General features: G+C 36.0%; 3 protein-coding genes across 10 annotated transcripts; 2 read left to right on the top strand and 1 right to left on the bottom strand.

The window, feature by feature from the left end:
- Positions 1-1,193: 1,193 nt before the first annotated feature.
- On the top strand, positions 1,194-18,206 carry LOC147407177 (Transducin/WD40 repeat-like superfamily protein). 2 transcript variants are annotated; one of them, XM_086435603.1, is made up of 25 exons: positions 1,194-1,359; positions 1,462-1,648; positions 1,989-2,098; positions 2,217-2,382; positions 2,486-2,586; positions 2,947-3,019; positions 3,155-3,290; positions 4,348-4,508; positions 4,912-5,036; positions 5,165-5,261; positions 6,579-6,675; positions 8,570-8,621; positions 8,962-9,063; positions 9,151-9,297; positions 9,428-9,590; positions 9,690-9,920; positions 10,003-10,157; positions 10,495-10,623; positions 10,733-10,850; positions 10,979-11,174; positions 11,455-11,566; positions 11,651-11,805; positions 14,953-16,399; positions 16,491-16,685; positions 17,675-18,206. In XM_086435603.1, the coding sequence occupies exons 2-25, from the start codon at positions 1,516-1,518 to the stop codon at positions 18,143-18,145; spliced, it is 4,872 nt and encodes a 1,623-aa protein (XP_086291729.1). In that variant the 5' UTR covers positions 1,194-1,359; positions 1,462-1,515; the 3' UTR covers positions 18,146-18,206. The 2 variants fall into 2 exon arrangements, with proteins under 2 accessions (XP_086291729.1, XP_086291730.1); XM_086435604.1 differs by having other exon boundaries at positions 1,454-1,648.
- Positions 18,207-20,508: 2,302 nt separating this feature from the next.
- Positions 20,509-32,051, bottom strand: LOC147407176 (uncharacterized). Of its 2 annotated transcripts, none has more exons than XM_086435601.1 (3): positions 31,847-32,051; positions 28,790-30,674; positions 20,509-22,703 (listed from the first exon to the last, which is right to left on the bottom strand). In XM_086435601.1, exons 1-3 carry the CDS (start codon positions 31,888-31,890, stop codon positions 20,541-20,543), a joined length of 4,092 nt encoding a protein of 1,363 aa, XP_086291727.1. In that variant the 5' UTR covers positions 31,891-32,051; the 3' UTR covers positions 20,509-20,540. The 2 variants fall into 2 exon arrangements, with proteins under 2 accessions (XP_086291727.1, XP_086291728.1); XM_086435602.1 differs by having other exon boundaries at positions 31,832-32,031.
- Positions 32,052-37,474: 5,423 nt separating this feature from the next.
- LOC147407175 (serine carboxypeptidase 1-like) lies at positions 37,475-49,808 on the top strand. Of its 6 annotated transcripts, none has more exons than XM_086435595.1 (10): positions 37,475-38,137; positions 38,659-39,022; positions 41,241-43,229; positions 43,373-43,480; positions 46,041-46,315; positions 47,040-47,291; positions 47,402-47,508; positions 47,795-47,881; positions 48,386-48,491; positions 49,419-49,808. In XM_086435595.1, the coding sequence occupies exons 3-10, from the start codon at positions 42,842-42,844 to the stop codon at positions 49,563-49,565; spliced, it is 1,470 nt and encodes a 489-aa protein (XP_086291721.1). In that variant the 5' UTR covers positions 37,475-38,137; positions 38,659-39,022; positions 41,241-42,841; the 3' UTR covers positions 49,566-49,808. The 6 variants fall into 6 exon arrangements, with proteins under 6 accessions (XP_086291721.1, XP_086291719.1, XP_086291720.1 ...); XM_086435593.1 differs by having other exon boundaries at positions 38,373-39,022; XM_086435594.1 differs by having other exon boundaries at positions 37,475-38,541.
- The last annotated feature ends 3,855 nt before the right edge of the window (positions 49,809-53,663 follow it).

Here is a 53,663-nt window from a genome sequence, read left to right as displayed (position 1 = left end):
CAATGAGGTTATTGTTCCATTGATTTTTAAAAGAAGACCCAAGTCAAGGGACGAATCATCAATTTAGAAAATTAAAGGGTAATCTCAAATAAATGTAGGTATTGTCATTATTTTTTTTTAAGATAAAAGGCACATTTGTCAAGTAAAAACGTGAATTCCTCCAAAATTTTGAAGTATGACTGTTTCAAAGTCAACTTGTATTACGTGTCACAATTTACAAGTTTACCCTTTGCAACATACAACAAGTTGGAGTAGTATTTTTTTTTTCCCATTGAGTTTTATAAAAATTCATAAAAGTTGTAATATTTGTTAAAATCATGTTTTATTCTTTTCAAACTTAAAACTCGTGAATTATTCAAAATAGTTCAATAATCTGGAGAATAATATTTTCTTTGAAAATAATGAAAAATTCATGAATTTTTAAAGAATTAAACGGGAGATTACTAACAAGGAGTTGAACTGATGGTTGGATTGAAAATTTGATAAATTGGTCGAAGCACAAGGGCCACTGATTTAATTTTGTCAGACCAATTTACATTTATTAAAATTTTAGAAATATGTGCAATTTTATTCTTAAATCCCTTCATTCATTTTCATAAACAGATAACATTGGGTGTGTATCATTAAAAATTTAGCACAATAAGTTGTGATTAAAATAAATTATCCCATTATAGTTGGGAATTGGTTCATACAGAACCAGTGGTCTACTAAACGAGCCAATTTTTGCACAAATTGGAGTCGAACCTGGTCGGACCACTGGTTATGTGCACCATCGGATTCAGGAACCGTGAACAATGTTGTGAATTGCAACTACATGTGGGTCGAGTTTAATTGATTGTAGATGATAGGGTTAGCCCATGCCCTTTGGGATATTTCATGGGCCTAAAGAACTAAGGTCCACACATTCAGCCAATAGCTAAAGCTTGTGCCCAGCCTGGCATGATAACTAAGTGGGCCTAGTAACACTACCAAGTATTGGGCCATAAGGAATTGGGCCGGTGCAGCCACATCCCGCGATCCACAAATTGTGCATGAATCTTGAGTATTTAATTGTTTTTGAATATATATATTTTGTTCCATTATAGACTCGATGTGGTAACTTTGGACCCGCAAACTTCGAGATACATACCAATCATGGGTTCTCAAGATAGCACTGAACCGTTGGATAAAAAATTGTAAGTTCATTTCTTGAAGAGGACCTTACTGTTCCTTATTTTCGTTTTCTTCGAACTCCCATGTATTCCCCTCACCCCCCTTGATTTGCTTTCTACAGATGATCACTTTCTGAAGAACCATTCTCTGTGATTTAGTGTTATTTTCTGATTCTGTTGAGATTCTACCCTTCTAACTAATCGAAAGGTAAAAAATTTCTGATTTTTCTTACGAAGATTCCAACATTTACAGATCTAATCTCTCTCCTTCTCTCCCTCTTTGCTTCTCTGATCTGAATTAGGATTTAAGTAATATATTTACAAATCTTGGCAAGATCTCGATAATAGAAATCGTGGAGCAAAGATGGAGTGGGCAACGGTCCAGCATCTGGACCTCCAACACATCGATCGTGGCCTCAAACCCTTGCAGCCTCACGCCGCTGCATTTCATCCCAATCAAGCCCTCATAGCTGCCGCAATTGGGACCTATATAGTCGGTACGTCTCTCTCTTCTCACCTTCACCTCACAATTTCGATCTTTGCTCCTCTAGCAGACTTAAAGCTCCTGCTTTTGATCAAATTGGATTGTTTTCTTGTTTTAATTCAACGTTTTTATAAATAATGAACTTGAATCAATTGGTTGAACAATCCGAGAATTAGATACATTTCTATACATGGAGATTATACTGGATTTTTAAAATTTATGTTGTTGTTTAGAATCGTGTGAACTTGAAGTGAATTTGATGAATTATGAACAAATAAAATGTAATTCTATATGATTCAAAGGTTAGGAAAATAAATATTTTCCAGATTGTAATTTATGCTTCTTATTTGCAGAATTTGATGCCCTTACGGGAAGTAAGATCTCTTCGATTGACATTGGTGCACCCGTGGTACGAATGTTGTACAGTCCTATCAGTGGGCATGCTGTGATTGCTATTCTTGAGGTTACTACCACTTTCTAGTTTTCGACTTAAATTTCCTTTTCATTAATGTAAATGTATTATAAAGCATATTTAATTATCTTTTATATTGATTTCTAATTAATTTATTTGATTTTTCTAGGACTGTACAATCCGATCATGTGATTTCGACACTGAGCAGACTTGTGTGTTACATTCACCCGAAAAGAGGACGGATCATATTTCTGCCGATGCAGAAGTCCATCTTGCATTGACACCCCTTCAACCTGTTGTATTTTTTGGTTTCCACAAAAGGATGAGTGTAACAGGTTCCTCACTTTGTTATTATTTCTTTATTTTTTTATTGTTCTTTTATGATTGATTATGCCTATTAATTGTTTCTAAATCTTGAATTGCTTCTACTACTTGAAGTTGTTGGAACCACTGAAGGGGGAAGAGCACCGACGAAAATAAAGACAGATTTGAAAAAACCCATTGTCAACCTTGCTTGCCATCCTCGCCTTCCTGTCCTGGTAACATGCTTTGTATGACCTAGGTTGTTTTGATTTTAGTCCACTGGTCACTAATCGGTGGGTCTTTACAATTGGGAATTTGGGCTTTAAAGTGTCTCACTCTTCGAGTGTCAAGTCGCTTCAAAATTTTGGAGGAACTGTCCTCTTTACATGACACGTAGCTTTTTGTGTTTATTTCACGCCCCTACTTTTTCGTTTATATTTGGGAGACCTCTTGTAGACATCACTTGTAATCTAAAGCGGAGGGTTCTACCTGAATTTTGAAGTGGGATGGGCACTTCAAAGTTTTTTCCAAAAATTTCCTTACACTTCTTATCTTTTGGGAAAATTTTGAACAAGTGTTTGTTTTTTGGGTTTCAGTATGTAGCTTATGCAGATGGTTTGATTCGAGCTTACAACATTCATACCTATGCTGTTCATTACACGTTACAACGTAAGATGGGAGTAAATTTTAATTGTTGCAGTTATAATGATTTTTATGTTTTTTAGGGTTTGTTAGTTGAATAGTTCTAGCTGTTTCAAATTGTGGTTATTTTTCCAATAACATTTCTTATGTTCCCCGATGCAGTTGATAATACTATTAAACTCATTGGTGCTGGGGCATTTGCCTTTCATCCAACTTTAGAGTGGATATTTGTTGGTGATAGAAGGGGTACTCTTCTGGCATGGGATGTATCAGCTGAGAGACCAAATATGATTGGAATGTGAGTTCTTTGTGATTGCTTTTTGGCTGTTTGTTTTTTCTAGGATATATACTATTAGAAAGGAATCTTTTGATGGCCTTGCTACCATCTTTGCTCATTAAGTATTGCGGTGCATTTCATATAATTTTTAGTCTATAGGGCTTTTTTGGGGTAGCTATGCTTTCAATAGAAATGCTTATGTTGAATCACTTCTATCACGATTGGACATCTCTTGTTTGGTGACTGTGCTCAGCAAATGCTTCTTCTTTTTTCTCACCCGGGGGGGGGGGGGGGGGGGGGGGGGGCTAGAAGTGGTCTTAGAAGATGTGGGTTGGTGAAAATGGTGAAAAACAATTTCTGCATTCTAGACTATGGTAGATTGGCCATAATGCCTCTTAAACAAGAGGTGTTACCCTTAGGAACACGATAGTTTATTTCATTGGACATGCCCTTATGGGAGGTTGTTGGGGTTCAACCATGGTTGCGTGGTTGATGTGTACCATCTTCTTATTGGGAGGTTGTGTTTTCAATCAGTTGGGAAGTTTCCCCATGTGGCTATTGTTTGGTACCACCCTGCCTTTCCAACTGGTTCAACATCCTAGATCAAGGTTTCCTATTGGGGAAAAAAATAATAATGATAATGATATTGGAGGGTAAATATAGATAATATGGAGCTATAATAGTGATTTCGGCGGTATTGAAAATTTTTATGTGTATTCCATGTCTCCATTTCTGAGATTTCTAACATGTGTGCTCACTAAAATTTGTGTTTTATATTATTGGTTCCTCGATCAGCAATTCCATTGGACATGCCCCTCACATTTGGGATTTTCATAAGATGCTATCTTAAATTTATGGGATATCTGTGTTCTGGAATTGTAATTGATAGAGTAGTAATCTGATGAACATAAGGATGATTAGGATGGTGTTTCAGTGGTCTCTATCTGCCCCATTTACAATTTTTTTGCAATATCTTCTCATCTATTTTGGCTTCTGGGAGATAATTATGTGATTCCTATGCTGCCACATTTTCTGGTGTGTTCTTGTTCTGACGTTTTATTTACAATTACAAATCCAGTACACAGGTGGGTTCACAGCCAATAGCATCAATTGCGTGGCTTCCTATGCTGCGATTACTCATCACCCTTTCAAAGGATGGAACTCTTCAAGTGTGGAAAACACGAGTCATAGTTAATCCAAACAGGCCACCAATGCAAGCTAATTTTTTTGAGCCTGCTGGTTAGCTCTCTACTTCAAACCAAATTGTCATCTTCTGTCACTAGCTGCCTTCTCCAGTTCTTAAGACAACATTGATTATATGTGCTGAATTATCTTCTGTATCTCTGTGTAAATTGCTGTTTTATGTTGCCTCTGGTTTTTTGAACAAATTTTTTTTTGATCGGTAAGAGACAATTATTTCCTATCCACTAACAATGTTCTTACTGAAAAAAGGTTATTTTGATTCTTTAAGACAAGGTTGCTTTGGCCCTTGGAAAATGAGGAAGATGATGATGCTGTATATTTCAGAACTTAGCTTTCTGGTTGCTTCCTTTGATTCTTTAGGATCCTGTTTAACATAAATAATTGACATGCTGTTTGTGTCAATATTTTCTTAACAAATACTTCCCATTCTTTTTTACAGCAATTGAACCAATTGACATCACTAAAACACTTTCCCAGCGTGGTGGAGAGGCTGTTTATCCCTTACCGCGAATCAAAGATTTAGTAGTTCACTCAAAATTAAATTTAGCAGCGTTGCTGTTTGCAGTTAAGTGTTTTGACCGTGTGCATAATTGATTCAGTTTTGACTTAATACTTCCAATCAAAAAAGAACAGAAGATCTGACTTGATACAAGTTTAATGCCTAAAGAACGGCGTGGTCCCTTTTTTGGCAGAATGTGACAGGAGACAATTTGAAAAATAGGGCTACATACACTAGGGAAGGCAGGAAACAGCTATTTGCAGTTCTGCAGAGTGCAAGGGGATCCTCAGGTGACTTTACTTTTACAGTGAACATTAATTTTTACAGTGGCTTTTACGAAATAATCAAATTGTGTTTCATTTGAAAGAGAGATTTGAAATGTTGAGCTTAGATGGTTTATCTCTAGGTGGCATTGGTACTTTTGTTATTAGACTGGAATAAGGTTTTGCTAATGTGAGGCCTACATGATAACTGTATGGGGTTATTTTTCTTTATGGGTGATTTGCCCTAAATTCAATGTCCATCTTTGTCCTTTTTTGGCAAATTAAACCTCATGAGTAGGGAATGGAATTCCCCTAGTATAAACGGTGCCCATTTTTATACCTTGCTTAGGAAAAGGACTCAGTGTCCCCAAGGTAGTGTCTTGTTCTAATCAAATAAAAATTATAATCACATTGGCTTTGACCTCTGGAGCTCCACCAAAGAAAAGAAGAAGAAGAGAAGTTTCAACTCTCACAAACTGGCCATTGCCATGTAAAGGCCGCTTGAATGAGGGGAATGGCATAATTAGTCTCTCTCACCAACTTGTAGTAAAATCCACCACTTGAAGTGTCAGAACTCACTAATTAATACCATCTATCAGTTCTCTGCCAAATTTAAACAATTCAGTAACCCCTGAATTTCTCTGGACCTCTTCATAATTTTTCCTTTTTTGGAGGTCAAATTTACTTTCCCTTCGAGTTTGTCAATATCTGTGTTCTCAGTCTTTGGTCTGCCTGTCGTATTCTCTTGCTGGACAATGATTTGCAAACTGATTGTGCATCCAAATTAATAACCTGATTTGTGGCATCAGCTGCTAAATCCAAGCATTGCCATGTCAATGATCTCATTTCTCTCTTTCTTCCTGGATATGATATTATCCAATAGACGGGAAGTTTCCTCAACCTTCCCCACACATGAAAGGCCCAAAATTTCTAACTGAGGTCATGCTTCTCCTCATGATTACATTCATATACTCAGATGGGAGTTTGCAGGGTCTCTGGGTTTCTATACTCAGAACAAAACTCCTTCTTATCCTCCTCTTTTCTAGGCGATGCTTTCCTGATAATCTATCCCCTCAAGGACCATCCTCTCTTTCCTATTCCTATCATTGAAATGTTCTAAGAACACAATGTAGAATGCATCACTAAGTGCTACTTGGTCATCTTCCCTGTCATGCATTTACTATTTTGATAGATATCTTTTTAGTATTTAATTTAATATTTACAAAAAGTTTTTCCTTGGGACTCGTTATTTATTTTTCTAATGGATATTTGTGCTAGCAATTCTTTTATTGCAAACGTATAATCTTTTGTCAGATATGCTAAATTGCTTGGGTTGTTTTGCAGCCTCTGTTTTGAAGGAAAAACTTTCTTCTTTAGGTTCGTCTGGGATTTTAGCTGACCATCAACTTCAAATACAACTGCAAGAGCACCACTTGAAGGGGTGAGTTGATGATGAACATTATATTATCTTTTCAACGAAGATGCAAGTGAGTTTGATATTATCCAATCAAATAAATTAACACGATGTGACGATATTGCTACTAGGAAATTGTTTCAGTTACTTCTCTTTAAGATCCATGGTTTGATACATTCTTTTTCTTCTTTATTTTGAGAATAGCTGAAGAATTGCTAATGAGATAAATGTTTTTTTTTTTTCTCAAATTACTTGAGAACTTTTGTGGGCTAGTTATTTAACATGATGAATGCCAAACGAACTCTCATTTTAGCATCATTTTCTGTGAATGATATCAGTGATATACCTGAGTTTCATGTTTTAATACTTTCTATGGCACGTTGCTTCCATTGGCAAATTCATATGGTTCACTTACGAATAATAATGATTGAAAAGTATTTTTTATACAACGATTTTGTGTCTGAAAAAACAAAAAATGCTGGAACAATTTCTTTTTCTCTAAAGAATGAGTTAGAACTATTGGGTTTTTGTGCCTTCCCCATTGGCATAGTAACAAAAAACGGCATCTTTTTGAAGAAAAAAAACGTGTTTAAAACACGTTGTGTACCTTTGATGATTAGAACGATAAAAAAAACACGTCTTTTTAAAATGTAACAAAAAAACGGCGTTTTTTACATTTTTTTTCAATTAAAAAAAAGAAACCTAAACCGAACACTTTTTTTTTTTTTTTTTTTTTAAATGTGGGATTTGATACATGATAGAATTTGGTGATTCATAAATGTGGAAATATGGGATTTGATGATAATATCTTGATTTTTATAAATTTTCATTTTTTTCAATTGTGTATTATTTTGAACAAAAGATATGTTGATGAGTAAACTTTTTTTTGGCATCATAACATGTATTATTATGTTTTAGAACATGTTATAGTGGAAACATAAATAAATTAAAATAATTTTATTATGTATTATTAGATATATATACATTTTCCATATCTTTTAATATATATTTTTTATCTTTTATTTTCATCGTTTTTTCCTTTTTTTTTTTTTTTCCTTTTCTGAAGTTTTTTCTTGCCGTTTTAAACCTGTACTCCGACTTTGTGACTATGCCTATTGGCAATAGCTATTCACTTCCCATGAGTTCGACTTGTGCGGGAACTTGGGTTTAATGAGTATATGCTGGGAGGGAGTACTGTGAAGGAGGAGATGAACTGGTGATTCCACATACCAATAGCAAAAAGTTTCAATCTTTTGAAAATTTCTTGTGTTGCTCTCTTCCTCAATGGTGGGCTGTCCATTTTTCTGAAAAATGAGAGAGGTCTTCTCTCCTTGATACTTATCTTCCCCTCGAGTAGTATTATGAAACTGATTTAGAGAGATATTTTTAAGGTGGATAAGATCTCTAGCATCTGGTTTACACAATTTCCTTCCATCTATAAACTAAACTTCAATTGTCCACAAAATTAGAGTTGGATGATCAAAGTGAATGGGTAGACTAAGAGGTGAGACCTTTTTTGATGCATTAGAAGGAACATGAAATGATCAAATGCCCTTTTATAATGAGAGTAGTATGCTGAATGATCAACCAATCTTTGAGTAGTATGCTGAATGATCGACCGATCTTTGAAGAATAAACTGTGCATAAGCATCCGTATCTCGATACTTTTTTCGCTAATAATTCTTTCAAGACAATCCTCCTGTACTTGGTTAAGTGCTCTCCCACCTGAAGTATGCATGCTGGAAAATAATTTTTAAAAAAGCACCAGATATGGATTTCTACACCTTGCAAATTGTCTCTATTCTCTCGAGTCAATTATAATATGTATGAACAAATTATGTTGAATTGCTTTGCTTTTTGTGGATCTTCTGTCAGTCAATGATCTTTTGGATGGTGACATATTTATTCTTCTTCATGCCAGCCAAATTCAGCTTACTATATCAGATATTGCACGGAAGGCGTTTCTTCACAGTGTATGTTCTCTTCTTGTTTCAACTACTATCCTTCTGTGTATGCTTATGTAAGAAATGCACACATATAATATCCCCATCTCGTATTATCTCCACAAATACTCTGATGATGGGCGATGTTTCCTGCACAATTCTAGATAGATGCCATACCTGTTTTGGAAACTTTTTTTTGAAGTGAAAAATGCTGTGTTCAAATGAGCTATATTCAAACTTTCAATGCTATAACTTACTTCAGCTAGCTCATGTTATCCATATCACTCACCACAATTTTTCTCCCTCATGTGAGATTCCCATTCTTCGAGTATGTGAGTTACTCATTATGGATCATGTAATCACCTTGTAGCATTTCATGGAAGGCCACTCCAAAAGTGCTCCAATTTCTCGGTTGCCTCTCATCACTATTTCTGATGCTAACCATCGTCTGAAGGATGTTCCTGTTTGTCAGGTACTCTTCTGAAACATTTCCATTAATTTGGCATCCTAATATTTGTGTTCTCATTCATCCCATTTATGTCATTGAATTCATTTGCAGCCATTTCATTTGGAGCTGAATTTCTTCAATAAGGAGAACCGTGTTCTTCATTATCCCGTCAGAGCGTTTTATATAGATGGTATCAACCTTATGGCATATAATCTCTGTTCTGGAACAGATAATATATACAAGAAGCTCTATTCCTCGGTAATGGTGAAAATGCTGTTTTATTTCCATTAAATTTTAATGTGATATTACGTTCGTTGGTGACTTTTTGGGTATTTTTTGTGTACTTGTAGAATGTTGGCTTGTATATTCATCCATTATTTGGTTTCAGATTCCTGGAAACATTGAATGCTATTCCAAAAGCATGCTTCACAGTACAAAGCAGCACCTATTTCTTGTTGTTTTTGAGTTCAGTGGTTCTGCAAATGAAGTTGTAGTTTATTGGGAAAAAACCAATTCCCAGTCAGCTACTAGTAAAGAAAGTACAATCAAAGGTTTGCCAGACTTTCAAACATGCTTATTTCTATTGGTTATTTTCTAGTACATACATATTTCTCTAACCATCTTTACCTCGGCATTTTTATGTTGTTTAGGTCAAGATGCAGCATTCATTGGCCCTAATGAAAACCAGTTCGCGGTTCTGGACAATGATAAGACTGGCTTGGCTTTGTATATTCTGCCAGGGGTGGCTTCACAAGAAATCGGTGAAACTAATGGAGCACCTGATGTGAATTCATCTGCTGATGCTAATGTTACTTCAATTCGGGGTCCATTGCAATTTATGTTTGAAGCTGAAGTTGATCGCATATTTTCTTCACCACTAGGTGGCTTAATGAAAATCTTCATACTTTACAGCATAAACTTTGATTACCATCTCATATTGATCATAGCTTTTCATTATTGTAGAGTCAACGATCATGTATGTTTCCCATGGGAGTCATATTGGCTTGACAAAGCTGATTCAAGGATACCGTCTTTCAGTTGATGACAGTGAACATACCTCAACGGAATCAAAAGGGAAAAAGTCAGTCAAGTTGAAAGCAAATGAGATTGTCCACCAGGTAATTTTTCAGCTTCATTTCAATGATCCATAAGCACTATTTCTACTCTCTCGTGTAGCCACAAATTTTTGGGCATCCCTGGAACTACTTTGGTTTGGAGTTGCCATCATTCATTGGATTGAAGGGTGTGAATGGTAACCCAAAAAGATTTTTGTTAATAAACAATATACTCTTAACAAAAGTGACTGAATCAGAGAGTAACGAGGTTCATTGGATTCAATCGGTTTTCGTTCTTATTTTATCTTGACTCCCTATTTTTTACTCTTGTATCTACAGTATCATGTAATGTGATTGAAATCTTCCAAATATTGGTTTATATTTTCGTCTATTCCTACAGGTTCACTGGCAAGAAACTCTTAGAGGCCATGTTGCAGGAATATTGACTAATCAGAGGGTGCTGATTGTTTCTTCAGATTTAGAAATATTAGCGAACACTTCTACCAAGTTTGATAAAGGGCTCCCTTCAATATCCTTGAAAGATGAATTTAATTCGATTGAATTGTTTTTATGTTTATATCTTTTACCTACATGGCCATGGTTTCATATTTTTGTTTGAAAACTTGACTTATTTTCACTTTAGATCCCTTTTATGGGTTGGACCTGCACTTCTCTTCTCAACTGCAACTGCCATTAGTGTGCTTGGATGGGATAGCAAAGTCAGGACGATTCTCTCTATTAGCATGCCCTATTCAGGTGATCTTCGTATGTTTATTTTTGCCGCTAAACTGCCGAAATCTCTTTCATTTCATCATATTTTGTTGACTGTGATGCTTCAATATACCTTTATTTCTCTGACATCAAGATGAACTTCTTCTATGCAGTGTTGGTTGGTGCTCTGAATGATCGATTACTGCTTGCAAACCCAACAGACATAAATCCTAAACAAAAGAAAGGGGTTGAGATAAGGAGCTGTCTTGTTGGGCTTCTTGAACCTCTTCTTATTGGTTTTGCCACAATGCAGCAAACTTTTGAGCAGAAGCTTGATCTATCAGAAATCCTTTACCAAATAACATCAAGGTTTTTTCTCTCCTGATTCGAATATTTATGGCCACTGTATTTATCCGGGCATACATTGTTTGTGTTCATATACATGTAGTTTTGTTCATATACATGTATTTGAATTTTTTTCTCCTATAAATTACTGAATAAGATTTAGGATTCTGATCCTCTATACACCTTTCATTCTCCTATACTAAGAAATATACCTTGTAATTTAAAAAAAATCTGCTTTATGTTTTGTTTATTATCCCCTTATTACTATGAAACTGACATTTTCAAATGTCTTCGGTGGATGAAGGTTTGACAGTTTGCGCATAACTCCAAGGTCACTTGATATTCTGGCTATAGGTTCTCCCGTTTGCGGAGATCTTGCTGTGTCATTATCTCAAGCTGGCCCACAGTTTACTCAAGTGAGATATAGCGATTAAACTATGGATGCATTCTTGCAATTCTCTTCCATTTTGGTTTCTAACTATGTTTTTGAACTATCTTAGGTGTTACGGTGCATTTATGCAATCAAAGCCCTCCGTTTTTCTACTGCTTTGTCAGTTCTAAGAGATGAATTCCTGCGTTCAAGAGATTATCCACAGTGTCCTCCTACTTCTCATTTGTTCCATCGCTTTCGCCAGTTGGGATATGCTTGTATCAAGTATGGAATTTTGACAAATCGCTAGTATTTTTTGTCATCACTGAGAATGTATGCAATGGATTCTGAAAATGCATGTTTGTATTTGGTTTGCTTTTACACTATTTTATTAGGACAAGGATTTTCCAGTCAGTTTCTGTTAAGTTTACTATCTATTTGAAAGTTCCTTTTGTCTGATAACATGATAGGGTTTGTGCATGCTTTGTGTATACCTTACTTGAAATGTGCTAAAGTTTTCTTATAGCACAAGATGCTTGTATGCATTCTTTCAGTATATTAGTTGTAATCTCAAAAGAGAGTAGGTAGGTTATACGGATATTGCATATATTTAATGATTTTTTCAACAACGGTCTATTCCTCATGTTTTGCTTAGTAATGGGTAATGCTACGTCAAGGTTGAAAAATAACCATGTACTGAAATGGAAAATGATGATCTATTCCTGATGTTAGATCTTATTTTGATTGACACCTGATTTCCCCCTTTTCTAACTGTGGAATTTTTGTACACTTCTGTTTTTCATCCTTGGCAATACGTATTACATGGTTGGTGTATTGATTTTACTTTTTGCATTCTATGAATTTATATTTGTGGCATAACATATTGGCAATGCTATGTTGTCCAATAATAAAAACAGTCACGAGATTGATACTCCATTGGTGCTATAGTGACAGTCAATGAATTTGGAGGTGTTAGTGTTGGGTGAGGCACGCTGTTCCCCATTTGCCACTGCACTTAGATGCCTAGGTAACAATAATTTAATGAGAGCATAATAACTAAAGAATTCAAATAACAAATAAAATTCTCTGTTTCTTTATTAAATGAAACTAAGATGGTCTTCTAAATTTCTTTAAATTATATAATATTATGATCCCCTAGAAAAAAAAATTGAATAGTTGTAAACAATAATGAACAGCAGCCCTTATTTTTGCATATTTATTTGTATATGTAAGGAAGACGATTCCATATTTGAACAGAGTAGCTGCAGAGAAACTTCTGCTGTCACACTCATAAAGAATAAAAAATAAGAGTGAGGATGGCTCTATCCTATTGCTCCTGCCAAAAACATAGCTCTAGGTTCTCTCTGGTACTTGCCTTGCCTATTTTTTTGATAAATATAAATTTTAATATTGAAGAAAAGGAGAAGAGGAGGCTGAGATAGCTCCCAAACAATAGAACAAGAAAAACCAATAAGGAAAAAGAAAGAAAGAAAGAAAAAAAATACACGCCAGGTGGGGGGTTACAAGTCACAAAAGGTTTCCCAATTAAAAACAAAATCTTGGAAGCATACTCCCACAAAGTCTTTACTCATCTTTGACCAAAAGAAGAGAAATCCCAAAATCTCTAAAATCACAGTGTGAGACGAGGTCTCCTTGCTATGGAACACCTTGTTGTTGCACTCTTTCTAGAGACCCCAAGCAATGACGGAAAGAAGGATAGTCCAAAGATACCTCTTTCTGGAAGTGAAGATATTGAAACTCTAGGCCTCTAAAAGCGCAAAGAAAGGTAAGGGAAGAACCCAATCCACCTGGAAAGGAGATAAGAAGAACATCCAAATAACACGGGAGAAGGAACAATGAATAAGAATGTGATTGGTGGACTCACCATCCCTCAAACAAAGATGGCAAAAATTTGAGGTAATCCACCCCATACAGATCAAATTATCCAAGGTGAGGATTCTACCCAAAGAGGCAAGCCATTAAAAGAAAGACACTTTAGAAATAACAAGACCGAATCAAATGATAGATGGAGAGAAAGATACTTCACCCGACGAAAAGAAGCAATAATAGAAAGACTTGACAGAAAACTTCTTATCCTTAGTTTTGAACCATTCCCTTCTATCCTGCTCGTTCTCTTTAACTTGGATTGAATTAAGGAGATCAAGAAGAGATGTAACCTCCGTCAATTCTTAATCATTAAAATTCCTCCTGAATCCCAGATCCCAAGAATCCGTGTAGCCACCCTGAATCAAGCACTGCCTTATTGAGTTGTTTTTTTTCAAAGAACAAGCGTATGAGGATGGAAATTGAGCAAACAGAGATGAAGTTTCGCACAAAAAATCCTCCCAAAATCTAATCTTGTCCCCCAACCCAACTTTGAATCTAATCTCCCTATTAAACTTATTAACACTCTTCGGTATACCTCTCCACACATTGCACCTGTAAGTTCCTCTAGCCTCATCACTATACCAACAAAATCTATTCTCTCTATATTTAGCCTGAACCACCCTCCTCCACAAGTTGTTTCTTTCTTCCCCGAATCTCCAAAGCCACTTGTCCCGAAGAACTTTATTTGTTAATCTTAGCCCTCTAATCCCCAAGCCTTCATTCTTCTTTGGAGTGCAAATCATCTTCCAATTCACCAAATGATACTTTCTACTACCATTATTATCATTCTATAGAAAATGCTTCATGAGTCTTTCAATCTTAACTTCCAACGATTTAGGCAACGAGAACAATGATAGGAAGTAAATCGGAATGCTTGTTAAAGTATTTTTAATCAACGTAACCTTACCCCCTTTGAAGAGATATTTTGCTTTCCAAGTACTCAATTTCTTTACCATCTTCTCAATAACTCCCTCCCAGATGTTCTTACTATAATACGGAGCCCCTAAAGGTAAACCTAAATAGGAAGAAGGGAGTGTATCACTACTGCACCCCAAAGTAACTGCTAAGACTGGAAGGTTCGACACTTCACCAACCCCCAAACAACTTGCTTTTCTGTAGATTGACATGTAAGCCTGAAATTGTTTCAAAGCAGCATAATAAAACCCGAAGAGCTCTCACTTGTTCTTTAGAACGATCCAAGAACTCTAAGTTGTCATTTGTGAATTGCAGGTGCGATATCAAGGGGCCCTCAATGTTTATCAAGAAGAGAAGAGATTATTCTAAAGAGAAGAGGATTAAATTTTCTCTTTTCTAAGGGCATATGCTTGAACCATTTTTAGGTGCTAGGAATCCCTACTTTGCATGCAGTAGTTTAGTCGAGTTTGTGACATCTTGTCTATGCTTTTATCATGTGTTCCTAACGTTAGTCTTTCTCGAATCCAGGAAATTGAGTTCTTATAGATTATAATGAGTGCCCTTTATTTTATTTATTTTGTTTATTAGCTCTGTGGTTCCCGAGGTATGATCTGCTTAATGGAACTGCAGGTATGGTCAGTTTGACAATGCAAAGGAAACTTTTGAGGTTATTGCTGACTTTGAAAGCATGCTGGACTTATTTATATGCCACCTGAACCCTAGTGCCATGCGGCGTCTTGCCCAGAAGTTGGAAGATGGTGGCACTGATTCAGAACTAAGACGATACTGTGAAAGGATTTTAAGAGTTCGTTCAACTGGATGGACACAAGGTATTTTTGCCAATTTTGCTGCTGAAAGCATGGTTCCGAAAGGACCGGAATGGGGTGGTGGAAACTGGGAAATCAAGACACCTACCAACTTGAAGGCCATACCTCAGTGGGAGTTGGCAGGAGAGGTGATGCCATACATGAAGACCAATGATGGTACTATCCCATCTATCATCGCAGACCACATTGGTGTGTATCTGGGTGCAATTAAAGGACGCGGCAACGTGATAGAAGTAAAGGAAGGTAGTTTGGTTAAAGCATTTACAGCAGCGGGTGCTGATAGCAAGGCAAATGGTTTTCAAGGATCTGGGGTTACCGTTCCCAATAAACCCAAGGGAGTGGTTGATGGTGTTGTGAAGGATGATTCTTTGGGGGGTTTGGAAACCCTTACTAAACAAATGCCAGGTTCTAGTGCTGCAGATGAGCAGTCAAGAGCCGAAGAAGAATTTAAGAAATCGCTCTATGGTGCTGCTGCTGATGGTAGCAGCAGTGATGAGGAGGAGGGGGTATCCAAGACCAAAAAGATACGCATAAGGATACGAGACAAGCCAATTGCAGCTGCTACAGTGGATGTCAATAAGATAAAAGAAGCCACGAGGCAGTTTAAACTTGGTGAGGGGTTGGGCCCACCAATGAGTAGGCCCAAGTCATCATCAGGGGGATCCCAAGATCTTGCTCTGATTTTATCCCAACCAGCTCCTGCAACCGCTACAACGACTATAGCTCCTGCTGTTACTGCTGCTCCAGCTGATCTATTTGGAGTAGATTCTTTGGTGCAACCTGCACCACCAACACAAGGGATTGGTCTCGGAGCGCCACCTAGGCCTATTCCAGAAGACTTTTTCCAGAATACAATATCGTCCCTCCAGGTTGCAGCCTCTTTACCTCCTCCAGGGTCGTACATTTCGAATTCACAAAGAGGTGGTGATGGCAATCAGGTAAATTCTAGCCGAGCTAATGTGGCAGCAGCTGATATTGGTCTTCCAGGTGGCAGTGTCCCACCTCAAGCTCCTCAACAAACTGTTGTCCCACTTGAATCCATTGGACTTCCGGATGGTGGTATCCCACCACAATCCCTTGGTCAGACTGGTTTCATGCCGCAATCGCAGGTGCAGACTTCTCAAGTTGCGCAGGTCCCGATCTCTTCACCACCTGTTGATCTTAGCTCACTTGAAGCTCCTGGTTCTTTCAACACCAGCAAGCCTCCTGCTCGTCCTACTTCTCCACCGTCAACTGTGCGCCCTGGACAGGTAATACCTATGTAATCCATTGTTACCTATTGTCTTGTGTGTCAGTGTTTAGTTGAAATCCTAGTTTTAATCTAGCTTCTTTTTTTTTCAGGTTCCTCGTGGGGCTGCTGCTCCAGTATGTTTCAAAACTGGACTTGCTCACCTTGAGCAGAATCAACTTTCAGATGCATTGTCATGTTTTGATGAAGCTTTCCTGGCATTGGCCAAGGATCAGTCTCGTGGTGCTGATATCAAAGCTCAAGCCACAATCTGTGCCCAGTACAAGATTGCAGTTGCTTTACTTCAGGTATCCAAAGTACATTACACAAATAAATGAATAAATAAATAAAAGCCTTTACTCCTCAAAACCAAACTTATGAAAAAATACGGAAGAAGCTTTAATCTCCTGATGCTGCTTGCTGCTGCTGCTAAAAAATATGGTATTTTTTTCTCTATTTCTTTTTCAACCTTTCGGGGCAGTAAGGGCATGTTCTCAATGGTCCATGGAAACTTTCTTTTTGGATGCCGGCAAATGGTAGGAACTTTATCTTGCTGCATTTGTGCCAAGTGCATGGCATGTGTTAGTGACTGAAGTGCAGGCTAGATATATCGAGTTTCTGGCCTAAAAATTCTTATCCATTAAAACCTAGCGACAAAAAACAGTGTTTTTTTTTTTGAAAAACAAAACATTTTTCAAACATGTCTTGTACCTATGGTGATTAAAAGAATTAAGAAACACATTTTTTTTATGTTTTAAACACTTGTTTTTCCAAAAAAGAACTAAATACCTTCTTTGTAGCCTTCTAGTGGTTTGTGATTTTATTTGTGAATGTTGTTTAATGTGGGATTTGATACATAATAGAATTTGATGATTCATAAATGTAGAAATATGAGATTTAATAATAATTCCCTGATGTTATTGTTTTTAATTTTTCATTAGTGGATTATTTTGATAAAAAATATATTGATGAGTAGACTTTTTTAGTATCATAACATATGTAATAATATTTGAGCACATGTTTTATTGAAAATATAGACTAAATTAAAATAGATGTCTAATGTAATATTTTATATACATATTATTTTATATTTTTATATTTCATCGTTTTTCCCCCATTTTTCTCAAAGTTTTCCCTTGTCGTTTTAAACCCGTACTCACAACTTTGTGACTTTGATTATCACTAACTTATTGTTGCCAACCGACAGCCAATGTTTCATATATGCAAATGTGCCTCTTTGTGAAAACCCAATATATTCCTGTACTTCTTAATGACAATTCATTGGGTTGTACGACAGGAAATTGGACGGCTGCAGAAGGTTCAAGGCCCAAGTGCAATTAGTGCAAAAGATGAGATGGGGAGGCTGTCACGCCATCTGGGTTCTTTGCCACTTCTGGCTAAGCACCGGATAAACTGCATCAGAACAGCCATAAAACGGAACATGGAGGTACAGAACTATGCTTATGCCAAACAGATGCTCGAACTACTACTCTCCAAAGCACCTGCAAGTAAGCAAGATGAACTGAGGAGCTTGAGCGACATGTGTGTTCAGAGGGGCTTGTCCAACAAGTCCATTGACCCGTTGGAAGATCCCTCCCAGTTCTGTGCTGCTACACTCAGTCGTCTTTCAACCATCGGGCATGATGTTTGCGACCTTTGTGGGGCCAAATTCTCTGCCCTATCATCTCCAGGATGCATCGTCTGTGGTATGGGAAGCATTAAAAGATCAGATGCAATCACAGGACCTGCTCCTTCACCATTTGGGTGAGATCACTCATTGTTACAGAATTGTAGAATCATTCTTGTTTAAATCAACTACCATTCAGGAATCTGGTTCCTCTTGTTGGATTGTTTGTTGAATCAAACAGCATTTTACCTCCCCAAAGCTGTTGCAACACGGCCATCTCAGGTTTCTTAGAGGAGCTCAGTAGAGCTGAGGGGGTGGAGTAATCGTTGCGGAATTAGTTTGTATAATGAATTGGTTTGTTCATAGAGTTTTTCTTTTTTTGGCTGATTTATCTTCCTGCTAATTTGTTGTTTTCGACTTATTTTTGTTGTCCCCAAGCGAACAGAGGTTTTTTTTTTCTCTTATTTCTGAGAACTGCATATAGTTGTTTGTATCAATATGTAAGATTGTTAGTGATGTTTGGAATCAATTCCCTGTCTGATTTATCCTGTTATGTTCTACTAGCGTGGTATCTCTCGAAACACCTTAGACACCACTTGATTGTGTTGGGCGTTCTTTTCTCAAGGTTCCTTGTGAAGTGCCATGGGTATTGATCTGCCGATGGTGAAGTGTGAAGTAGTATTTTCAAATACAAAACAAGTTGCAACAATTAAACCGCTTAATAAAGTGGATGTGTTTTTTGAGTCAACATCTGTTGATGATCTAATACAAAAACGGGACAACAGATTCCAAAATGGTTATTGTGATGCAGACGGAGCTAGTCAATGAATTGTACAAGTATGTTAAAGAAGAGGTCAAGATTCCTATGAAAAATTAGGGATATATGAATAGGGCTGTCAATGGATCGGGTCTTGATTGGATCGGGGTGGTGATTTGGGACTGATCCAATAAGGATTGGATCCAAGATTGATCCGATAATTATCGGATTGGTTTTTTTTATATATCAAAACTCAATATTAAGATCTAGATCGGATCCATTAACAATTAGATTGGGTAAAACCCGATTTTATATACAAAATTTAAATAAACTTTCTTACATCTCAACAGATACATAATATAATTTATATATTTTCTAACATATTATCCGATTGGGACCTGGTTGAATCAGGTCCGATCCAATAAGATATCAGATTGAAACCTTACAGGATCGGATCCTTATCGGAATCCAAAACATCAATTAAGATCTGAAGTTATCAGATCAGTCCGATCGATTGACAGTCCTATGTATGAAGCCCAGAGTGTCTATTATGTGAAGGATGGATCTATTTAACATAGAATCACTTCCAATTCCGAGCAGAGACATGGGAGTGTATCCATATGGCTTTGTTATGTGGGTTACCTAAAACAACAGTAAAGGAAAAGATTGCTTCTTTGTTATTATAAAATAGTTTAATAAAAGTTAGGAGTTCTTGTAAGAAGATTTGAAGATTCAGCAAACTTGTTAATCCCAAGAAGTGATTACTCATTTTAGTTTGCCACAAATACCACAATGACCGGCATACCATTTTCTAGATGATTTTGAAATAACAATCAATTGAGACCTCACCATCAAACAGATGGGTAAATGAAGTAGGTAATTGGACAATAGTTCGAATTGTTGAGATGGTATGACCAGCAGAGGCCAAGTGTTTGGACTGAAAATTAATCATATGTTTCAATATTTGGTACAATTACCACATAGACTACGCGATAAGTCACTTTCTAGGGACGCTATGGCTTGATTTCATTGTCACCACAAAAACCAAAAAATAAGAAAATGAATCGTGCCCAGTAATGTATTTTGTTTTTTCCACGGATGGCAGGGCCACTCCACCCCAAATAGGACTCAGATGGCACAACTGCATAATCTGTGCATATGAAGTATTAACTCATTGAGCATCTAATTCTGATCAGATGTAGGACAATAATGTTGTGGGAGAAGTAGAAATGCATCCTAGCTATCCATATGGTTGGAAGTTCTCAAAAGCGCATCTGAGACCGTACTTTCTGACAGTGAAAAGCTTACAAGGAAAGAGGAGAAATATGTTTAAGGTTACTTGTTCATCTCTCAACACATACAGTAGGTACCATGCCACCTTTCTGCACCCATAATTGTGCTACTGACACGTACGTAGGCATGCATGAATGCCTGAAGGGTGAATGTCGTACGTGTATATGAGTATGGTTTTTCTATCGAGTTGTATTTGGGCTAATGTGGAAATACAAAATAAGTTCCACCAGCCGCATGATACAAGACGTATCAATAGATATATAGACGAGGATCTTTGTAGCACCACTGAGTGGCAACAGGGTTTGGATCTGCATGCTTTGTAAAGTTGCGAGAGATGAGAAAAAAAGGGTATGTGAACAAAATGTAAGGTCACGAAATTGTATGTTATGGGAAGTCTATTTTAACTAATACCATAAACACTAATAGAGTGCAATTAAAGAGATTTGGAAAAGGGTGTAAAAGCTAATAATTACTTCTTGATTTTAATTAACCCTTTTGATTAAGAAAAGTTACAGCACAAGGGGACAATTTAGGAGCAGGAGATACAGCTCTTATTTGAGACTTTTGCATGAGGATCTGTGGGCCCCTTACAAAAAAGCTCTGTGTGTCTCCCTCTGAAGCACTAGATATCATTGTGGAGCTCTCTATGGCCCTGCCCATGCCCACTAAATGAAATCCAGAAAAATGGTTACCCCAGATGTCGTAAGTGAACTTGTCTCCAAGGCTTTCCTTTTCCTCTACTTTTATGCTTTTCTCCTTGCCGAGATTAGATCCTGGAGCCCGAGCATGGGGAGTGATTGGGGCAGAAGGGCTCACCAAACCAGGCACACGATGACCTGTACATGGAAAAGTAGCTGAAGGCAATAAAACAGGCTTGCCAATTGTTGTTTTTCTTGGTGCGGAAGTCTGCGGTTGAGCAGAAGGCGACCAACTTCTAGGGGCATACTTAGCAGAAACATTGAACTCCAATGATGTCGGTTCACTAGAAGCTCTGAAGACATGCTCCTTCTCGAGATTCCGGTCCTCCACTTTGGCAAATGGATTTCTAGTGTCTATGACATTGTCTACATCAGGAGATAAAGGCCACATTCGCTTAGGTGTGGAAGACATGACAGGTGACAAGGGTGATGAAGGTGTAGAATTCCCACTCTGACTACTTGAAACTTCAAGCAGTCCTGTTAGTCCTCCACTTGCACCACCAGCCCTTCTCTTCCTCCTCCTTCTTCCCCTTTCTTTTCCAATCCTTACTGTGAGGTTACCAGTTTGTGGTGCTTCCATAGAACAAGAGTTCTCAACAAGTGCCGTTGACTTTGTTTCTGAAGAGTATAGCAACAATGGAGTTTCATTTCGAGTCCCTGAGAAACCAATAACCCTCTCTTGAGGTTTCATATGTTGAGTAGTTATCCTCCGATCCTGAATCCCACTCGAACAATCAGAATATCGACCAACAAAGCCCAGCTTTGAGGTTTCATCTTCCCTGACTGTCCTTAACAGACCTTCGTTATTATTATTGCACATAGAAAACTCAGTATCCATGTTATTGCACATAGAAAACTCACTGTTTCTTGGGCTACCATGCAACCAAGAAGGTTTTTTAGCCTGGCTGATAGTACCGTTCTCAGTCTTGAATACATAATCCTGGGAACCCAAGGCCATTACTTGGGGAAGGATGCAGCAAAAAATCAGAAACGTGACAGAAACAGCAACGAGTACAATGAGAGTGAGTTTCTTCAACAATATCCAGAAGTATGACTTCCTACATAGACTGAGCATGTAAATAGGAAGCCTTGCCTTCATGGGTATCACAAGAAAGCCAGTTGACAATGCCAGCTCAAGATTTCTGTGAACTGCTGCAGCAGACCAATCTGTTTGGTACGAAATCAAAAGCTTCCTTGATTCCCCTGGCTTAAGGGAAAAGGCTTTACAAGTGTGTACCATAAACCCATCCAAACCACAATTGGTTCCTGAAACTTCAATTCTTCTCACCTCCAGAGGTAGGTCTCCTGTATTCTTCGCATATAACTCTTTCGATACTGGCCGAAAACAAGCAGCACGTGTATCTTCCACATTAAATAAAGAATCAGGGGGTGATATATTGAGAGGAATCGGCAAGTTGAGGTGGAAGTCTAGGGTCTGAACCAGCTCAGACCCCTCGAGCAGGACCAGAGCAAGTGACCCTCCAAATCCATGTAGAAACAACCACTCTACGCCTGAAAGATTGTTCCGTACCAGAGCTGAACCTTTCCATCCACAACGATTTGAAGGGTGAAAAACAATTGGCCCAAAAACAGCTCTGCCATGAGGATGGACATGAACTTCTGTTACTGCAGTGTCTGGCACCGAGAACCCATACCTGACAGGTTTAGGGGACCCGTTCCCAGCCAAACTACTTGACAAGGTTTGCTGGTCGAAATTATCTGCAACCCTGCATTGGTCGATGATTACCCCCGAGTTCAAGATGAGCTGCATTATGACTGGTTGATCGCTTGGGTTTTTGACTGTGATCCATTTAGAATAACGACTTCCAACCTGAATCATTGGGAACAGTACTTCATTATCATCAAGAACAGACATGCCTCTCGTGGTTCCTTGAGATCTCCAGTTTTTTAGTACCAGTTCATCTGCTTCTGCAATCTCTAATGCGTTCAACTGCAATTTCAAAGTTACACCCACAATGGTTAATGAGAATACATATATTACACCCAATATCTAATGATGAAATTACTTATACTCTTCCATATCCATAATTAATATAAAAGAAAAATGTAGAAGAATCACCACTCAGGATTTCTTCTACAGCCTTTTTTAACAGGTATGAAAGAGTATATGCAACATTATCATCGCCATCAAAGCCTTGTTACAAAAATTTGGGGAATGGAAAATGCAAGATATAAGTTCTTTATTTATTATTTAACCTCACTAAATAATGTTAGGACAATAATGGAACTAGAAGGAAGAAGTGCCAGTATATTGATTAAGTTTTATACTTAAAAATCAGTATGTATATATATTTGAAGACCAATATAGAATTTTTTAACTTAAGCTTTTGGAGAATGGATGCATTGACCCATTTAGCATGAGGGCCAGGGTTTTGGAATATAGGTTCAAGGTGCTTTTGCTATCTACATCTAGTGTTTTAATGTTTTGACCTACTAAGATGCAACTTTTTTTCTTGAGATGAGCAAGGGGGACTAATTAGCTACTTTCGTTGTTTGGATATGCATTGAAATAGAAGAATGCATTTTTAGGTTTAATGAAATGAGTAAGGCAACTACAAATTAATCTACCATTTTTTTTTGTTTTGATAAATATAAAATTTTCCATTGAAAAGAAAGGAGAAAAGGTGGCTGAGATAGCCCCCAAACAGCAAGACAAAAAAAAAAAACACGAACATGCCAAAAACAAAGAAAGGAAAAGGCCAAAAACAAAAGAAAGAACAAAGGAAAATAAAGTTACATGCCCGAAGGGGGGACTATGAGTCACAAATGGTATCCCAGTTGAAAACAAAATCTTGGAAGCACACGCCCTCAAAGTCCTTATTCATCTTTGACCAAAATAAGAGTAACCCCAGAATCTCCAAACCGTATGAGAAGATATTGAATCTACCATATGAGGTTAGCTAAACCAACTAAATCCATATCTGTGCCAACCACGATGTTGTTGGTTCCAAATTTACCACACAAAATCATCTAACAAAAGCCTTCGATGTATTTTCAATGTGCAAGGCCTCTTACAACACAGCAACAGCCTTAGCCTATTGGCAACAGGTGAAGACTTACAACATGACAATTTTTCCTATGAGACCAAGAGAAGAATCACTTGAAGCATGAGGGATTTGGCCGATTTTTTAACAAGAAAAACTCAGTTGATCTATCAATAGATGATGCGAAGTTTACCTGGTTTAACAACTAGGTTGATCCAACTCTTTTGTTATTGTTTTCTAGTCTAATTCAATTGAGAGGCCTTTCACTCAAACATGAATTAATGGCATTCCTCATCCAACATCCAGTCACACCGTATCTCCTAAACAGGGTGGCTAGGAAGGAAACCAAAAGTCAGTCACATCCTTCATGGGTTCGAGAATATGTAGTTCAAGTATCCAAAATTTCCGTTGCGGCTAGGTGGGGGTCTTTTTTTCCTTTTGGAAGAATGAATTACACATTCCATATGAAGCTCACAGCCTTAAAGGAGAAACTTAAAACTTGGAGCAAGTTTTTAGCATATTGGATTTTAAGATCAGCTCTGTTCTTGAGGAGACGGCCAAGACTGGTAAGAAGGAGGGCCCTAGTTCTTAAAAAAAAAATCATGTAGGAGAGTGGAGAGAAACAAGAAGTATTTTAAGCTGGCTCGGCTGGAGGAGATTTATTGAAAGCATAAAATGCGTGGTTAATCAATTGAAGTAGGAACATGAATACTCATTTTTTCAGAAGGATACCCAATAATAAATTGAGACACCAAATGGGTAACAAAGGTTGTAGATGTGGAGAGGTACATCAAGGATGAAGTGTTCCACTTCCACTTAGTTGATATTCAGAACCCTAATAGGATAGATCTAGCTTAGGTTCCTTTTTTTTGTGAATAGATCCTACCTTAGCTGGTATTGATTCGTATGGTATCAATCAAGTAAGATAAGTTGGAAGAAATTATTACTAATGAGTAGGTTCTCAAGGTTAGGGTAACCAACCAGTACCAACTTACATCAATCATACATGAATAACACAGAAGGAATGTGACTATACTAATCACTTTCTTAAGCGAGAGAATCCATCATTTTATTGGCACTTCTAAGTGACTGTTCATTTGAATCCAAGTTCCTGTAACTTTAGTGATATATGGAGTATTAGCTAAGAGCCACAGGCCCTTTCTGGCTACCCAAGAAATGGTATTTGAGAGGTTCTCCAATAATAATTGGCCCTGCAAAGGAGCTGTCATAAACTTTAAGTGATTCAACTTCATTTAACCAACCTTGAAAATGAATTGGTCAGAGAAGACCTCAAAGACCTCTCCTTTATAGTTCCTGAAAGGACCCCCAATACCCAGCTATAGCTAGGTTTCCAAACAGAACAAAACCACAGAGTAGAAAAGGGGTGGGTAAGAGGGGGAGTGCCAATCACCTAACTACATCCAAACCAAAGTTGAAGACAACATCCAAAAACTTTAAATCCAATTACAAGGAGATTTTGCACCGGAAAAAAATCTTGGAAGATTCTTCTGTTTCTTTTAAATGAAATACACCAACATTGTTGAAAGCACTGTTTTGTATGTGAATACCTTTGTGAAGCTCACTTGGTAATTTAATCAAACACCTCTTGGGTTTCTCACCAAACGCATATTATGCCACACCACACAAATACACAAGACAAGAGATTTACATGGTTCACCCAAGGGATACGTCCACAGAGGTATGAATGTTGGAACTCAATTTCACCATAAAAGAAAGGAGCAAATCGATATAAGGAGTCACCTCTATCACTTAACTTCACCTTCTTCTTCTAGATCTCAATCTTCCCAAATCTCTCAACTTCTCCTCTATTGTTTTCTCTCTTTCTCCACTATCTCCACTAGAAAAGGCTTTCTTAGACAACAAAACAAAACAAAACAAACTCCCTTTTAGAAGCACCACAAAGTGGGCTACTTACATGAGTTACAAAGTCTAACCCAAGCTACCTTGGACCAGTCTAAAAACACACTTGGACCAAGCCTAAATTTGATTTTGAGCCATACATTAACAAGCACTTCTAGATCATTCATGAAAAATGATCTTCATGTTTGCCAGATATACCCACACCCAAAGAAAGAGAACAAGAAACAGCATAATTTCAAAGCAATACCACAATGGATGAGAAAGTAGTTGGGCAATTCCACATCACAACACGTAAAGCACTTGTTCAGAAAGAACCTCTTTCTCCAAGAAAATTTATCAACCTACCTTCCCATAAAAGAAAGCAACCTGAGATGGAATTTAACAAATTTTCTTTGCTTGACAAGGCACCAATTGATCCTCCATAAGATGGTCATACAAAGATTTAACCAAGAATATTCCTTCATGACTGCACTTCCCACTTTGCTTATTCAAACAATTAAAGGGCCTCCATACTACTCCAAGCAAGCCAAAAAGGGTGATAAAGAACAAAGCCTTGTAGGGGATCCAATACCACTAAAAATTCATAGGCATTATACCTTTTCCTCAAACTATCATGGTACTCAACTTTCTAGCAAATTCTGTACGAGGTTTGATAAAACAACTTTTACTGGAAGCTGTCCATAGCATAGATATTACAAAAATTTGATTTTACTGCCCCAATCAATATGGAATACAAAACCGAAGTCAACAAACATTGATTGGACGCCTCTTAAACTGGAGACTACCCCCATACATCTTGAAACGCTGGAGCATTGATCCCAAATTCCAATATCATTATGGCCAAACAAGTTTTCATGTCTCAACATTAACTGAGACTATGATCTCTCACATTGAATAATTGCACTCCAAAAAATGGGAACTAGCTAACTTGCTAGTGAGCATTATGGCCAACCCTTCAATCTCTTCAACACCCAAGCCTATGATCTTAATCTTTGCCAGATTAGTTTGCAAACCGGATCCCAGTGGTAGGATGTCAAGAATAGCATAATCAAGTCAACAACAGTTCACAGATGCAATATTGGGGTACTGCTGTCTGCAATCCGAAATCCACTAATCCAATACTTCTTCTCCACTTGTTTGATCAATCTACTAATAGGACCCCAAATAAGAGACAGATAAGATATGCTAGTCTAAGAGCTCAAATGCTTCTACTAAAGGTAGCAAAGGATCCATTAACTAGCACCAATAACATGAACACCAATTTTGCAATCATTCCCAACTAAGATAAAGAAAGAATGGGAAAATAAGAAATTCTGAAAATGGACATCGATTTAAAATCCTTGATGAAAAAAGAAGAAGAGATAATCATGTTTGGTTCAAGATTTAGGTCTTTTTTTTCCTGATAAATCAAGATTTAGGTTTTCTCCAATCCTTCTCTTCACTTTCATACATTTATCCGACTTTACCCTTTTCTAACCTTTCTAAAGACACTCATTTTTATTCTACCTTCAGATAATTGTCATATGTGATCACATTTGCTATTTTTTATCATTAAATCGCATACACCATCATGGCATATGAGATTTAGTGATTTTGGATCATTATGCCATTGTATATTGTAATAAGTGATAGCACATACAGCTGTGGTGACATATTGCTCCAATGGTCAAAGATTTGACTATTAAATCATTAAGTTAATGGCCTTTAATCTATCTTCTCCCATAAATATACCATTCCCAACCCCCTCATTCATAGATCATTCTAAGCCATTTCTTTCTCAAGTATACTTCTCTTAAATCTTACTTTTACAACTATTTTCTTAAATTTTTGAGTTTAACCATTCTAACATAATTGTTAAACATGCAAATATAAAAAATTATAACGAAATTAGTATAGAAGATTATTATTAAAAAAAAAAAAAACCTTATTCTACCAGTTATTGTAATAGTTGCATTTTTTTCCTTCTTTTTTTTTTTTTATAAAAATTTTTCTTATTTTTTTCTATTTTAAAAGAGGGGAAAAAATTTGTGTTATGCGACCACATACGCTATTGTGTGATCACATATGCGCACAACACATGTTGATCACACACAATAGCATATGCTACTTAAAAACACTGGGTATTATTTTTACATAGCAAGGTCAGGGCATCTAGTCATATTTCAAACACTTACCCTTTTTAAAATTAGGAATCCAAAGGCTAATTGATAAGTTCCAGCTTTAAACGATATACTGCCTAAATATTATGAATTTCTTGGATATACATGATAAATAAAAAACACCCAACTTACCATTAACTATCCCAAGTGTGTCAACAAATTTTTTTTTTTTTTTGATAAGTTAAAATTTTATTAAAAAGGGCACGAGATGGCCCCGAAGTACAAACTTATCAAAAAGCGAGGGCCAATTAGGCCTCCTCTAAATTACAAACCATATCCCACCTAACAACGAAATCCTCAAAGAAGATTCCTTTGAAGACTATACAATTTACCGCAAAAGAACGATAGACCCAAAATGGACAATAATAGGCTGTGAATCGTGAGCTCTTTCCTCTAAAAAATGTGTTTGTTTCGATATTTCGAGTGTGTAAACAATCAATAAGTCAATATCAATATTTCACAAACCAATTGAGTTGAAAAAGTATATTTTGAAGTTGAGTATCATAGTATCAGGCAATTATTCAAACGTCAATCCCCTAACAATTGCTACAATTGTGGCTCTATTTCTACTTAACACTTCTAGAACTAACATTGAGAGTATCAAAGTGCTCAAAGAAAATAAGCAATTGAAAAAGAGAAATTAATCATGAAGTGGAAACTAAGTAACATAGAATTTAAGTTTCCAGAGTTGGCAATGCAGCAATGAAAAGCTTGAACCGGGAAATAATGCGTGTTCAACTGCAATAGCATGTATCACAGACTATTATTTACTCTCATACAATGCATGTGAGCTGAAGAAGCCACATGAACCAAAAAACAAAAAAAAAAATCTATTTCTATGTAGAATATATCATTGAATGGCCTACATTATGAACTAGAATAGATTACCACAATTAATAAGATAATTTAGTAAATTAGCATCAAATAAAAGCTACTCATTCAATAACCATTGCAAAATATTAACTGAAAAACAGGGAATGTAATCAGCATACCTTCATCTGTGATTGTGAATGAATGAAACCACCTAAAGACCCTGTTATTGCATTGCCAGACTTGCTCTTCTCAAGTTGACGTTTGTATCCTATGTTCGAAGCCGGTTGATATCTTACACAGGTGTGAACTACATCTTGACAAGGAATCTCAATTTGTGGGCTGTCTGAATCATTTGTCAATATAAGTAGTTTACAATCTGCCTTTACATTAGGAATTTCATGTGGAGATTCCTGTGAATCACTGGGAGAATGAGAATAAGTAATGACAGCAATTTGTGTGTCAGACCCAGGGAACAGTACTAGCCCTTCCATGTATTTGATATGGAAAAGTTTTTTGCTTTCTGTTACTTCACTAATCTTGGAAATACTTATTAGATATTCACCCATGTTTCTCAGAGAGAGAACAATGGCTATTTTCTCAGTGTCATCACATGGCACAAGAGACTCAAGAGAAACTGAAATTGCACCTGACAGACCACTATAAGCTTCTTTTCCATGAACCTCAGCTTCAAGAGGAACTAAAACCGTTTCAGTCCTATCTTGTGAAGAACTTTGCAACTGCATACAAAAAGCACCAAAAACTTTTCCTTCGGTACCAAATGAAAAATCTATCTCTATGACAGTTTCGGTACTGTGAGGATTAATTTCCCAACTATGATGCGGTCTTAAACCCATCAATGGAATATCAATTAGATCACTCTTGATATTCAACCATTCCTTGCCATTCAGAAAAGCACTGAGATCATCTGAACCCTGAAAAGTGTCCATTTTACAAGCAGCTTCGGCAGAGAGAGATGTATTTCCAGAAGAGACCGATATCCATGCAGTCACCTGCCTTACAAATAGGGTATCATCGTACGGGTTGTGCAAAGACAAATTCCTACTCAAGCTTTCATTGGAAGTAACAACAAGCCCTACCAAAGGTTGTATCTTATAAGGAGACTCAATAGCCAAGCCCTTGGCATGAATCAAAAAACCCCCCATAGTTGTTTGCAAGATGAGGTGAGCTGACGATGAACCCAATTGTTGTGGTAAGAAAACGAAACAAATCGAAGCAACTTCACCAGGTCTCAATGACACCTCTCCAAGATCACAAGGGTAGAACTGTTTGTCTGTACTGAATGGTTCATAGATATGTAATATGCTGTCATTGCAAGTGTTGGCTATAGCTAAAAAAGCTAATGAAGGAAAATATAAATAATTTTGTCCCCAATCCAAGAATTTAGGGCTTATTTCCACATGGGGTGATGAAGAACCATCAAGGAAATCCGATTTGATAACCTCGGAATTCTTCTCTGGGATTAAATGTGGCCTATGAAGTTTATGTGAAGGTCCTCCACATGAAGAACAATTACTCCGATCAGCATTATTACCTTGAGCGGATGACTCGCCATAGAGTTCCATCCCAGAGTTCAATGAACATGACACAACTTTCCCACCTAACAACCAAAACTTCCCTTGGTCCGACCGCCAGCTTGAGTTACTTTCCCAAGTATCACGAGGGACTGATGCTTCAGGAAATGTAGAATCATCCTGGTTACCAATAACTTCTTTAAAATTATCTTCTTCAGCCAAAAAACCAGGCAATGTTGAAGGAAAGCAAAAGAAGTCAGGGTTGGTACAGATAGTCTCAAGACCCGAGTTGGTTGGTGAGTTTCCTTGAACATAGTTTGAGCTAATATCACCACCAAGGAAATCATGGAAACCGGTAACATAATTATCTCCATAGGACCTACATGCGTCATACTCCACGGGCACAGGCATCCCATCCATTTTTGACACATGATGGTTCCTTGTGGAACATGGCGCACATGTAGCCAGACAAAAAAGGATGCATAATAGAGCCGGAACAACATGTAATCCAATTGATGGCTGAAATAATCTCCTGATTCATAAATTAAAAAAATGGTATCAGTTTTGCATGACATGAATGGACTGTGGCAACTATAAGAAACTAATGCATAAACAAATCTAACAAGTGTACACCATGTATTACTTTGGGTGTGGGTTTTATAGAATAACCCTTCAAACCTCTTCACTACAGTGGCAGTTTTACTCCACATGGAAGCTGAGATGGTATACCCAAAGGGCATATGAAGTTCACCACATCAGCATCTTCCCATGTGGCAATAAGAGGCATGCATGTCTTTGCATCAGCGGGTCAAATGGCTAATGGATGGCCTGGGTCGACCATGTAAGATGTCCACATGGCAACGAAAAAATAAAATAAAAAATAAGCCCCTCCAAAAAGCTTTTCCCAATAAAAAACATTAACCCAAAATTAAATAAAATGAAGAAAATTAAGATAAACCAAGAAATAATTGGAATTTAAAAAAAAAAAAACATGGTCCCATAATGTTCTGTTTGCAAATGATGTATCTTCTTATCACTTCAATAGCCTTTCTAAATTTAGCTCATTTCAAATTTTGCAACAAAAATTAAGTGCTTTTTACTCCATTACTTACTTAAATTGTGTTTATGTGCTTAATTTATGGATTGCTTTTTATATGGTTTTAAGCTATTTATATACTTGATCGCTTTGTGTGCGTTATATTTAAGCAAAACCACAAAAATTAAAGAATAAAGTAAAAAAAAAAAAAAAAGCATAAGAGTAAATACTCAATGATCTGTTTCTAAAATTAGGTTTTGGCACTTAATACGTACCATTAATAGCTCTTACTAAATTTTTAACTAAAAAGAGCATGACGAGTAAGCAAAGCTCCAAAAGCAATAACTACAAAGATAAATAACAAACAACAACAACAACAACAACAAAATTCTCTCTCTCAGTGACACATGTTTAGTACTCAGAAATCTCCATTAACAATCATCAAAGCCATCTCAAACTCAACTAATCAAATAAACAAACAATCATAAATCCATAACCACATAAAAATCAAACGTTAAACAATCCTTGAAATCGAATATATAGGTACAGATGATGAATCTCGAAGAGAATGAAACCATAAATAAATTTATTTAAAAAAACAAAAAAAGCAGAATCGGAACTAAAATCCAGATATAGAGAGATTGAAAAGTTACTGATAGAACATCGACCGTTGTTCTTCGGATTCGGTCACTAGGGTTTTTTCGATTTCCATGCCTGCAAACCAAATCCAACCATCTGGTTTTGATGGATTAGGGTTCCTTCTTTTTTCGCTTGTAAGAAAAATACAAAAAAAAAACACAGAGTCACCTAGAAAGTCGGAAGGCTGTGCGGAGAGAGAACAGAGAACGGCTAATATGAAGGAGAGAGGGCTTGCTTTCTGTATAATTCCAATGACCAAATTACCCACCACATTTTAACAAATGATTTTAAACTCTATTAAATAAATGATTTTGAACTCTATTAAACTTAATTTATCTGATTGTTGGCTTAAATGCTAATGAATAAATTGAATAGATGTATGGGTAAAATTGTAAATTTAAAATCAGTGACGGATTTAATAGGTTAAAAGCGTTGGGAGATACGAAGACTTTTTATTGTCTCATTATTCTAAAATACTTCATTTATTATTGTAGTTCGTTTATTATTATATTTTGCGGTGGTGTTGCGGCCCCAACGTCTAATTAAAGAATTTAACTTAAAAAGACTATTTTACCTCTTATGATTCACTACTGTTGTATGTATTAATGTAAACGTGTCGCATCATTATCTATCCACGTCAGCTAAAACTATACTTGGCTTCTCACCCTTATTCAATAATAGAAAGGGTAGACTTGGTATTTCAACTTGTAAAAGTAAGTTAAGTGCACGGCCATACAAGTCTCACATCATATATTTTGTCGATTGGAGATGGACGGATAAGAAACGCCTACAACACGGATACATGTGTTACTTAAAAGTACTTTGGCCAATATGTCGCTAATAGTAATAGGACCACAAACTTAAATTTCATATAAAAGCGGCAACATCAGATCATCTAATATACTGCGATAACACCAAGAGAAGACAGAGATGTGGGGGACGTGGTTTTAAAATATCTTAACTGGAAAATATGAATTAATTGACGAACGCTATCACTATTCTTCAGATTCCATTCGTTTGTTTTTAGTGTTTGCTTATACCGTCTATTATTAAAATAAAAAGAACTCCGTTAACAAACGTTAGGTCTTCCAAGTCAAAATCAATGACTTAGTCCTCTTTAATCAATGGCGTAGCATCACAACAACAAGAAGTAAGTTGTCAATATTCGTGGGTGGTAGCCGAAAGAAGTCCAAAGCATGAGGCAGCCTTTTTATTATTTATAATTCTCTGGTGGTGGGTGGTGGATATGAATTTGGGATTGGACCCACGGCATTTTCTATGTCACTTTATGCATTTGGTGAGACACTTATGTCAAATTCTGTTGCTTTTTTTTTTTATTTCTCCTGGTCGATAGGAATAATCTAGACTACATACGCCCTTTGTCATTGCGTACGTGCACTAGGGTAAATGCCCACAATTTCTTTGTCAAAATACTTATGTGATGTCGATTTTAATATGATTTAGTTGATATTTTGATCACCCAAACAAATTTCTACAAAAAGATGGTTCTGGTCATCTAACTATGTTGGATTCGAAACCAAAAAGAAAAAGGGCCTTAGTAAAGTCTACGCATAGATGTAACTTTTTGATAGTATGTAGGCTGGACCATAGTGACATAAATCGCTATTTTTTTACATTAAAAAAAAAAAAAAACCCACTATTTTACTAATTATTGATTAAATCATGATTTTTTCAAATTATCACCAACTTTTTAGAAAAATCTTGATTTACAAAAATCACGATTTCTCATGATTTAATTGACAGTTTTAGATGAAAATCACCAACTATTTTTATTTTTAACATTCTTTTAAGTGTTATTTTATCATTTAATATAGGAAATACATATTTTTACATTTTGTTATAAAAAAAATATTTATTTTGTCACCATGGCTGGACATTGGGCGCATTTGAATTTAAAAAAGCCATTAGAAGATTGTTATTGCTATTGATTAAGAATAGAGGTGTGTAATTCAAGAATAGAGATGGTGGCCCTAGAAGGTTGGAAGCCATTAATTCGACCTCTGTATCGGAAAATATATGATGCCATGTTGTCTTAGGGCAGTCTGTAGTTCTTTAAATCTAGGTAAAGAAAATGTCTACAACACCACCCCCTCCCCCACATCTCTAGCAAAATAAATATTACTAGCCAAGACACCAATGTTGTAGGTTTTCGGTTTAGATCAAACATTTGATCCGACTGTGGAGGAATGATATCCATCGCCAACTAATTGGGAGGCAGGGTGATACTCACACTATGGAAAGGCCCCTATATGATATATAACATGTGTGAATACAAAGTTGGGATTCAAAGAAAACATGGCGGGAATATCACGTTTATGCATAACTGACGATAATATTCTTAAAAAGAATGATAAATCACTAAAAAATCATTGAAAGAGGAATGGAGACGTTAGTAATAGAATAGATAATAAAATTTTTCCCTAACACCACCTATGCATTTTTAGTTTATTGATTAGGTTCATATCATTTGGCATTAGAGCCAACATCATGTCCCAGGTTCAAATTTGGAATGAGCGATTTTAGGAAAAGCTAGCCAGGGGATACGAGACTGAAGGTTACCATAAAGTAGTTACTAGGGGTGTTGAGGGAAGGGCAACATGGGAAATGACTACCGGGGAGGTTAAAAAGAAGGGTACCAAAGTAAAAAAAGCTACCATAGAGTGGATCGTCTAATAAAATAAATGATTTAATGATTAATAATTAGTAGGTGAAGGCAATACTCACATACTTTGACTAACTTGGCAAGTTAGGCCCTTCGAGGAAAGTCTATGTAAGTGGTGCATTTGCATTCATTTTTTATTTTATTTTTTCAGGATTTTGAGTTAAACAAATAATTGTGAATTTGACTTTGGCATTGGAATTCCTTTGGCAAGTACCTGTGGTTATATGAATAACTTGGATTTTGATATTGTAGGTCTTCGAATCTAGGCTAAGTACCTGTCTACGTGTATACCCCTTTATTTCACACAGAAAAAAAAGGTTTTATATTATTAATCAAAATTTCAATCTGGTAGGTTTTTAAGTTCTAGATTTGACATTCAATGCAACTATGGAGGAATGCTATACATTTCCAGGTAAATAGGACGCAAGGTGATACTTGACACCATGGAAGGGCCCTATCGACGAGATTGTTATACAAAGACAACACAACAAGAATATCACGTCTACACGGAAAATGACAGTGAGATTTTCGAAAAAAATCGACATCACTAGTAATGAAGAAAAGACAAATGGATCCGTTAGTAATAGAATAGATAAGAAAACTAACACCTATGTATTGATTAGGTTCATATCATTTGATGTCAAAGCCAGCATCACATCTCGGGTCCAAACCTTGAAAGGACCAACTTGGGAAGAGCTACCTGGGAGCCCCAAAAGAATGGTTCAATAGTAAAAGTTGTCATAAAGTGGAAGTTGCTACGTAGAGAAACGACTACTTGAGGGATATACGAAAAGGGTAACAAGAGTAAAAGTTGCCACAAAGTGAATCTCTTAATAAGCGAGCAAATTAGTGAATGATTAGTAGTTAGTAGGTGAATTTGACTTAGGCATTAAAGTTCCTTTAGTACCTACCATACCAATGCTGTAGTGTAGGAATCTTGGGTGGATTGGTCGTGTAAGGAATCTCGAGGGGTAAGATATCCCTTATCTTTATCGATGTTGTGTTTATACGTGTAACTTGGATTTTGATCTCGTAAGCCTAGTTCCTAGGGAAAAAATATTATCTACATAACCCCTCTCTGGAAAAAAAAAATCAAGTCTTATACTATTAACCAAAATGTCATCTTGTAGGTTTTTTAGCACTAAATCTCATGTTTGATCTGATTGAGGAGGAATACTATTCCTCTTCAAGTAATTGGGAGGTGGGGTGATATTTATAACTATAGAAGGACCAATCACAGAAACATGTGAACATGAGATTGAGATTATCAAATCTATGTGTGACTGACGATAAGATTGTCGAGAAAATGGACAATTTCGGATTCAATAAACGATGAGAGTTCATAGGTTTGAGTTTGATACCCAATATGAGCAATATTTCGTTGGGACAACCCGTGAGGGCGCACCTTCACTTACCCGGTGTATGTGATGAGCGGGTGTTGCACGTGCCAAGAGGAGGGACCCATATTCCTTGGCTCTAGTCAACACCCTTCATTAAAAAGAAAAAAAAAAGAAATAGATAGGTTAGTAATAGAAAGATTAAGAAAAGTTTCCACTAACACCTATTTATTTTTTGTTTGTTGTTTAGGTTCATATCATTTGGTATCCGAGCCAACACCAACGTCTTTGATCAATTAAACCTTGGGAGGAGCATCCTTGGGGAGAGCTACTTGGGAGCCCAAAAGATGCATGACTAGAAAGATACGAAAGTAAAAACACCATAGAGTGAGTCATCATATAAGCAAATGAGTTAGTGGTTAGTAATTAGTACATGAAGACGCAAGGATTTTGAAGACAAGTTATGTTATCAACACTCACACGCTTTGACTTATGTATCAAGTTAGCACCTTTAGAGAAGTCTATGTAAGTGGAAGCATTGCATTAATTTAATTTATTTATGTGACATTGGATAAACAAAGACCTGTGGATTTGACTTGGGCAGTAAAGTTCCTTTGATAACTACCACACCAATGCTCAAGTATAGGAATCCCTACGATAGGTATTATATAAATCATATTTTCATAAAAAATTTGGATCACATTGACTAAGGGTCCTTGGGCTCACTTTGTGGCATCCAAAATCATGATTCAAGCTTGAGGGTTGTAGAGGATAAAATTCTATGAATTTTAAAATAAAAATAAAAAAATATCTCCATGTCTTAATCATCTGACAATCATTTTCAGACTGATGACATGTCACTTGGCTTAGGGCATAGCTAAAAAATTTAAATCTGATCGACCTAAATGCACTCATCTCCAAACTCTAGTTAGAATCCATCCAATTTTTCCTGAGAGCTGCTATTGTCACCCCAACTTTTACTTATTATACTCCAATTAAAATGAAAGAAAATAAGTAAATGATTGAGAAAAAAGTAAAAGTTGGGGTGCCACTAGAAGTTCTCTCTTATTTTTTTTTTAAAACAACTACTAAAATTGTTTGATAATGATGAGATAATAGTTTGAGCCAAACCTTTTTAATGTTTAATGGTGTGTTTTAATCTTTAATTGGGGGTGTGATAAATAATTTAATAAGTAAAATTTGGGGTGCCAATAATAATTATCTTTTTCTCTCCAAAATCAGTTATCTTCCATTCTTAAGGTAAGTACTTTTTATCCATATTATCAATCTTAAAATTTAACTTCATTCAACTTTTGCATCTCAATAATAAGATATGATTTTTGAGGAGGTAGAAGGCCGCATATTTTGTATATATATTTTAATAGAAAAATCAAGATTCTCTAAGGACGAGATGAATTTGGATAAAAATAAAGAGTGGTGTTGGAGTGATCTCAAGATTGTACGTTGCCATCGGAAAGTGTGTAGGAGCCATAGATGCTTTTTAAATTCTATCTCAATAAAAAGCATCTATGATTATTGCTCACTTTCATGTCAGGTCCACTTTAGTATTATTCAAAAATAAAATATCGACCATGAACACGATAGAATGTGGGAGAATACATGATAAAGGGGTTTTGGCTATTAATCCCCCAGTCAAGACCTAGGTTAAGAATCATGTGATCAAGTTTGAAAAAGCAGTACCTCCGTTATTCATTTTATTTTTTTTATTACAGCTTTCCACGTGTACTCCCAAATCCCAAGTCGGTTTGAATTGAAAGAAGAGGTCCTGCTCCCAAAAGCCCGTGCTTCTATTGTAAACCCACAATCCCTCTCTCAGCTCCAACACAAATCCTCTTCGAGCGGAACCGGAACCAGTCGCAGCTGATACGAGAATCGAATAGAGTGAGAGAGATGAATCTCATTTTGCACAATTTATCAGTTTCGAACAAGAGCCACAAAAAACTTTGTTTGTGGTTGAAGCCATGAACGATAACTCGAAGCAAGTAGAATCGAAATTTGATGATCAGTTTCTCTCTTGGCCAGTTATCATGGCATGGCAGGAAGACCTTCAAATGCTACTTTTTTGCAATCGAAATTTCTAAATTTAAATTCACATATTTCCCGTTCGTTTTAATTCGCCTCTTGTTGCACGGCTTCTTCTGGAGCTAGGGAAACTGTGGAGTTCAAGCTTATATCTTGGCCCGTTTCTTCAATTTCGACCACAAAATTTCAGATTTTTCTTCTTCATTTTTCAAAGAGTTCAGTCATTGATTCTTTCGCTAGAATTTGATCTTCTCTCTGTAAGTTCTTTCTTCAAGTGATTTTCACATACTTCGAAAACTATAAACCTTAAATCCAAACCAAAATAGGGGACTATTGTTGTTGAAAAAGTAAAGAATTAAATCCAATAATGTAATTTTTGGGGTTTAAAGGGGTGGTGGATTTTCACCAGCAATGAAGAAATTAAATTGTTTGACTTTCAACTTTACTATACTTGTGTTGTGAGCTTAATTACTCTTTGTTTTTCCTCCTCAGCATAGAACTTTATGGAATAATAACCTTTCGATCCATCACCATCTTGGGAGAATACCATTACATCCTATATATATTATTTCCTTATTTTAGCAATGAAGATCATTTCTCACCACATGAACTCTTTGCCTTCTTATGCATTTTAGCAATGGAGTTATTTTGGTGGCTTATGGTGAGAGCAGAACTTGCAAAAAAGGAGTGATTGTACTTTGGATTTTCCTATTCTGATTTAAAATTCCACTAGTCCATAGCCATTGGTTGCATTGTAACTGATCCTTTGTTTGTGCAGATACATTCCAATTTCATCCATCCTTGAAGGCTTTATCATTTTGGAACGAATAATGCTCAAGTGACCTCAAGATTGTACCTCACATCGCACATCCTCAAGTCAAAGTGTATGGGAATCATAGATGCTTTTCACCGAGATATGAGTGAAAAAGCATCTATGGTTCCTATCCACTTTTACATCAGGATGTGCGATATGAGGTACGATCTTGAGGTCACTCCAGCACGAATCTTTTGGGACAGAGCCAGAATACCAAGACAACCAATATTTGTGTCCTTTGTGCACATTGTTCATAACTGGCACGAGCACAAAGTTTCTGATATTTTCTTTGACATTTATCGGAGAGTCCAGTCATCAGTTCTTCCCTGTAAGTTTTTTCTTAACAGTATTTATGCTACTTATATTCAGTTTTTTTTTTGTTTAAACACCTAAACCTCTGAATTTTATTTACCTCTGAGATTTACTTAATATGAGTTTCAATCGAGTGAAGATCTCTCAATTGAAGAACCACAAAAAACTTATTTTAGGTTGAAGCCATGAACTAGACCTCGAAGCAAGTAGAATCGTAAAATGCTGAAAAATAACTTTAGGTGTGTCCTTTGTGCACACTGTTTATTTTAAGTTTTTTTTTCTTCTTAACCTCTTAATCTTTTTACCCTTGACCCTGAAATTTACTTAATATCAACTTCAATTGATTGAGGATATCTCAATTTGGGAACCACACCATAAAAACTTTGTTTTAGGTTGAAGCAAGTTGAATCGTATAATGCTTAAAAATAAATTCAGTGCTGGTGACTCTTTCCCTGGGAAAATAGTACCAATCAAACCCATATAATTGATGAACTCCCTGAAATCTTTGGGAATCTCCTAAGAAAAAAATTGATTTTTTTTTCCATGATTATTCTTTTGGATTTCAAAGGCCAAAGGGTCTGAGAGGAATGTCATTAACTAAATAGCATGGATGCTGGTTACCATTGTTCCATTTAGTCAAGTTATTGTCCAGGAATTGAAGTTGGTTGGTTCCCTCTAGCCGCAGAATTTTGTATAAATGTTGCATTCTTTTTGGTTTTTGTTTGATTTTGCATGGAAAATTTATTATAATCGTCCATCACATACCATTCTGGTTTAAATTTTATGTTGGCCGTGGGATCAATGCCATATTTCAACTCTGAATTGTATTTGATAAATCAACTTTGAATTCTAGTAGTAGCCCCCAAACCCCTCTCTTTCTCTTCAGTATTTATCCTTCATAGTTTTTTTATTACAAGCTTCTTTACCTGTAAGTCCTAGTGTCATGTTGGAATCTATATTAGGTTGTAGCCTTCTTGTTTTTCTAGAAAATTCCCTGATGGAAGTATGATTGTGGAGCAGAGTGGCTTCACTCTGTTCCACGTTCAATAATTAATAATGAATCAAGCATTCAAGAAGAATATAAGAGCTTATTTCTGGAATTGGTCTTGGACTGGTTGCCTAGAGTTTGTTCCCATGGGTTTAGTCATGTCACACCCCATTATTGCAGTTAAAATGCGAAGATGAAATTTTTTGAAGGAGAGATTGAATCAGTTTTTCCTTAAGGACTGTTCTTTCTGTTGAAATGGATATGTGATGGAGAGATAACACCTTGCTTGAACAAGATCTGCATGAGCCTAGGGAAGAAGAAACAGCTCAAGCCTTTCCTTGCTATTGCAATTCAAAATGCAAGCACAATCGAATCTCTTGAGTTTCGCCTTGCCTGCACTTTGCCATTCATCCTCCATCATGGGAGCGATAGAAACTACCTAACCAAAAAATAAAATAAAAATGGGAGCGATAGAAACAGCTTTGTGCATTATACCATCAGGTAGTCCAGATGTCTTGGTTAGTTTGTAAATTATAAATGATTGAAAGCCTAACTCAAATTCAATTTCGTCATTCTAGTATCATTTAGTCAGATATATCTTTGACCTTGAAGGTTTCTACCACTTCAGATTATGAGACCATTTCAACGGGGTTTTTGAGTTAGATTTGCTATTTAGATTTCCAATCAGTTATACCATACCATGACAATTGTAATATTTAATAGGATTTAGGGGTTTTAATGAGACAGATATCCATTGCATTCAAATGGGTGTCCTAGAGGTTCTAGAGGTTTTTATGGCATTGTAAGATTTATCATAGTTGATGACATAGGTAAGCAAGCAAGGGGGCAAGGCTTAAATGCTTTTGGCGAGTGAGTTGATATGACTTGATTGATGATCCACACATACAATCACACCTACAGAATGTAATGTCAAGATGCACAAAAATGAGATGACAAACCATTTGATAGATTTGATGACGATGATGGTGATACAACACTTGCTAAATGAAGTTTTCCCGTATATTTGAGATGACAAACCATTTGATAGATTTGATGACGATGATGGTGATACAACACTTGCTAAATGAAGTTTTCCCGTATATTTGATAGTTAAATTTTCAGAAAGATAAAGAAAGGTCAATTAATATAACCCCTTCTAACGCGATGGGATGATATGTGTCTCTCTTCTCTCTGAACTTGAACTTTATTGATTATGGAGGTTTCACTTTTAGAGAATGACTTGCAGGCAGGCTTGATCTTCTTTGGAGATATGTCGGTAGCTTTTCTGATCTTTGGGTTTGAAAGAAATTTGGCTAAGAAAAAAAAGGCTTGGTTTATAGATAAGGGTGTTAGGTTTGATCTTCTTTGGAGTTTGGAGTTCAAAGTGTGTTGTGTCGACAGAGAGATTTGCTTTTACACTTAGTCTTAGAGGAGAGCTTTTAAGCTACTTCTCCGGACAGGAAACTTTAGGTCTTCTGCAAGTAATATGATCTATAGGATTTAAACAAGAGCATGTATTAATTACTCGGACTTGTTTAATGTGATGCTGATATGACTTTTGTTCTCTCTCTGCTTCATGCTTTATGCTCTCAATTCCATTGGATTTCATAAAACGAACAGGATGGAATCAACTCAGCAAGTCATTAAGCCAACACGATTGCCAACTCGACCGAGGAGTACTTGGGATGTTTGATTGCCCAATAACTCCATCGAGTTTCTGACCCGACTTGGTTTTTCTTTTAGTTGATTCAATGACTTTCTGAGTTGACCCCAGAAAATTGGTTTCATTTAGTTTTGGGGGATGAATCACCTCAAAATCCAACCCAGTCAAATTGACCCATCCGAGTTTGAGTCAACTAGAATAAATTTAAAAATAGGGTTGGTATACTAGCAAGAATAAAAGGCAGCCGTCCGCCTGTTATTTCTGGACAAACTATGCAAGCCATTACATGGTTCGAATAGACAAGTTTTGTGCTCCAAAAACTCAGTATAAAGTACAAACTAGGAAGACTACAGTACAATATAATACAGCCGGTGGGGGCGGAGCTAACAAGGAGCTGTGTGGGGGCGTAGCTAGCAAGGAGCTGTATGGGGGTGGGGGGGATTTTATCGTTGTATTTATATTTTAATTTTATATACCCTGTATTTTCAACTAATGACTTGATCTTCTCTCATTTACTAATTGAAAATGACCTAAATACCTTTCTCTTTAACCTTTAACATTCAACCCAACAATTAAGAGTCGTGATAATCTGACTATCCCACATGGCACACTCAATCAACTCTCCTCATGTGACAAGTTCGGGAGCTATGCCTTGGGATACACATTTAAGGGGGAACTGCAGTTGTGTATCCCGATGCGTACAGATCTATGACTCTCGGACTTGTCGCATTAGGAGAGTCGACTGAGTGTGCCACGTGTGGGTAGTCAGATTATTACGATTCTATCATTAACTAAAGTTTACCCCATTCACCCCCTCCCCCGTCCACCCTCCCTCGCCACTCTTTAATTTTTGCCCCCTCCTTTTTATTTTGAAGATGAGATTGACCATTGAATTGGACCTTCTCTCGTGGACTAAATAAAAAATGACCTAAATACCTTTTTCTTCGTTCTTTAAGGGAAAAAGAAAAAAATCCTTTATATTTTCTCTCCCCAAATCATTTAATTTTAAGCTCTTCAACCTTATCGTTAACTATAGTTTGCCCCACTATAAAAAAATAAAATAAAATCCTGACTCCGCCCGAGTCGGCCACATTGACATTCTCGTCATCTCAAACTCACACACTTCATTTATATATACTCTTAGTTCTAAATTTGTTCTCTTCAAGCAACAGTAAGAGGAGAGGATGAGGTTCACACGGTTGTCATGGTTGCTTCTCTTTTGTTGTTTCTTTACTTCCCCCACGATCATGATTGGTGCCAATCAAATCGAATACCTTGATAGGTTGATCAAGTCACGAACATCAGATAAACCACCACGTGATGATGTGTGGCCCAGATTAGATGCCATGCAGAAGCAAGGGTGGTATTCTCCTGTGTACATTGATGAGCAGGAGGGGTTGATGGAAGGTGACAAGATCGACGCGTTGCCAGGGCAACCCGAGGGAGTTGATTTTGATCAGTACTCGGGTTATGTTACTGTAGATACTAAGGCAGGAAGAGCACTCTTCTACTATTTTGTTGAGTCTCCTCAAAACTCCTCAACAAACCCTCTACTTTTGTGGCTCAATGGAGGTATGTCTTAACCTTAGTTTTTTTATAACTCGGTTGAACTGACTCGTCATGATTGTAATTCAAGTTGAAGACTCACCCTGAAATTCATTTTAATTAACTCATCGAGTCAACTCAGAAACTCAGGTTGATGTCTGGATGTGCAGGGCCAGGATGCTCTTCCCTTGGATTTGGAGCCATGGAGGAATTAGGACCGTTCAGAGTCAATAGTGATGGAAAAACACTTTTTAGAAATGACTACGCGTGGAACAACGGTGCGTAGTTAAGTGAGGAAGAAATATTTCCGCATTTGAAACTTTTATTAATTTGAAAGATTCTATTGGCACACCAACTTTTACTTGTAACATACTAATCCTTTTAAAATTAAATGGTTGTCTACACTAGGGGTGTAACTTGGTTCGGTTCAGTTCGATTTGAGGTCAAATTGGAATTGAACCAACATAGGTCGGTTCCACTAAATAAGAATAAAAAGCGAACCAAATTCCATTGGAACCAAACCAATCCAAACCAAATTAAAGTCGGTTTGGTTCGGTTCGATTCTACGGATTGCAAATATTTTATAAATTATAAGTAATATTTTTTAATAAAAAAAATAAACATAAAATTTCATATAATAAATCACAAATTTATCCATAAAAAATCATTTGTTTATCCATAAAAGATCACTAATCTATGTAATAACTCTTAAAATAATTCATAATAATAATAATATACATATTTATTTATTTATTGCATAGGGGTTCGGTTCTCAGTTTGGTTCGGTTCTATACAAGCTTGATCCGAGAACCGAATCAAATTGATTGGTTCTCCATTTTTGTAATCCGGAATCGAACCGCAATTTGTTTCAAACCAAACTAAACCACCCCAAAGCCATTGGTTTGGTTCGGTTCTCGGTTTGAACCGGACCAAGTTGCACCCCTAATCTACACTCTATGTATAGGTTGGTGTGTTATAAGTAAAAGTTGGCATATTAATAGAAGCTCGCTTTAATTTTTATTAAGAATTTCTGTTGGCACATAAACTTTTACCTACAACGCTCCAACCATTTCGAAGTAGATAATTTTGAGGGAATGTAAATTGCTATAATTTGTCTTTTCATTATGCGCCTCTTTTTTTTTCTCCTAGAAAACCTCTAAACCAAGTTTTTCTCCAAATTCTCTCTACCTTGTACGTTTCCTTCTTTCTCTTGTTCACTCACTTTGTCTTCTTGGCGTTTCTTTTTTAAATGTGATTTTGGTCTCGATCTTATTTGGTGTTTTTTATATAATTTCATCAATTGATGTATTATAAACGAAAGTCTCTCTCTCTCTCTCTCATCTTTATTTATTTATTTTTCTATTTTTTTTTTGCTTTTGATTTGCTTTACTCGTTAGTCTTAGGGTTGGCAATAGATTAGTTCGATAGAGATTGGTAGCACTCCAATAATAATCCGCATTTTTTTAAGTATGTACTTCGATCGGATTAATGAATACGTGACTGAATCTAATTTGTTTCATTTCATCCTTAATCTGAAACCGATCCGATTCGAACACATGCCTTATTTTCAAATTATCAATGTTCAAAAATTTTTAAAAATATAAAATCATATAAAAATTTAAAAAATCTAGTTTCCAATCATAAATATAAAGGAAAATAAAAAAAGACAAAACATTTTATCTCTCTCTCTCTCTCTCTCTCTCTCTCTCTCTCTCTATCTATATATATATATATATATTCAGATTCAGGTGATCAGATTGGGATACACCCGAATTCTATCCGAAAATTCAAGTTTTCATGTTTTTCATATCGATTCAAACATCAAGTATATTTTGAATTATTGTCAACTCTAGTTAGTCTATTTTGATTGAGACATGTCACATCAGAATTAGAACAATTTTCAAAAATCTTCGGAAGACCAAAGAATTTGAAATATTTATGACCATAAATTATGACTTATGTTCATTACCTTCATTTCAAATCTCTCTTAATATCATCATTTATTGGAGTAATTTGGTTAGTTTTGAACATGTAAGGCCATAAAAGGGGAAGATACCAACTTGTTAATTTGGTTAAAGTCTATCAGTGTTGATATCATGACCTAGTTCAATCCATCATCACCCACTAATTTTTAATCGTTAATTTATTTATTTATCCAAATAAAATAAAATAAAAGGAAAACTAAGGTGATGAAAAAGCAAAAGATCAACCCCTGTTTGGATTATCTTTTAGCATATGGGGTGTTTGGTTCAGATTTTAGAGTCTGACTTTGGATCATAATTGGATTTTAGAATTTGAAGCATCGTTTGGTTTAGATTATTGGCTTGATTTTTTTCAAAATAAAAAACAGGAAACATAGATAATCAGAAATAGTTCTCAGGTTTTTCCTCCTGATTCTCACAGACTATCCATTGATGATGATTTTGGTATATATCGTGCAATAATAATAATAATAATAACAACAACAACAATTAATAATAATTAATAGAACTATATTTATAATTAATGGCAACCGTGTAATAACAATAGTCGTAGAAGTAGTTTTTTATATGAAAATATAAACCATCATAATTCTTTGGGTAATCTTAACATGCCCCTTAAAAGTATAATTCACTTGAAAAATAAATAAAAAATGCTCTCTTTTTCAATCTCTTTAAAAAAATCTTTGATTTTTTTTTTTATTCCCAAAAATCTATTGTATTCAATCTATACAACAAATATTCTTTCATTGTCAATCTCAGCATGTGTAATTGGGTAATATTTTCTTCCAAAAATCAACATTAAGAAACAGTAACTCCCCCATAGTGTGAATAATATGTTCCAAAAAAAATGTTGCAGTGGCAAATGTGATATTCTTGGAATCTCCGGCGGGAGTTGGGTTTTCATATTCAAACACATCGTCAGATTACGATGAGAGCGGGGATAAGAGAACAGCTGAAGATTCTTACACCTTTCTAGTAAATTGGCTTGAGAGATTCCCCCAATATAAAACCAGGGATTTCTTTATAGCCGGGGAGAGCTATGGGGGTCATTATGTACCTCAGCTTGCTTATACAATTTTACTCAACAACAGGAAAGCCAATCAGACCATCATCAACCTCAAAGGCATCGCGGTAGGTTCTCAATTCATCACTCTCTTATTTGCTAATATAATACCACTAAACACAATGCATCCATCCATGATCTGATGTATCATTACGCAACATATTAATTACGAGGATAATTTAGAGACACACCACACCACTGGATTCTGGTGGTACCCATGCCTTTCAAAATTTTGATTTTGATTTTTCTTTTTTTAATCCTTAACTTATTGAACCTTGAGGTAAGGTTGCAATGGGCTCAAGTCGTAAATGGGCCAATCATATTTAGGCCACAAATTACTAGTACAAGCATGACACGATGTTAAATTTTCTTGGAGAATTATTTTCCTTACTAACATAGCTCAAATGGATTAATACATCAGCAATCCAACACCACAACCCAATAAAAATTAAGCTCAGATAAAAATAATAATAATAATAAATAAATCATAAAACAATTTCTCTTGAGCTTGATTCAAGGTTTTGAAAATGGACATTGACTGAACTTCCACCTCACTCCCAAACTCGAAATTAAAAAAATAATGATAAAATGATGGGCTGACATGGCAACTGCACAGAATCGTAGATCTTCAGAAGCCCTCGCAAAACCGGCTTGTAAGGTGAGGATTCCCCAAACCTGAGGGTGATGCATTATTAGACTAGACACCTTATTACAATGCTAACCATCCAATATTCTCTAATTCGTCTTGGGACTCATCTCATTATTTGTTTGGAATTGTTGTGCTTGTTACAGATAGGTAATGCTTGGATTGACGATGCAACCAATGCACAAGGCAGGTTCGATTACTACTGGACACATGCCTTGAATTCGGACGAAACCAATGAGGCCATCCATAAGTATTGTGACTTCAAAAGTGATAATTCATCTAGTGAATGTAACGATGCACTTGGTCAAGCCTCCAGCGAACCCGGAGAAATTGATATGTTCAACATCTATGCTCCACTATGCCTAAACAGCACAACAAAAACTGGCTCAATTGGTTCAGTAAGCTCTGTATTTTAAATTGACTCCATTTTAGCTTATTTCATTCATTATTATCTAATATCGAGGGCCTCTCTCTCTCTCTCTCAATATATATATATAAACATAACCAGGTTCAATATTTCAATCCATGCTCCGATTTTTATGTTGAATCTTATCTGAATCTCGCTGAGGTACAAACAGCTTTGCATGCGAATGCCACGACATGGTCTGGTTGCAGGTACGCCTAATATATAACACTAAATGGTACTTATTTGTTTGTTTTGTTACATAATGTATTGTAATTAACTGAATATGAATACACTATATAATGATAAATATTAGGATTGTTTTTCATATTTGAGCTAAGGATTGCTCTAGTAGTGATTCAAATAGAAATGATTCTATTAAAAGAAGAGCCCAATTAAAACCCATGTGTAAGAATTTTCTTACAGCAGTATTTTGTGTGGAGTAATGTTTTTGATTGCAACATAACCAAACCTTGTTATTGTGAATTATATGTACAGTGGTCTAGGGTGGAATGATAGTCCGACTACCATTCTCCCCACCATTAAGCAACTCATGGAGAGCGGTATAAGCGTATGGATATACAGGCAAGTTCAACTACAAAAATATTTTTCCAAGAGTTGATTTCTATGATTTTGGGGAAAATGATCTTTCCAAGAAAATGTGACTTGTAGGCGTGTGATTGTGCATTTTCTTTAGAAAAGCAATTTCCCTTATATTTTCTCGGGTTGGGGAATTGAATTTTGTACCGAAAATGCCCTAAATTTTTTTTTACCAAAATACCCTAGGTGCTTATTACCAAGGTGTATTTATTGCACTTTAATGTGTGCCTTAGGGTACACGTTAACAAAACCCTATTTTCTCACCCCGTTTGAGGAAAATGATTTTTTCATCTCATGAAATTATTCTCTCGATTAACTCCCACCTTCAAATTTAAAAACCAATTCTCTTTTTGATATCTTCTAAGGGGCAATCAAACACCAGAAATCATTTTCTGCAAGAAAGTGGTTTCTCTCCGATAATACAAACCATGACAAGTATGTAATATGTAAAATGCTGTTTTAACTTAAGTGAAAAAATGAGTCTTGCAGCGGAGACACGGATGGAAGAGTTCCAGTTACATCATCGAGGAACTCAATAAACACCTTCAATCTTCCTATTGAGACTGCTTGGCGCCCATGGTACACTAACAAGGAGGTAAGACCTGATTAAATTGTTTTAATACACTGATGTTCAATATAATTTTAATTTTAAAGGGCTACCAATTATTTTAAAATGATTGAAAATTAAAATTCATTGATCTACCATGAAATATTAGAATCTTTAAAATGTTGTGCTCTACATCCTTGTGGCACCTATCCAAATTTGCGGTCCATGTAGATATGTGGTCCTTCATGCAACCCAATCTCAAGTAAATTAAGGTAACCATTTCATAAAGAAGAATCATTTATGCCATGTTCATATTTTGCTTGTAATCGAAGGTTTTGGAAGGCAATTTGAATATAGGGATTTGGCTTGTATGGGTGGTGTTCGGCTAACAATTTGAGGATGGCAAAATATTGACAAATTTTTTGTCTTATGTGGGTTAGAAATTTTGGATTGAGCAGATTTTTTGTAAAGGTGATCTCTATGGTGAGGAGATCATCATCACCAAAAATCTGCCCAATCTAAAACTTCTAAGTCCATCAAAATTATTTTAGAATTATGAACTGTTGATTTTTTAACGAAAATTTGTAAACCACTTTTCGTAGAGATCATTCTCACAAAAAAAATCAGCCCAATCCAAAATTTCTTACCCGCATAGGACAAAAAATTTGTCAGCCGATCGCCCCTATTCATAATTAGGATTAGGTATAGCATCCAAATTGAAGTTTATAAAAGAATAAGAAAATATTCTAGAAAAATGTAAATTGAGACAACGAAAATAGATACGATTCAATTATAGAAGACGTAACTTTAGATAGAGTAAAACGAATGAGCATGATTCATTTAGTCTATCCCAAATCTTTAAGATAGAGTTTTGATGTATTGTCGATGATCTCAACGTTCTCTGGACACTTAATCCAATGTTGATAGACCTTATTGATGATGGTGATGATATTGATGAATGTTTTGTGATTATAGGTTGGAGGGTACGTAGTTGCTTACAAGGGAGTGACTTTCAGTACAGTGAGGGGAGCCGGGCATCTTGTTCCAAGCTACCAACCAGAGCGAGCATTGACTATGATCTCCTCCTTCCTCCGAGGGAGACTCCCTCCAATTCGCAACTAAATAACAAGTTAACAACTAAATCAATAAATCTCTCATCCTATGTGAATTTTAAATTCTTAAAAACAACTTCTTTTAATTTTTATTTTTTCTTCTTTTTTTTCCGTACAAAATATTAAGCATGGGAAAGTCTTTCTTGGAAATGAAATCATTCTTCTTATAATCATCCCATCCATATGATTGATCTTTTTTCATTAAGATAGTCAACAAAAGAGTTCTTTGACCATTTATAAAGAGAAACTTTATTGCCCCACCAAACCTTTTTTGAAATTAAGCAGCTACTTACAGATGTGTTGGTATGGCATGCTCAGGGGCGGAGCCAGGATTTTCTTGTAGTGGGGGCAAATAGCGGTTAGTTGAAGAACTTGAACATGAATGATTTAAGGGAGAAATTCAGAGGTTTTTGATTAGTAGTTAAAGAAAAGGATATTTAAATTCTTTTCAATTAGTATATGAGAATGCTGGTCAAGAGGCAATGTCATCCCTCAAAAATTGAAAGATGGGGAGGGAGGGACCAAAAAGGTGGGGGTGTCTCAAAGTTCTGTGGGGGCAATTGCCCCCACCAGCTCCTTATCAACTCCGCCCTTGGGTATGTTAGTAGTAGATCTCTTAATAAATGAGATTATTAATTGTATGATTAAGATCCTCTCTCAGATGCATCAAACGGTGTTTGAACAACGTACCCAGCACCAATGACATCAACATCGATGTAATCTGTGGAATAAATAAAAATATTTGTAGCACCGATCGGGGGAAATTGATGGGTTAGCAGTCTCATTAAATTAAAGTGGCTTTCCTCGACTATTCTTAGATGTTTTATTTGGGAGAAATTATGAAAATAACACAATTTTTAGAAAGTAATTGGATCAACATATTTTAAATTATTTTTTAACCAATTAAACTTTTGTATTGAGAATTAAAAAATATTTTCAAATGATCATAATTATGCTGTAATATTATTACCTTGAACGAAAGGTGAGATAAAATTTTGGTAATGGCTATTGTAGAGGGTTAAATTGGTAAAATATCTGAACCTTACATGTCTTTACAAGCCAAATTGATAGGAGACTAAAATCAAGTAAGTTTAACTCTAAGTGCTACTTAGGGCACCTAGCTTACTTGAAGGGCAAAGTTCAAACATTAGCTCTACTTAGTATATAGACCGAGCATGGTAGAATCATGGGTTGTCACCGAATCAACCCATATCCCTTAATTAATTTGAAGGAAGATCCCAAGACTTAAGAAATTGGATAACGGAGTCAACACAAGTACTTTCCCTACAAGCGAGGGATCCCTATTGAAGATTCCTAGAGATCAAGGATCTCGAGAAGATTTCTTATTAAAAAAGATCTCTAGGAAGATCTATAAGTAAAAGAGACTAAGAGGGAAGGGATTCGAAACTAGAGAGTTCATTATTACTTATTACAAGAATTAATTTTATCATCGGAGGACTTTTGACAGTTACCACATTGGTATCACCACTCAATGGAGGAAATAGAGAGCGCATGACGAATCAAATAAATTGAGTTGTCTGAAATAACACAAAATAATTTCATCATCAGTAAGACTAATATGATGAGAATAAAATCCAGAATTGAGTCGATACTTATTGAATCATATTTTTTCGCTTTCTATAATATGATCAAATTTGATCTGATGACAAGTATATCAGGCCCACATAATGAAGTTCAATATATATATAAAAGATTAGGATCCTTGTACACATATATCTACTCATATATCTACAACGTGTTTTGTCCTATGTAGGTTAAAAGTTTCGGATTGAATTGATTTTTAGTGAAAATGATCTCTAAGATGAGGAGATCATCCTCACCAAAATTAGTTTAATTCGAAACTTTTAACCTCATTAAAAATGATTTATAAAAAAATGAACGGTCCACAATTCTTCAACTTATAAATATAGGATTAGAAATTTTAGAATTAATTAATTTTTGATGAGGATGATCTCCTCGTCATAGAGGTCATCTTCACAAAAAATCAGTTCAATCCGAAACTTTTAGTCCACATAGGACAAAACACGTTATAAATATATGAATAGATATATTTGTAGACAGATCGTGACCCATGTATAAATGACAAGATCTTTGGCCAATAGAAAAGAAAACTTCTAACACTCCAATTTTTAGTTATAACACACTAAATTATATTTAGATAAATTTCAAAAGGTTGGTGTGTTGTAAGTAAAATTTGATGTGCCAATAGGATTTCTCATAAATTTTTTTTGTCTTTTTTCGAGTGTAATAGAAAATATTGTACGGAGTACGATTACAGATTGACGAATACAAACTATGATGAAGATCTATTTAAAGATTCTAAAATTAACTCTCTCTCTCTCTCTCTCTCTCTCTCTCTCCTGTGACGTTAATAAGACGAGATTTTCACGAGAATAGTATTAGACTGTCTGGCTTCGATTCTATGCTGATATATGAGTGTCAAAAAAATCATACTTTTTTTTCTTCTAAAGATACAACTTAAAGATCTAATTTTTCTGAGCACTGCTATGTGAAAACAATGTCGAGCACAGTGTCCAAGGAAGTCAGTCTAACATTTTCATTTTCAAAGTGACTTCTCCAGACATTGTGCTGATGTGACGATGTCTAGAAAATCATAGATTTTTCCTTGAGATACAACTTAAAAAATCTATGATTTTTTGAAAAACTACAACATCAATACAGTGTCTAAGAAGTTAGTTTAGCATTTTTCCTTTTGATTAGTGCTAGAGACTTACTTCGATATTGCACTTATATGGCAGTGTCTAAAAAACAATAATTTTTATTTCCTTGAGATCACCTTAAAAAATCTAAGATTTTCGGGTCATTGCAATGTCGAGCACAATGTCCAATGAAGTCAGCCCTTGTATTTTTCATGTCAAGGAAGTGTTGTAGGAAGTCAATTTAGCATTTTTCACAAAATATATATGAAATTTTTTCATAAAGTTGAAAAAAATTAATTGTGAAATTTTCATTTCAGTCAAATATTAATTTTAATTTTAATTCTGTAGACAAAAACAGTAATAAATGTGTCATTTTCGGATTGAATTAAATCATTTTATATTATTGGGTAAAATTTTTATTATGTTATAAATAATAAATATTTTTTTCATTTTAATTTTAGAAAATTTGTAAAATCATATTCGTTGCCCTGTAATAATAGCCACCAACATTTTTATAGGTTGTTGAACATTTTATTTAACCTCTATGTGGTGTCCGCTTGATATTGGGATTTTTAAGATGGACAAGAATATAATATTTTTCTTCTTAGGAATAGGTGGTCATCCCCCTTTCTACATATTATTTTATTAATTTGAAATTGAAACCCTTGTTATTAAGTGTATGTACTAAATTTAATCACTATATATATAGGGTCCCGTTCGGCACAAAACATTTTAACAAACATTTTGGCAAACATTTAGGGACTGTTGGATAAAAACCAAATGGGCGGTCGAGATTCAAAACTTCAGTCGATCGGTTTAAGTGAGGGATTATGCGATTATTTACAGCGCCATCCCTCAAAAATCTGTTAATTAGTGTGTCCTCCTTGTCTCTTTAAAACTGAAGCAAAAAAATAGTCACTCTCGACAAGAACCGTCCTCTCTCTCTCTCTCTCTCGTTCGAGCTCTCGCTCTCCTTTGAAACCCTCTCTCTTGCTTTCGCTTTCGCTCTTGCTCTCGCATTCTCTCTCGCACGAAACACGAACAGCTGACCTCGCTGCTGCAACTTCATCGACGAAACACGACCGACGAAGGTGATCTCCTCTTTGCTTTCCTCTTCAGAGAAAAAAAAGAAAAAAGAAAAAAGAAAAAACCCATTGCAAGAAATCAAATCTTTATTTTCATTTGGGTAAGATTACATTAGAACCACATCAAGAAATCAAAATCCATCGCAAGAAATCAAAACCCATCGCGAGAGAGAAAAGAGTGCTTACCTGCCATTGAACTTTCCTTAGGGTTCACAGCTGGAAAATCATGAAGAGGTCGAGTTGAAAACCATTCGTGCGAGGTAGTTGCAGCGAGGAAATCCGAACAGGAAGAACGTGAGAGATGGAGTTGCAGCGAGGTCGATGGAACCGTTGAGAGAGAGA

Source organism: Akebia trifoliata, chromosome 3, assembly GCF_017979445.1.
Source record: "Akebia trifoliata isolate Shusen 1 chromosome 3, ASM1797944v1, whole genome shotgun sequence".
In the NCBI taxonomy this organism is placed as follows: Eukaryota; Viridiplantae; Streptophyta; class Magnoliopsida; order Ranunculales; family Lardizabalaceae; genus Akebia; species Akebia trifoliata.
This window is presented reverse-complemented; position numbering and strand designations above follow the sequence as displayed.

Coding starts and splice junctions, on each gene's coding strand:
- LOC147407177 (XM_086435603.1), top strand. CDS start 1,516: ATGGAGTGGGCAACGGTCCAGCATCTGGACCTCCAACACATCGATCGT. Junction 5,262..6,578: donor GAGTGCAAGGGGATCCTCAG/GTGACTTTACTT, acceptor GTTGTTTTGCAG/CCTCTGTTTTGAAGGAAAAA. Junction 11,806..14,952: donor TTGGGATATGCTTGTATCAA/GTATGGAATTTT, acceptor ATGGAACTGCAG/GTATGGTCAGTTTGACAATG.
- LOC147407175 (XM_086435595.1), top strand. CDS start 42,842: ATGAGGTTCACACGGTTGTCATGGTTGCTTCTCTTTTGTTGTTTCTTT. Junction 47,292..47,401: donor AAACTGGCTCAATTGGTTCA/GTAAGCTCTGTA, acceptor AAACATAACCAG/GTTCAATATTTCAATCCATG. Junction 48,492..49,418: donor CATGGTACACTAACAAGGAG/GTAAGACCTGAT, acceptor TTGTGATTATAG/GTTGGAGGGTACGTAGTTGC.
- LOC147407176 (XM_086435602.1), bottom strand. CDS start 31,890: ATGGAAATCGAAAAAACCCTAGTGACCGAATCCGAAGAACAACGGTCG. Junction 30,675..31,831: donor CAACGGTCGATGTTCTATCA/GTAACTTTTCAA, acceptor TTTATGAATCAG/GAGATTATTTCAGCCATCAA. Junction 22,704..28,789: donor ATTCACAATCACAGATGAAG/GTATGCTGATTA, acceptor TTGAAATTGCAG/TTGAACGCATTAGAGATTGC.